This window comes from Trichomycterus rosablanca, chromosome 3 (assembly GCF_030014385.1).
Source record: "Trichomycterus rosablanca isolate fTriRos1 chromosome 3, fTriRos1.hap1, whole genome shotgun sequence".
Classification (NCBI taxonomy): Eukaryota; Metazoa; Chordata; class Actinopteri; order Siluriformes; family Trichomycteridae; genus Trichomycterus; species Trichomycterus rosablanca.
The window spans coordinates 48,843,412-48,901,080 of NC_085990.1; the positions used below are offsets into that span (position 1 = coordinate 48,843,412).

The 57,669-nt window shown below is 37.6% G+C and overlaps 3 protein-coding genes across 5 annotated transcripts; 2 read left to right on the forward strand and 1 right to left on the reverse strand.

Annotated features, from left to right (window-relative positions):
* The first annotated feature begins 16,272 nt into the window (after window positions 1-16,272).
* cblc (Cbl proto-oncogene C, E3 ubiquitin protein ligase) lies at window positions 16,273-39,784 on the forward strand. 3 transcript variants are annotated; one of them, XM_062992192.1, is made up of 12 exons: window positions 16,273-16,787; window positions 26,611-26,757; window positions 27,497-27,653; window positions 30,512-30,633; window positions 31,075-31,212; window positions 31,296-31,383; window positions 32,851-32,982; window positions 33,939-34,133; window positions 34,458-34,601; window positions 35,273-35,334; window positions 38,134-38,195; window positions 39,230-39,784. In XM_062992192.1, exons 1-12 carry the CDS (start codon window positions 16,402-16,404, stop codon window positions 39,424-39,426), a joined length of 1,830 nt encoding a protein of 609 aa, XP_062848262.1. In that variant the 5' UTR covers window positions 16,273-16,401; the 3' UTR covers window positions 39,427-39,784. The 3 variants fall into 3 exon arrangements, with proteins under 3 accessions (XP_062848262.1, XP_062848263.1, XP_062848264.1); XM_062992193.1 differs by having other exon boundaries at window positions 38,139-38,195; window positions 39,230-39,319; XM_062992194.1 differs by lacking the exon at window positions 35,273-35,334 and having other exon boundaries at window positions 39,230-39,319.
* A 1,984-nt stretch (window positions 39,785-41,768) lies between these two features.
* On the reverse strand, window positions 41,769-48,175 carry LOC134309938 (trypsin-like). The gene is made up of 6 exons (XM_062991403.1): window positions 48,048-48,175; window positions 46,138-46,294; window positions 44,878-44,976; window positions 44,582-44,742; window positions 44,233-44,369; window positions 41,769-42,090 (listed from the first exon to the last, which is right to left on the reverse strand). The coding sequence occupies exons 1-6, from the start codon at window positions 48,085-48,087 to the stop codon at window positions 41,938-41,940; spliced, it is 747 nt and encodes a 248-aa protein (XP_062847473.1). The 5' UTR covers window positions 48,088-48,175; the 3' UTR covers window positions 41,769-41,937.
* A 1,816-nt stretch (window positions 48,176-49,991) lies between these two features.
* Window positions 49,992-54,947, forward strand: LOC134309939 (trypsin-1-like). The gene is made up of 5 exons (XM_062991404.1): window positions 49,992-50,045; window positions 51,576-51,729; window positions 52,459-52,718; window positions 53,919-54,055; window positions 54,673-54,947. Exons 1-5 carry the CDS (start codon window positions 50,009-50,011, stop codon window positions 54,820-54,822), a joined length of 738 nt encoding a protein of 245 aa, XP_062847474.1. The 5' UTR covers window positions 49,992-50,008; the 3' UTR covers window positions 54,823-54,947.
* Window positions 54,948-57,669: the final 2,722 nt, after the last annotated feature.

Consider the following 57,669-nt stretch of genomic DNA (forward strand, 5'->3'; position numbering starts at 1 on the left):
GATTGTATATATGTATTAAGAATATTAAAAGGTAAGAATATATTAAAAAGTAAAGTAAAGTAAAAACGCTCTTAAAATAAAGTGGCAAAACGCTCTTAAAATACACTTAAAACGCTCTTAAAATAAAGTGGCAGATGCAGTGGTGACATATATTGCACTATTTATGATACAACTATCATATTGCACGTATTGTAAGGTCTATTACTTAAGTGAGGAGTTGTAAAGTTTGATGGCCACAGGTAGGAATGACCTCCTGTGGCGCTCCGTGGTGCTTTTGGGTGGAATGAGTCTAGCAGGCACAATTGGCTAATGACTGCAGCAGACAAAATTGACCTCCAGTCTGCTGGATAAGAAAGACCAGACTAAGGAGTTGGGTTGCCCAGGGCTCCTGTATAGAAAGTGGAGGAGCGCAGAAATCGGGGTATGGATCTCCATACGTGAAGCCAACCTCATGCACAAATACACTGAAGTATGGGTGAATAAGAGTTGATTGGTAGGACTGCGCACACATCAAAGGGAGTGTGTGTCAGGCAAATATATACACCCTCCTTAGACACCATTGTGGCCCCCAGCAGAAAAAGGGGGTAAAATGCATATAAAGATAATAAAACTTCCAGTATTGGCAGTGACACCTCAATGAAAAGGAAAGCCAAACAGCTTGAGGAATGGTCCTCAATGGCAAGAGGTCAAGTTGAGTTCAGAGTGTGTTTATAAAGATCTCCACATACTCCCTTCTACACAAAACAGGTATGGACAAAGCTTTAAAAAAGTGGCATTATGACATGTTATGACACAGTTTCATAAGATTGAAACAGAATAATGTCAAACTGATAAAGAACATGCAACAGCCCAACCATTCTTTGTATGACCTCTTTCCACTCAATAGGGGTAAGAGAACAGGTCAGCAAAAAAATCCCACTTGTGCTTGCAAGAAATAATAAACTCCAGTATTCAATTCAGCATCAGGTTGTTTAATTCACTGTTATGTGGTGCATATGTGTTATACATACATACAGTATACTGTATATTGCCAAAAGTAATTGGACATCTGACCGTGAGCTTGTGGAAATCCCATTTTTAAAAAGAAGATAGAGTGACCTCTATGTGATCTTTTCAGCTATAACAACTGCTGCTCTTTTGAGAAGGCTACTCACAAGACCCATCCATGCAAGTGGCAATTCAGTCAAAATATCAGTTGTATGACTGGGCACTGATGTTGGTCAAGAAAGCCTGAATTGATGTTCCAGTTCATTCCAAAGCTGTTCAGTGGGGCTGAGATCAAATCTCTGTGCAGGACACTGGAGTTTCTTTAAACCAATGTTTTCTTTATGTCTTTAAAAAGCTTGTTTTGTGCACAGGGGTACAGTTATGCTGAAAGAGGAAAGAGCCTTCCCTAAACTGCTGCTGCAAACTGGAAAGCATATGATTTCCATTATATAACTGATTTATTCCACCTGTTAATGATTGCTGTGGCTGAAACACATAAATTAATACATTAAAAGGGGTGTCTCTAAAGTTTTGTATATAGTGTATGTGTTTTATATGTTTTGTGTTTTTTACTGTATATTCATGTGTTTGCAAAATGTATTACTCTATTGTCAATAAATTAAATAAAATAAACTGAACTTTCCTCATGATAATTTGTTTTTCAGTAGCTATAAAAAAGTGCATATTAATTTTAACAGTTACAGGATTAGTTATGCAACAAATTATATTATATTTATAACTTATTATTACTATTAAATTATATTCAATTCTATTGATTTTCTTTTTTTTTGTTTAACACAGGTTTATTTTTCAACTAAACCATGTATTTCTTTACAGTGTATACTAGCAAGATCAGCTTGTATTTTAAAAAGCGATTAGTTGCAGCATTGTCGCTCTTGCATCCATGTAATGTACATATGGGCAGGAAGTCGATGTTTTACTGTTACATGTTTTTACTTTACTGCAGTAGGAAGCGGGTTGTGCAGGGGATCTCCCTTCTCCATCTCTTATCGGGAAGTCCTCTACTGATTTTTTTCTGTATTGTCCCAAAAGGGTCAGTGGGTCAGGGATGTCGAGAAAAATTATCTGACAAAATGAAACGGCCTCAACTGAATCTGATCTGACAGGCTCCCATCAACCTCTCATTTATGTGCTTGCTCTTAGGTCTATAATGCTTAAAGGAATATTTTAGCTTATTTATTTATTTATTAGGATTTTAACGTCATGTTTTACACACTTTGGTTACATTCATGACAGGAACGGTAGTTACTGGTTACACAAGATTCATCAGTTCACAAGTTTAATGTCAAACACACTCATGGACAATTTTGTATCTCCAGTTCACCTCACTTGCATGTCTTTGGACTGTGGGAGGAAACCGGAGCTCCCGGAGGAAACCCACGCAGACACTGGGAGAACATGCAAACTCCACACATAAAGGACCCGGACCGCCCCACCTGGGGATCGAACCCAGGACCTTCTTGCTGTGAGGTGACAGTGCTACCCACTGAGCCGCAGTGCTGCCCCTTTGCTTTTTTTTTACTTTTATTCATTACATCTGCAGCATTTGGGTGAACAGTTAGCAGCCAAATTAACACAGTTGTCTGTACTAACCACTGCACTAAATTCAATCTCTGAGTGCACCTAAAACCAGACACCCAAATACAGATTGTTTCCCGGGAACCACGTAGATGCTTACAGACTGCTTCTACACTTGCCAAACATACCAAAAACTTAATGAAAAATATAGTTAAAAGTAATACCACATTTTTCTAAAGTTTTGTGTTATTACAAATGTACATATGTGCACCAACAAACATTCTATTTGACTATATTTGCTCGTTATGCATTTAAGCATCTTTAAACCTCAGGATATTTCTGCTTTACGGCCGTATATATGTATTTTCATTAAGTTCTTACTCCTGTATTACATCCACCTCTCTGATCTTAATTCCACTTAACGACTCTTCAGAACCCACTATGGAAGGTCTCACCCAGCTGTCAGCTTTCATTTACCTGGGCCAGTTTGGGACTTTCCTTTGCACTATGGGTGAGTAGAATAGCAAACGGAAAGGCTTAAAGTACCTAAAACACCATGTAAGAGGTCTGGTGTAGCTTGACAGTTAGTGACCTGTAATGTTATCTCCATGCCATGCTAGCTTGCAGTTGAGAATCCAATTTTCATGAGACTACAGTGCAAGCAGAACTGAAAAGGTTTCTTACATCTCACAAAATTTGCATACCTGCACAGAGAAAAGTGGGTAGTTTCCTAGAGGACGGGAGAGGAGCCAACAGCCAATAAACCTAAATAATAAAAAAAAAACTTACCTATTAAATCAAAAACAGTTTTGTCCAATTTCTGCCAATATATTTGACTAAAGTACAGATTATAGACAAAGCAACAGAAACATTTACATTTATATATACACCCATCAGCCATAACATTAAAACCACCTCCTTGTTTCTACACTGTTCTTTAATGGTCAGGACCACTACAGGACCACCACACAGCAGGTATTATTTGGGTGGTGGGTCATTCTCAGTACTGCAGTGACACTGACATGGTGGTGGTGTGTCAGTGTATGTTGTGCTGGTATGAGTGGACCAGACACAGCAGTGCTGATGAAGTTTTTAAACACCTCACTGTCACTGCTGGACTGAGAATAGTCCACCAACCAAAAATATATCCAGCCAACAGCGCCCCATGGGCAGCGTCCTGTGACCACTGATGAAGGTCTGGAAGATGACCAACTCAAACAGCAGAAATAGATCAGTGATCGTCTCTGACTTTACATCTACAAGGTGGACCAACTAGGTAGGAGTGTCTAATAGAGTGGACAGTGAGTGGACACGGTATTTAAAAACTCCAGCAGCGCTGCTGTGTCTGATCCGACAGGGACACTGAGGGACAGTGGTAGCTCAGTGGTTAAGGTACAGGACTAGTGAGCAGAAGGTTGCTGGTTCAAGCCCCACCATCACCAAGTTGCCACTGTTGGCCCCCTGAGCAAGGCCCTTAACCCTCAATTGCTTGAATTGTATTCAGTGATTAGTGTAAGTCGCTTTGGATTAACGCGTCTACTAAATGCCACAAATGTAAATGTAAATGATCCACTTATACCAGCACAACACACACTAACACCCCACCACCATGTCAGTGTCACTGCTGAGAATCATCCACCACCTAAATAATACCTACTCTATGGTGGTCATGTGGGGGTCCTGACCATTGAAGAACAGGGTGAAAGCAGGTTAAAAATGTATGTAGAGAAACAGATGGACTACAGTCAGTAATTGTAGAACTACAAAGTGCTTCTATATGGTCAGTGGAGCTGATAAAATGGACAGTGAGTGTAGAAACAAGGAGGTGGTTTTAATGTTATGGCTGATCAGTGTATATTTTTATTGTTGCATATGTGGCACACTTATGTTTCAGATCATTAAACTAATTTTAATGTTAGAAAAGACAACCCAAGTAAACCAAAAAAGCTTTTATTATGATTTCATATAGTCATTATATGATTTTATTTATTAAAGAAAACAGCCCTACTCGGCTCTATGTAAAAAATAACTCCTCCTTAGCTACTAAATCAACCACTTAACCAAATAAACTTGATGGTTGGGTTTAATTTCACTAGCTAAACTGCCAGATTATTGCCAGACCTGTTGCATTTAAACATAAATAGAACCTGTCTGGCAATGTGAAGCAGGTGAGAAAGTCTGAAAGAGCAGCACATGATGCCACATTTTAAAGACAGATAGTAAAACAAAGTCATTGAAATGTATCAGTCTGGAAAGAGTTATAAAGCCATTGATAAGGCAATTGGACTCCAGTGAACCACAGTGAGAGTCGTTGTCCACAGAAGTAGAGAACTTAAAACTGTGGTGAACCTTTTTCAGAGTCGACACCCTTCTAAAGTTTCACCAAGACTGCATCGACATCTAAGGAACTGCAGGCCTCACTTGCCTAAATTAAGGTCAATGTATACGATTCCGTAATACCAAACCACTGGGCAATAATGACAACCACTGCTGACCAAAAAGAACACAAAGGCTCATCTCACATTTGCCAAAAACATCTAGATGACCCCCAAAACTTCTAAATAATTCTAGATAATATTTTGTGGACTGATGAGTTATAGATGGATCCTTTGGAAGACACAGGTCCTGTTACATCAACACCACATTCCACCATAAGAACATTGTACCCACAGTCAAACAGTGTAGTGTGACGGTCTGGGGCTTGTTTGCTTCTGTAAAACCTGCATGACGTGTCAGAAAATCAAGACGGCAGATGTGTTAAAGAGCTTCCTGTATTTGATCTTTTTTCTTTTTTTCTTTTTTTTTTTTTTTGCATTTTCTCACGTCCAATTTTTTACCCAATTGCATTATGCTTCCTCTCTACTGGTGCTGACCCCTGCCCCTAATTGAGGAGAGCGAACTGACACACGCCCCCTCCAACACGTGTACAATAGCCGACTGCATTTTTTCACCCACATGAGTGGAGTTCTGATCAGCATTATTCCTCTACTCTGTGCAGACGCCATTAATCAGCCAGAAGAGGTCGTAATTGTCCCTATCCGGTTCCTCACCCTGAATGAACAACAGCCAAATGTTGTTCATATAGAAGCCCAGCCCAGCCGGATGGCAGAGCTGAGATTTGATACGATGTATTCGAAATCCCAGCTCTGGTGTGCTAGCGTGTTTTACCGCTGTGCCACCTAAGCGGTGAAACTCAGTTTTCTTACTTTTTTTTATTAGTTTTTCCCCTACTTCTATTCGTGGTTGTGTTTTTTACTGAGGGCTTATCACAGATGCCCCCGTGGGGCGAGTGCATGGCTACCTGCATTCTCTGCATTTTCCCTTGCACTTGTTTGAGGCACAACACACAACAGGCGAATGTCCCTGTATGTCAAATGTCCTTCTTTTTTTCTGGTCAACCTTGTAAAGTGTGATATCTCCTGCTCATACAGGCCGCTCCTCTGTTCTTTTTTTATTTGGTTATTTTGGCTATTCGTTATTTTTTGTTAAAAATGATCTCCCATTTGGTTGGCACATTATTTTCCTTTCTTGGTAAAGTATCCAGCACTTGGGTTAATCTCGTCTGTCCTCCTATTCCACACTACCTGCCCTGCTACAGGAATGCTGTTATACAAGTCACATAAAGTTTGTGTGGTATGTTGGGCCCTTAAAAACAAAAATCTTTTAGGTCTTTGGGAAATAAAAAGGTGAAGATCTGTATCTCTTTCTGTACTTCATAACTTCAGATAATATTCACATCTACTGATTAAACATCCGATAAACAGCAGCTGACTTTAACCTGGCATGTCTCAAACCACTATTGAGAAACGTTTGCAGTATGGTGTAAAGGTGTAAATAAATAAATATTATGAAATAAATTATGTTTCCAACAGAATGGCAACAGTTTGGGGAATATCCTCTCCTGTGACAACATGCTATTCATAAACCAAGGTCCATAAAAACATGATTTAACTAGTGTGATGTGAAGAAACTCCAGTGTTTAAATTAATTTTGACACATTGTTCTGTTGTATCATCCAATTACTAGGTTTTAGTGTATAGGACCCTGACTCTCTATTAAAAACCTGTTAGTACAACACTGAGTAAGTTTACTCAATTATTATTGTGGTTGTCCATACCTTAAAGCAAAAAACGTCTCCAGGAAATAACGCTTCCTTTACTACGACAGCATATTAGGGCCACTGTAAAAAATCAAGTTTTGATTTCAAGAATAAAATTGTATAAGTTTCGATTTCAAGATAAAAGTCGAAATATTATGAGAATAAAGTCGAAATATTGTGAGAATAAAGTTGAAATATTATGAGAATAAAGTCAAAATATTATGAAAATAAAGTCAAAATATTAATAGAAAAAAGTCGAAATATTATGAGAATAAAGTCGAAATTATTTCGAGATTAAAGTCGAAATGATTTTGAGACAAGTCAAAATATTATGAGAAAAAAGTCGAAACATTATGAGAATAAAGTCGAAATATGAGAATAAAGTCGAAATATTATGAGAATAAAGTCGAAATATTATGAGAATAAAGTCAAAACATTATGAGAATAAAGTCGAAATATTATGAGAATAAAGTCGAAACATTATGAGAATAAAGTCGAAATATTATGAGAAAAAAGTCGAAACATTATGAGAATAAAGTCGAAATATGAGAATAAAGTCGAAATATTATGAGAATAAAGTCGAAATATTATGAGAATAAAGTCGAAACATTATGAGAATAAAGTCGAAATATTATGAGAATAAAGTCGAAATATTATGAGAATAAAGTCGAAACATTATGAGAATAAAGTCGAAATATTATGAGAATAAAGTCGAAACATTATGAGAATAAAGTCGAAATATTATGAGAAAAAAGTCGAAACATTATGAGAATAAAGTCGAAATATTATGAGAAAAAAGTCGAAACATTATGAGAATAAAGTCGAAATATTATGAGAATAAAGTCGAAACATTATGAGAATAAAGTCGAAATATTATGAGAATAAAGTCAAAATATTATGAGAAAAAAGTCGGAATATTATGAGAATAAAGTCGAAATAAAGTCGAAATATTATGAGAAAAAAGTCGAAACATTATGAGAATAAAGTCGAAATATTATGAGAATAAAGTCGAAATATTATGAGAATAAAGTCAAAATGATTATGAGAATAAAGTCTAAATGATTATGAGAATAAAGTCGAAATATTATGAGAATAAAGTCGAAACATTATGAGAATAAAGTCGAAATATTATGAGAATAAAGTCAAAATATTATGAGAAAAAAGTCGGAATATTATGAGAATAAAGTCGAAATAAAGTCGAAATATTATGAGAAAAAAGTCGAAACATTATGAGAATAAAGTCAAAATATTATGAGAATAAAGTCAAAACATTATGAGAATAAAGTCGAAATATTATGAGAATAAAGTCGAAACATTATGAGAATAAAGTCGAAATATTATGAGAAAAAAGTCGAAACATGAGAATAAAGTCGAAATATTATGAGAATAAAGTCGAAAAATTATTAGAATAAAGTCGAAATATTATGAGAATAAAGTCGGAATATTATGAGAATAAAGTCGAAATATTATGAGAAAAAAGTCGAAACATTATAAGAATAAAGTCGAAATATTATGAGAAAAAAGTCGAAATATTATGAGAATAAAGTCGGAATATTATGAGAATAAAGTCGAAATATTATGAGAATAAAATCGAAACATTATGAGAATAAAGTCGAAATATGAGAATAAAGTCGAAACATTATGAGAATAAAGTCGAAATATTATGAGAAAAAAGTCAAAATATTATGAGAAAAAAGTCGAAACATTATGAGAATAAAGTCGAAATATTATGAGAATAAAGTAGAAACATTATAAGAATAAAGTCGGAATATTATGAGAATAAAGTCGAAATATTATGAGAATAAAGTCGGAATATTATGAGAATAAAGTCGAAATATTATGAGAAAAAAAACGAAACATTATAAGAATAAAGTCGAAACATTATAAGAATAAAGTCGAAATATTATGAGAAAAAAGTCGAAATATTATGAGAATAAAGTCGGAATATTATGAGAATAAAGTCGAAATATTATGAGAATAAAGTCGAAACATTATGAGAATAAAGTCGAAATATGAGAATAAAGTCGAAACATTATGAGAATAAAGTCGAAATATTATGAGAAAAAAGTCGAAACATTATGAGAATGAAGTTGAAATATTATGAGAATAAAGTCGAAACATTATGAGAATGAAGTCAAAATATTATGAGAAAAAAGTCGAAACATTATGAGAATAAAGTCAAAATATTATGAGAAAAAAGTCGAAACATTATGAGAATGAAGTCGAAATATTATTAGAATAAAGTCGAAACATTATGAGAATAAAGTCGAAACATTATGAGAATAAAGTCGAAATATTATGAGAATAAAGTCGGAATATTATGAGAATAAAGTCGAAATATTATGAGAATAAAGTCGAAATATTATAAGAATAAAGTCGAAACATTATGAGAATAAAGTCAAAATATTATGAGAATAAAGTCGAAACATTATGAGAATAAAGTCGAAATATTATGAGAAAAAAGTCAAAACATTATGAGAATAAAGTCGAAACATTATGAGAATAAAGTCAAAATATTATGAGAATAAAGTCGAAACATTATGAGAATAAAGTCGAAATATTATGAGAAAAAAGTCGAAACATTATGAGAATAAAGTCGAAATATTATGAGAATAAAGTCGAAACATTATGAGAATAAAGTTAAAATATTATGAGAAAAAAGTCGAAACATTATGAGAATAAAGTCGAAATATTATGAGAAAAAAGTCGAAACATTATGAGAATAAAGTCGAAATATTATAAGAATAAAGTCGAAACATTATGAGAATAAAGTCGAAACATTATGAGAAAAAAGTCGAAACATTATGAGAATAAAGTCAAAATATTATGAGAAAAAAGTCGAAACATTATGAGAATGAAGTCGAAATATTATTAGAATAAAGTCGAAACATTATGAGAATAAAGTCGAAACATTATGAGAATAAAGTCGAAATATTATGAGAATAAAGTCGGAATATTATGAGAATAAAGTCGAAATATTATGAGAATAAAGTCGAAATATTATAAGAATAAAGTCGAAACATTATGAGAATAAAGTCAAAATATTATGAGAATAAAGTCGAAACATTATGAGAATAAAGTCGAAATATTATGAGAAAAAAGTCAAAACATTATGAGAATAAAGTCGAAACATTATGAGAATAAAGTCAAAATATTATGAGAATAAAGTCGAAACATTATGAGAATAAAGTCGAAATATTATGAGAAAAAAGTCGAAACATTATGAGAATAAAGTCGAAATATTATGAGAATAAAGTCGAAACATTATGAGAATAAAGTTAAAATATTATGAGAAAAAAGTCGAAACATTATGAGAATAAAGTCGAAATATTATGAGAAAAAAGTCGAAACATTATGAGAATAAAGTCGAAATATTATAAGAATAAAGTCGAAACATTATGAGAATAAAGTCGAAACATTATGAGAATAAAGTCAAAATATTATGAGAAAAAAGTCGAAACATTATGAGAATAAAGTCGAAATATTATGAGAATATAGTCAAAATATTATGAGAATAAAGTCGAAATATTATGAGAATAAAGTCGAAACATTATGAGAATAAAGTCGAAATATTATGAGAATAAAGTCGAAATATTATGAGAAAAAAGTCGAAACATTATGAGAATAAAGTCGAAATATTATGAGAATAAAGTCGAAACATTATGAGAATAAAGTCGAAATATTATGAGAATAAAGTCGGAATATTATGAGAATAAAGTCGAAATATTATGAGAAAAAAAACGAAACATTATAAGAATAAAGTCGGAATATTATGAGAATAAAGTCGAAACATTATGAGAATAAAGTCGAAATATTATGAGAATAAAGTCGAAATATTATGAGAATAAAGTCGAAATATTATGAGAATAAAGTCGAAATATTATGAGAAAAAAAATGAAACATTATAAGAATAAAGTCGGAATATTATGAGAATAAAGTCGAAATATTATGAGAATAAAGTCGAAATATTATGAGAAAAAAAACGAAACATTATAAGAATAAAGTCGGAATATTATGAGAATATAGTCAAAATATTATGAGAAAAAAAACGAAACATTATAAGAATAAAGTCGGAATATTATGAGAATATAGTCAAAATATTATGAGAAAAAAGTCGAAACATTATAAGAATAAAGTCGAAATATTATGAGAAAAAAGTCTAAATATTATGAGAATAAAGTCGGAATATTATGAGAATAAAGTCAAAATATTATGAGAAAAAAGTCGAAACATTATGAGAATAAAGTCGAAATATTATGAGAATATAGTCAAAATATTATGAGAATAAAGTCGAAATATTATGAGAATAAAGTCGAAACATTATGAGAATAAAGTCGAAATATTATGAGAATAAAGTCGAAATATTATGAGAAAAAAGTCGAAACATTATGAGAATAAAGTCGAAATATTATGAGAATAAAGTCGAAACATTATGAGAATAAAGTCGAAATATTATGAGAATAAATTCGGAATATTATGAGAATAAAGTCAAAATATTATGAGAAAAAAAACGAAACATTATAAGAATAAAGTCGGAATATTATGAGAATAAAGTCGAAACATTATGAGAATAAAGTCGAAATATTATGAGAATAAAGTCGAAATATTATGAGAATAAAGTCGAAATATTATGAGAATAAAGTCGAAATATTATGAGAAAAAAAATGAAACATTATAAGAATAAAGTCGGAATATTATGAGAATAAAGTCGAAATATTATGAGAATAAAGTCGAAATATTATGAGAAAAAAAACGAAACATTATAAGAATAAAGTCGGAATATTATGAGAATATAGTCAAAATATTATGAGAAAAAAAACGAAACATTATAAGAATAAAGTCGGAATATTATGAGAATATAGTCAAAATATTATGAGAAAAAAGTCGAAACATTATAAGAATAAAGTCGAAATATTATGAGAAAAAAGTCGAAATATTATGAGAATAAAGTCGGAATATTATGAGAATAAAGTCGAAATATGAGAAAAAAGTCGAAATATTATGAGAATAAAGTCGAAATGATTATGAGAAAAAAGTCGAAATATTATGAGAATAAAGTCGAAATATTACGGCCGAAGAGTGTGCAGTTGTTGTAGGCTTGTCAGTTCAAAGAAGCACGGGTCTCAGTACCTGGATTGGCACACAAGCGCTGAGGGCAGCCTTCAATGCGTGTTAAGGTGGTTATCCAGTAACCTGCAGTTACTTTTTGGTCGTTGTTTGTATTGTACGCTTTCATCCACATGACATGACGACTAAACCCGTCAATGCAACCATTCATAGCGGTGCCATACGGCTTTAGTTTATCGTACGAGTCCATAAGGCTCGGTTGAAGTACTGGCGACGACGCAGACGCCGAGCACACCGGTGGCACTTTCTTCTAAATAAACAGTTTATTGCAAAGCAGTTTCAGTGTACCTATGCTAATAACAAACTGGTGCTGATGTGCAGGAGATTGGGGATTCTTTTATTTGTGAAACCGATATGTAAGTATAACTCAACCAGATCATGAACATCCCTCATTTAACACAAGGAGGTTGCTATGGCCATAATATTTCCACTTTAATCTCAAAATCATTTCGACTTTAATCTCAAAATCATTTCGACTTTAATCTCAAAATCAAAACTTTTTTGAAATTTTTTTTTTTTTCTTTAAAGTGGCCTTAATACGCCGTCTTGCTTTAGAAGATAGACTTTATTTGTCATATATACATATACAGATGTACAGTACAATGAAATTCTTTCTACACATATCCCAGCTTGTTTGGAAGCTGGGGTCAGAGCGCAGGGTCAGCCATCATACCGCGCCCCTGGAGCAGATAGGGTTAAGGGCCTTGATTAAGGACCCAACAGTGACTGCATAGCAGAGCCTGGATTTTAACCGCCAGTCTGCCGGTTGATAGCCCAAAGCTCTACCCACTAGGCTACCACTGTCCCAACTTTTTTTTTTTACAACTTTCACAGCTAGAAATAAGTTTTGGTGAGCTGTGCAGAATTTTTCTCCTCCAAACATAACGTAGTTCACTGGTGTCGAAAAGTTCAACTGTTGTCTCATTGGTGCCTGTCCACGTATTTGTGAATTGACAACTAGTTTTAAAATCAGTAAATAGTGAAATCATGGTAACTGAGCGCCCTCTACTGGCTGCAGTTTATTAATGCAGTTTATGCTAACAGATTTTTGCTCCATCATGGCTTGGTCCGTGTAATTTGCAAGTAAATCAAAATATACATTTGCATACTGCATTTTGTATTAACGAAGATGTTAATGTTTAATAGACTGCTAAGTTCCCAGATCTTAAGAGATTTTGCTTTCATGACTAAGGTGGTAACGTGTGACCGGATGGTATTTTGAGCTGATCTTTATTATGGCTGAGCTTGACTGATCAGCCATAACATTAAAACCACCTCCTTGTTTCTACACTCACTGTCCATTTTATCAGCTCCACTTACCATATAGAAGCACTTTGTAGTTCTACAGTTACTGACTGTAGTCCATCTATTTCTCTACATACTTTTTACCCTCCTTTCATCCTGTGCTTCAATGGTCAGGACCCCCACAGAACCACCACAGGGCAGGTATTATTTAGGTGGTGGATCATTCTCAGCACTGCAGTGACAGTGACATGGTGGTGGTGTGTTAGTGTGTGTTGTGCTGGTATGAGTGGATCAGACACAGCAATGCTGCTGGAGTTTTTAAATACCGTGTCCACTCACTGTCCACTCTATTAGACACTCCTACCTAGCTGGTTCACCTTGTAGATGTAAAGTCAGAGATGATCGCTCATCTATTGCTGCTGTTTGAGTCGGTCATCTTCTAGACCTTCATCAGTGGTCACAGGTCGCTGCCCACGGGGCGCTGTTGGCTGAATATTTTTGGTTGGTGGACTATTCTCAGTCCAGCAGTGACAGTGAGGTGTTTAAAAACTCCATCAGCGCTGCTGTGTCTGATCCACTCATACCAGCACAACACGCACTAACACACCACCACCATGTCAGTGTCACTGCAGTGCTCTGAATGATCGACCACCCAAACAATACCTACTCTGTAGTGGTTCTGTGAGAGTCCTGACCATTGAAGAACAGCATGAAAGGGGGCTAATAAAGCATGCAGAGAAACAGATAGACTAGTCAGTAATTGTAGAACTACAAAGTGCTTCTATATGGTAAGTGGAGCCGATAAAATGGACAGTGTGTGTAGAAACAAGGCGGTGGTTTAATGTTATGGCTGATCGGTGTATTTTCTCAGTGCTTAAAGCACTATTAATACTAAGGAGAATGTATGTATTTTGGAGCAACATGTGCTCATATAGCGAACAGGTTCCACAGCGGTCTATTACTCAGATCCATGGTATTCTGGTTTTGCGCCCAGTGTTTTCTGATGGAACAAGATCTGCTGCAATCCTGCCCTGATTAAAACTCTTTCTCAAACTGAAAAAAAAAGCCTCAGCATCTTTGTAGGGATTAACGTTTTTTAAGTTTCAACAAGACAATAACAGGCCACATTCTGCATGCTACACCAGCATGGTTTTGTAATAGGAGAGTGCATGTGGTAGATTGGCCTGCCTGCAGTCCAGTCTTGTCTTACAGTAAAAACATGTTGTGCTATATCAAACTCAACATACAGCAACATAAACCCCAGACTATTAAGCAGCTAAGAATGGCATAAACATCAGACTATTAAGCAAAAATGGCATGATTACTGAAATTTAAAGGTAAACGTTATATAATATTAAGAATTATGCTAGCTCATAGCTTTGTTTTTTTTTTTGTTTCTTTTTAATGCATTTTCTCCCCTTTTTCTCCCCCTTTAGCGCATCCAATTTTTGCCCAATTGCATCATGCTTCCTCTCTGCCTCTGCCGATCTCTGCCCTGACCGAGGAGATCGAAGCTAACCCACATCCCTTCCGAAATGTGAGCAGCAGCCACATGCATCTTATCACTCACACATGGATGAGTGTTGTGCCACCTAGCGTTGCGTGCGGAGAGACACACCCTAAGAGCACTCCTTCCTCATCTCTGTGTAGGCGCCTCTAATCAGCCAGCAGAGGTCGTAATTGCACCATTCTGACAGAGAGAGACCCACATCTGGCCTTAGTCCCGCCCATCTTGAACAACAGGCCAATCGTTGTTCATATAGCCGCCCAGCCTCGACCGGCAAGGCAGAGCTGGATTTGATACGATGTATTCGAGATCCAGCTCCGGTTGCAGCGTGTGTTTTAACCGCTGCACCACCTGAGCGGCTATAGCTATGTTTTTAACCCTTGTTTGCTTGAAGGAAATATCTTTAGACAGCAGTAAAATAGATTGTGGTCCATGATATAAATCCATCATATGTCTTTCTTTTTTCTAATTTTGGCTTGATTGTAAATTAGTGAGTTCAAACGCTAAGCAAACCATGACTGAAATGTGACATTGCATGATTTTCTTGTTTGGTTCAGACCAGGGAACCAAACTACAAGTATAAACACAGCCTTGGTTGGTATGGATATTTAAGACCCAGCATATTTTTTAATGTATTAGTTGGACCAAGAGTAATAGTTGCAGGAATCATAAAAGCCCCAAAACTGGCCATTTATTAACTGTAACTGCATGAATTAATGGCAAAAACCTCTAATCTGTAATCTACTATGTTTTTGAAAAGTTTAAAAGGTCTAGTAATGGTGTAGACATCATGTCACAGCCCCTTCAGTCTTTGTGGTAATGGTACATACTACTGTTGTGATACTACACTCCCTCTCTCTGCCATCACAAGGTCTAAAGAAAACCAACCAGTTTGGCCTCTTGTCTGCTACACGGAAACTGATCAAAGTGAGTGTGTGTGGAAAATTAGAGAGAGACAGAATGTGTGTGTGTCTGTGTGTGAGAGAGTGAGAGAATGTGTGTGTGTGTGTCAGAGGGAGATAGAATGGATGTCTACATTTGTACGAGCTCCCTTTTGAACTGACACACATGGAATACACTTCTTTTTAAATCTATTTTAAGATTAGAGACTGTCAGACAGTGAGATAAGACCACTACAAGGGTGCCAAACACAGAGAGCAAAGGAGGGAGTGAGTGAAGGGGAGGAAGGACAAAACCAGCAGCAAAAACCACTCAGTGTACTTCTCTTGAGGTCTGTGTTACTACGTCTCAGTTGCTGCTGTGAGAAGATTGAAGCCTGAATGGATGGGTTTGTTAGACATGTACAGCTTTTGAGAAGTTGCATTAAAAGGAAATAAATTTGAGACTTTATTATGGTCTTTTTGCATTTTTTAAAACTTTTTTATTGGTTCCCCTTTATGCTGAAAATGACGGACTGTGATGTGTGAAGTTAAATCATGAGATCACAGCAAAATGGATAATTGAACAAAGTACCAATGTGGTAAGATGATGTCTGTTCTTTTTTATTATCATTTAACACTGAAGCTGTTTATAGTAGCGTTATCATTAGTAGTTACGATGACATATGGAGGAAGTGACTAAAAGTGTATTGCCTACCTGATTTTGCATTAGAACAATCACTTCAATCACTCTTACTTATTCATTTTTATTTATTCAAATTTTAATCACTGTGCTGTGTTAAATCTATAATGTTCACTTATACCAATTATTACCTACAGTCTAAAGGCCCTAAATAAAAGGAGCAGTATACATTTGCTGTATAACGGAAATGATGCTGTCAAGAGGTCGTTGGGCATCTACACACATCCTTAATCTTCACCAGATGGAGGCTGGCTTTTGCACCACGTGCATCATCTTATGTGAGTCCATCACACTATTGGACTCATAAAAAGGACTCATGGCGATGGCTGGAAGTCTAAGGAGATCTGACCTAAACCTTGAAACGGATTTATCTGGGTCAGCATCCCAAACCCTGACAAGTGCCGACTACAAACTTTTCGACAAGGTACTTAAGAAATTAGACAAACTTAATAGGCTGTGTTCAGACCCACAACTACGCCTGAAGGTCAGTCCACCGTACCTGCCGGAGCTGGTCCTGGACACTGTAAAGCTCCTGACGGATGTATGGGCTCCATATAGGACATCGGTCCCAGCGGTGCCTCGGTGGGATGAGGGAGAGTACTTAAGGATCCACGTCCGACACTTGCTGGACAAGACGGAAAAGGCCGTGCTGCTGTTCAAGGAGGGCAAGGAGAAGATCTTTGAGGAAAAGTCGAGCTATAGGTGAGATTTCTTTAACTCTAAGTGGAATTCTTTGTTATTTCTTCCCTCCTCTCTCTTTTTATTTTTTACACTTTACTATGAGCAGGTTTTCCTGTTAAATTGACCTAACTTTGTCTTCTGTTTTGGTAGCAAGTGTGCTATGTTGACATATAAATGTAACAAGCATTTACATTAAGCAGTCTTAGATGCTGTTTTAAACTGGCAACTTCATGATTTCATCTGTGAAAAAATGTCATATAAACATTATTTAAGCCAGTGGAATATGTACTGCATGTGTGGGTCATCCAAAGACTTACTTTATTATTCACCTCCTATTTTAGTTGCTTTAGAAAGAGTTTCAAGAATAAATTATAATCTGTACAACAAAACTAACATTAAATTATATTATTTAACAGATGAAATTTTTTTTATTATAATGGGCTGAATTAAATTATGCTACCATTATTGACTGTAAAGAAGCGCTGGTATAAATAGGTTGAGGTAGGCCATTGCGGAGAACTGCATCAGCGTATAGTCCAGTACTTTAAGAAGACCGTTTCTCAATGTGTGATTTTAATGAATTTTTTTTTAACATTTGCCACATGTAACAAAAAATACCTTCAGTTAAGGTTCTACCACAGTGCAAGAAATATTCTCTGGGCTGAAGCTCATTACAATTTACACAACTACAACAACCTGTGTCCTCTGTCCTTACATGTTCATAACCGTTTTGCAATAAACAATAAAAAAAAAAAATTTATATCATTGCAGACAGCATGAATCCAAGATATTTCATGCTTTGTCTGGTCAGCTTCATTTCGTTTGTTAATATACATCCATTCCTGCATTTCAGGCCTGCAGCAAATTCCAAAAAATATTGGAACAGAGCAATTTAGGGCTAGTAATGAAGTAAAAAAATAATGTGATTTTAAACAGGTGATTGTTATCATGAGTTTTTTCGAAAAGATTCAATGAAAGGTTAAATCTTTGAGGACCAAAGATTCAATCTCCAGTTTTTCAACAAATGTGCATGAAAATTATTCAAATGTTTAAAAGTAAAAGATTGGATGTCGTCCCTTACAGTGCATAATATCATTAATAGGAATCTGGAGGAATTTCAGTGCATAAAAGGCAGAGACGCAAACCTTAGCTGAACAGCCGTGATCTCTGATCTCTCAGACGGCGCTGCAACTGTAATTCATCAACAGCTGAAATAACCATGTGACCGATGGATTACTGTGTGAACCTTTATTAAGCACTACAATAAAGAGTTACATTCACAAATGTCACTTAAAACTTTACTGTGCAAGAAAAGAAACCTTATGTTAACTGTCCTGAGGCTGTGATGAGTTCTCTGGGCTCTGAGGCATTAGGAATGGACCATCACACAGTGGAAACGTGTATCATGGTCAGATGAATCAGCATTACAGGTCTTTTGTTTCCCATGTGCTCCGGACTAAACATGTCCAAAAGCCAGGCTCTGTCATAATATGGGGTGTCAGTGCCAGTGCCAAAGGTACTAGTTACACCTCTGTGATGGCAGATTAATGCAGTAAAGCTTATTGAGGTTTTAGAACAGGGGTGGGGAACCTCCGGCCCATGGACTGTTTACGTCCCCCCCGCTCAATCAAATGTGGCCCACCATATATTTCCTAGATTTTATTGTCTGGGTTTTATGTAATTAATTAAACTTTAGACGAGACAACAGACATAACAAATACGAGTTATGTTGCCACATACCAGTTGCGTGTTGCCACGACGTCATTGCCCCCAGATATTCCACAGCTGGTCAAGACCAAACATTCACAACAATCACATTGAAATTATGATAAGGTAAGTCTGAGATCAAATATAAACACTACATACCATCAGCATCATGTATTTATAAGCCTATATTATTTGGCTGTATGTTTCGTCAATTTAGTCTGTGGCCCATGACCAGATATGTAATTATTAATCTGGCCCTCAGTGGGTAGAAGGTTCCCCACCCCTGTTTTAGAACAACATGTTGCCTTTAAGTGGACATCATTTTCAGCATTCTTTAACATGACAATGCAAAAGCACATGCTGCACACATTACAAAGGCATGGCTGCGGAAGAATAGTTTAGGGGAACTGGACTGGCCTGCTAGAAAGAATGTGTGGAGAATTTTAAAATAAAAAATGCGACGACAACAACAACTCCATACTGTTGCACACTGAAGGGCATGTTTGAAGCAAGAATAGGACAAAGTAACACCTAACAATGTAACACCTAGAACACTTTATTACTCGGTGTTCTTGGTGTCAAAAGGTCTTTTAAGTGTTGTGAGAAGGAATGGTAACATTACAAAGTGGTAAATACTTTACCGTCCCAACTTTTGTGGAATGTGTTGCAGGCCCGAAATGCAAGAATGAATGTTTATTAAACATAAAATTAAGTTTTGACCATACAAAACATGAAATATCTCAGGTTCATCCTGTCTGTAATGAAATAAAAGTCAAAGTAAATGTAAGAAACACTGCGTTCTTACCATACTGTCCCAACGTTTTTATGATTTGGGGTTGTACTACAGTATAAAGTAAATTAGTTAAAACATTGGTTATAAGAAAATACAGGTTTAAAGGATTTACAAATCATTGAAAGTCTATTTTAATAGCATTTCCCCCTGATATATATATATATATATATACAGTGTATCACAAAAGTGAGTACACCCCTCACATTTTTGCAAATATTTCATTATATCTTTTCATGGGACAACACTATAGACATGAAACTTGGATATAACTTAGAGTAGTCAGTGTACAACTTGTATAGCAGTGTAGATTTACTGTCTTCTGAAAATAACTCAACACACAGCCATTAATGTCTAAATGGCTGGCAACATAAGTGAGTACACCCCACAGTGAACATGTCCAAATTGTGCCCAAAGTGTCAATATTTTGTGTGACCACCATTATTATCCAGCACTGCCTTAACCCTCCTGGGCATTGAATTCACCAGAGCTGCACAGGTTGCTACTGGAATCCTCTTCCACTCCTCCATGATGACATCACGGAGCTGGTGGATGTTAGACACCTTGAACTCCTCCACCTTCCACTTGAGGATGCGCCACAGGTGCTCAATTGCGTTTAGTCCATCACCTTTACCTTCAGCTTCCTCAGCAAGGCAATTGTCATCTTGGAGGTTGTGTTTGGGGTCGTTATCCTGTTGGAAAACTGCCATGAGGCCCAGTTTTCGAAGGGAGGGGATCATGCTCTGTTTCAGAATGTCACAGTACATGTTGGAATTCATGTTTCCCTCAATGAACTGCAGCTCCCCAGTGCCAGCAACACTCATGCAGCCCAAGACCATGATGCTACCACCACCATGCTTGACTGTAGGCAAGATACAGTTGTCTTGGTACTTCTCACCAGTGCGCCGCCACACGTGCTGGACACCATCTGAGCCAAACAAGTTTATCTTGGTCTCGTCAGACCACAGGGCATTCCAGTAATCCATGTTCTTGGACTGCTTGTTTTCAGCACTGTTTGCTGGCTTTCTTGTGCGTCAGCTTCCTTCTGGGATGACGACCATGCAGACCGAGTTGATGCAGTGTTCGGCGTATGGTCTGAGCACTGACAGGCTGACCTCCCACGTCTTCAACCTCTGCAGCAATGCTGGCAGCACTCATGTGTCTATTTTTTAAAGCCAACCTCTGGATATGACGCCGAACACGTGGACTCAACTTCTTTGGTCGACCCTGGCGAAGCCTGTTCCGAGTGGAACCTGTCCTGGAAAACCGCTGTATGACCTTGGCCACCATGCTGTAGCTCAGTTTCAGGGTGTTAGCAATCTTCTTATAGCCCAGGCCATCTTTGTGGAGAGCAACAATTCTATTTCTCACATCCTCAGAGTTCTTTGCCATGTGGTGCCATGTTGAATATCCAGTGGCCAGTATGAGAGAATTGTACCCAAAACACCAAATTTAACAGCCCTGCTCCCCATTTACACCTGGGACCTTGACACATGACATCAGGGAGGGACAACGACACATTTGGGCACAATTTGGACATGTTCACTGTGGGGTGTACTCACTTATGTTGCCAGCTATTTAGACATTAATGGCTGTGTGTTGAGTTATTTTCAGAAGACAGTAAATCTACACTGCTATACAAGCTGTACACTGACTACTCTAAGTTATATCCAAGTTTCATGTCTATAGTGTTGTCCCATGAAAAGATATAATGAAATATTTGCAGAAATGTGAGAGGTGTACTCACTTTTGTGATACACTGTATATATATATATATATATATATATATATATATATATATTTCAGACATATTTCAACCTGATATGTCAACTATAAAAAATACATTTCTATTGTTTAACAAAAAAGATACCAAAATACCAAAAAACTTTAGCCCTATACAAAATATTTTCTGCATCGCATTTAACAGACCAGTGTCCTTAGCAATAGAAAGTTTTATAGACACCTAGCATGCCTATTTTGTCCCCTTTCTAGAATCTGAATGGGCCAAGTTGCTGCTCTTCTGAATACTAATGACTCGTGCTTAAGAGCATGACAGACCTTGGTCATTAGTATGCTAACAGTTGGAAACGTTACTGCAAACTGGCAATATACCCGGGCATTGGCTGAGCACAGTAATGAAGCTTTTACATCTCAAGTAGTCTCTGTAAGAGTGCTTACAAATAAATATAAAATAAAACATCAGCAAATATTAATACATGGAATAAAAGTGGTATAAATAAAAAGTGACTTTTTATTTAAAGTAGTCCAAATCTATAAATTGGGTGACCACACTTTTATGTCATCATGTTTTAAAGTTTTAAAAGAATTGTAAGTAAGAAATGATATTAACATTGTGAAAAGTCATAAAACAATAAAGATTACTGCTAAGTTCTCATTTTTAGTGTAAAAGCCAATCCTCATTGGTAAGTATGTAAATAAATTAAAAAATAAAAATAAAACAAGATCACTTTCTTTCTTTAAACACAATACATAAAGCGCTACACATTGTATAATGCATAGTATCAAATACGCACCCTGTACTAAAATAAATACTAAAAAACAACTGTTAAAGCAGAGTTAATACCCAGATTCCATGCTTAATTGTATTTATTTACATGGATTATGTTTTACATTTACTACAGATGTACAAAGCATTTCTTTTGGTGCAGGTGTCAACATACATACATCTAATTAAATAGTACAAAAAGGAACACTATACATAACACAGTATAAACAATACAACAGCGACATAAACAGTACAGCATCAGAGAAGTGTGCAATAGAGATGTACAGTACAGTACACTGACAAACTTCAAGTAAAATATTGTGATAAAGATGAAATAAGAGTAAATAAGGTGCATATGTGCATTGACTGTATGATAAAACCATGTGCATTCTGTTAAAGCGTAGGGATGTGGGAATAGTCCTTGTTATGTATTGTAATGGGCTGGGGAATAAAGCTGTGGAGGTGGCGGTTGGCCCGAGTCTTTAAGGCTCTCACTCTCGGTCTCCACTGGGATGAAAACCGCTTGGAAAACCATGAGAAGCCATGATCTTCCCTGCTTTCCCATGTACTATATACTGCAACCTGGCACTAGCAGGGATTGAACCGAAAACGTTCTTAGTATTCTTTGATTCCAGCTGCGAACGAATGTCCAAAGTTCGGAGATGCGCTGAATCGGTTAAAGATCAAGTTCAAGCCCTTTCCACGTCAGTTGAACAGGGCTATCTGAGCATGAGTGCAGTACCTTAACCACAGAGCTACCCATGCTTTGGTAGCTCCATATAATACAAAGAATCAAATAGATTTTTGTGCTGCAGCACCTTTCAGTTTTGCTGTTAAAACATGCATGTAATGTTGCACAGCAGCATAGTTTGCTTAATGTTATTTACTGAAGCAGCACATTTTTTACATTAGGAGTTTTGTCAGTTGGAGTAAATAACTGCCTGGTGTAGAATAGATATAAATATGACACGTGTTAAAATGACAGATTGACAGAGTAAACATTTTACATGTCCATTCATCTTGTGACATTTATTTGTTCTTGTGGGGGCAGTCTGTACAGCGAGCTCACATACATTCCGAGATAATATCAGCCATTTTGAGTTAGGCAGCCCTCCCTGGGGTAAAATTGTTGTCGTTTAATAAGCTAGTAGACTAGTTTTACACTTAAATCATCTACATACACTGCTAACAGTGTATATGCCTTCTAAATATTGGGTTCAGGTATTTTACCTATTTCTATTTCTATTAACAAGTGTGTTATCAATTATATAAACCTATTTAAATCTATTAAGTAATCTCAAGTTTGTGCCAACAGTTTGGGAAAGATCCTTTCCTGTGCCAGCATGACTGACATGGTTTGAGTTTAGTGTGGAGAAACTCCACACCTAAAGAGAGCATTAGGATTATTAGGAATATTGTGTACATCTAAAATACAGTTTTGTAATTCGAACTTTTAATTCCAGTGTTAGTATCATGATCTAATATTTTCTTTACACTAGTTAAGTTAAATACTTCATCTCCCTTTTACATCTGGATAGAATCTAGAATAGAATAGCATAGAATCTTTATTTTCACTATACAATAAAGATTCTATTCTATTCTATTCTATTCTATTCTAGTTTAACCAAGTTAAAAGTGCAGATAATGATACTAACAATAGAATTTAAAATTCAAAATAATATTGCACAGATATGGTGTTAAAAGTACAGCATAAAAGACTTTGGATGCCTGGCCATTCAAAGGTATGTGTACAACATTATGCTTTTGGATATTTTAGCACTTAACTTTTACACATTTTAACATTTTAATTATGTAAAAATATTTTAAATCACTTTTATGATATAACTTATTATAATATACAACATAAATAAAAAAAGACAACCCCACTCTATACTAAATTAAATACTGAAAAAACAACTGTTAAAGCAGAGTTAATACCCAGATTCCATGCTTAGTCGTATTTATTTACATGGATTATGTTTTACATTTACTACAGTTTTGTATGGCTGTTTAGCTGGAAGGATTTGGAAAAAAAAAATGACTGTGTGTAGGTGAAAAATTCCCATGCAAAATGACTCAAGCTTTGCTTTACAACACTTCTTTTTTCTGTTAAGATGTGCTTTTCCCCCCAGTTGACCTTAAATCTGATATTCTTACCGGGTCATATAAGACAACTCTACATCTAGGTTAGCTTTGAAAAGTTAGCTATAAAAGCCAGAAAAGTTATCTATCTTTCCTGCCTTTTGCCCAATGCTTTGGACCCACCACGACCCTGACCAGGATAAATGAACGATGAATAAATGAATAAATAAATAGAGATTAAATTTTTGTAGCCCAAAGAAAGCTGCAAGTGCATTGCTGAAAGTACGTCTCTTACTCAGAATACATTTCCATTTAAAGTTTACTAGGGTAAATTTCACCACAACAACTGATTTAATATTTAGATTAGTTTATTCAGGTCTGGTAGACATTATCATAACAGAAGAATATTTTTTTATTATAAATAATAACAACAGAAGAACACTATGAGCTTGTTAAGAGACATTGAATGATATATTTGTTTTACTTTATACTTGTGGCTTGACCAGATTTGTTACGTCTTGGTCCAGACATGAACATTCTGTACATATCTTGTAAGGCATCTCTCTCAGAAGTACTTTTCATACAGTTCATACAGAGTTATTAAGATGAAGTCTACTGAATTGGATGAATGTTAAATAAGTAGATATGGCTTCTAAATACGCAGCAGATTGATCTGAAGATGTTTGGTATAAGGAATAATGAGGGCAGAGTTAGAATCTTCTGAGACTTGGACATAAATACATTTACTTTTGACACTAATGGACAAAGACAGTTAATAATACATATATAACTGTGCCTTAAACAACTAGTAACTATGTTTGTGTTCATATTTGATTAATTCTAATGTGTTTATTAGTGATTAGTGATTTTTTGTTATTAAAAATAATTGAAATTATATTTACTTGATTTATTTTAAAATGTGAATAAATTACCTGTAAATTATTAACTTTTTATTTTTTATTTTATTTTTTATTTTTTTACAAATTCTAGTTTGGTTTATAGTTTAAATTATCTGAATGTTTAAAGTGGAAAATAAAATGATAAAAATGACTAATGGAAAAATCAGCCATTGGAAAAAGACAGCCCAGATAAAGATGTCGAAGTAAGCTCATCCTGTCTCAGTGGTTAGTTCACACATTTACAGCGCGCAGAGTTCATTCTTTACCAGGTCAAGAACAAATGTAAAGAATCAGTGTAAGCCAGATGGTTTCAACCCAGAACCCTGTAGCTATTGATGGTCCTGTATTTTGAACTTTATCCTGATTAATAATTTTAAGTCTATATAAATAGATTTTTGGTTTAGAGTTATTCAGTGAATTAATTGATTACAATTAAAAGTACCTAAAGTAAACAAAACAAGAACTTGGAGTCAATAAGCATATACAGTTAATATACACCGATTAGGCATAACATTATGACCACCTCCTTGTTTCTACACCCACTGTCCATTTTATCAGCTCCACTCACCGTATAGAAGCACGTTGTAGCTCTACAATTACTGACTGTAGTCCATCTGTTTCTCTGCATGCTTTTTAACCTGCTTTCATGCTGTTCTTCAATGGTCAGGACCCTCCCAGGACCACCACAGAGTAGGTATTATTTGGGTGGTGGATCATTCTCAGCACTGCAGTGACACTGACATGGTGGTGGTGTGTTAGTGTGTGTTGTGCTGTTATGATTGGATCAGACACAGCAGCGCTGCTGTAGTTTTTAAACACCTTACTGTCAGTGCTGGACTGAGAATAGTCCACCAACCAAAAATATCCAGCCAACAGTGCCCCGTGGGCAGTGGTCACTGATGAAGGTCTAGAAGATGACCAACTCAAACAGCAGCAATAGATGAGTGATCGTCTCTGACTTTACATCTACAAGGTGGACCAACTAGGTAGGAGTGTCTAATAGAGTGGACAGTGAGTGGACACAGTATTTAAAAACTCCAGTAGCGCTGCTGTGTCTGATCCACTCATACCAGCACAACACACACTAACACACCACCACCATGTCAGTGTCACTGCAGAGCTGAGAATGATCCACCACCTAAATAATACCTGCTCTGTGGTGGTCCTGTGGGGGTCCTGACCATTGAAGAACAGGGTGAAAGCAGGTTAAAAAAAGTATGTAGAGAAACAGATGGACTACAGTCAGTAATTGTAGAACTACTAAGTGCTTCTATATGGTAAGTGGAGCTGATAAAATGGACAGTGAGTGTAGAAACAAGGAGGTGGTTTTAATGTTATGTTATGTACATATGAACAAAGTAAATGCATAAACATCTTTTGCTAATTCCAGTAACTGCTGGAGGAGGTTCAAGTTTTACTTTAATTTACCTTTAATTTGAGGTAAATAAGAGTTACTGTTAAATGTTATTAGATGCTGTAAGTAGTTGAGGGATTGTAAGCTTAAGGAACTGAAATGTAAGACAGACTTGTTTGCATTGCTGCTGCTGTTGACTTGGCACTAGTGTATGTGTGGTCACTTGCCAATGGAAAATTCTGTCAGTAAACTACAAAGGCTCAGGACAGGAAATCTCAAAATGTGACTTCCTGCTCATAGTAGCATGCATGCATCTACCTGCTTTCTATCTTGAATTTGTGCACATGAGGGTTTCTCTTTTATTATGTATTTATGTTTATACTGTACAGAATATATGAATGTTACCTTTATCACACAGATACATTCAATCGTATTATTTATAAATCTAAATAACACATTTTCTTCAAAAACATTTACTTCTATAATATTATGTTCTTCTCTTTTAGGAGAAAACTGACTAAACTGTCTCTGCTGTTCAGCCACATGCTTTGGGAGCTCCGTGCCATGTTTCCTGGGGCTCGATTTCAGGGTGACACCTACATTCTGACCAAAACAGAGGCAAGACAGTTCTGGAGGGCAATATTTGGATATAGGTGGGTAAATGCAACCAAAATGCATTTTTTGGATGTGAGAGTGCACCTTTTGATATAGTCCCTTTAAAGAAAATGTTAACATGCTTCAGCAGAGATCTTGGTGTTGCAGTTTTATGTATAATAGAAGTTTACATTGATGTGGTTAAATACTTGTATAAAATACCTGAATGTTGGCGCTCAGGTGGTGCAGCGTTAAAACATGCTAGCACACCAGAGCTGACATTTCAAACTTGTCAGTTCGAAACTCAGCTCTGCCATCCGGCTGGGCTGGGCGCCTACATGAACAACGATTGGCTGTTAATCATACAGGATGGGAGCCACATAGGGACCTCATAACTGATGCAATTACGACCTCTGCTGGCTGGTTCATGGCGCCTTCACAGAGACAAGGAATAATGCGTTGATCAGGGTGTGGCTCTCCGTACACAAAGCTGACCCGCATATGAACTCGCCTCCTGCAGGTGAAAAGATGCAGTCGGCTACTGCACACATGTCGGAGGGGGCGTGTGTCAGTCTCACGCTCCTCAATCATGGCGGGGATCAGCATCAGTAGATAGGATGCATAATGTAATTGGGTAATTGTATACGCTAAATATCGAGAGAAAAAGAGGAGAAAATGCATAAACCTGAAAATATTTGAATGTAGATGGCTAAAGTCACCTTGCAAATGATCCCCAAACACTTACTCCATGTAAAACTGACAAGTGCAAATATTATCGCTGATCTGTTTTACGTGCAGGTGTATCGTACAGTGGAGTGTTTTTAAGCAGCATCTGAAAAGAGTACACAACTTTGAAGAGGGAATGGAGGCAATGGCTTTGAAGTCGACTATTGATCTGACTTGTAACGATCACATTTCGATCTTCGAGTTTGACATCTTTACCAGGCTCTTTCAGGTACTTTGAGCACATGCATTTGTAGAGAGATTTTCTAGTTTTTAACTCAACTATTCTTATTGTAAAACCATGTAGGACCTGTGGATTTTTCCTAAAGGAAAAAAAAGATCTACCAACTTACACATCACATAAAAAATGGAACAAAGGCATACAACCAAAAAATCTATACATTTATATATACACTATATGGACAAAAGTTTTGGGACACCACTTTCTTTTTCTGAACTCATGTGTTTCAGCCACAACAAGTGCTTTCATCAGCAAGCTGTAGCCTAGTGGTTAGGGTACTGGACTAGTAATCAGAAGGTTTCTGGTTCAAGCCCCACCACTGCCAGGTTGCTGCTGTTGCGCCCTTAAGCAAGGCCCTTAACCTTCAATTGCTCAGACTATATACTGTCATAATACTGTAAGTCGCTTACAGTCTGCTAAATGCTTTATGTGTAAATTATATGCTTCCAATTTAGGGAAGACCCTTTTTGTTCTAGCATGACTTGGGTGGGGCTTGAGCCAGTGACCTTTTGATGAAAAGTTTGGTTTAAAGAACCTCAAGTGACCCACACAGAGCCCTAACATTAGCCCCACTGATCATCTTTGGAATGGAATATTATTTGAGACCCAGTCATACAAATGTCAAACAAACGTTTAGCTAAATGGGCACAAATTCCCACAGAAATACTTTAAAGTCATGTGAGAAGCCCTCTCAGAAGTTTGGCTGTTGTTATGGCTAAAAAGATCACATTGTGGTCATTCTATTTTAATACCATTTGTTTTTGTTTTTTTTTGTTTTTTTTTGTTTTTTTTTATGGGACGTCCAACAAGCTCATGGTCAAGTGTCCAAATACTTTTGGTTATATATAATATGGAACTACATTTACTTGTATGATAAAGGAACATGGAGTCATGGAAAAAAGAAAACACAACCTATCCTAATTTTATAAATTTCAACTGTAATTTAATAGTGTAATATTTGATATTCCCTTAATTACTAAATATATGGCCAAACATATGTGGACATCTCTCTTAATGTTTACAGTGTTAGAGCCACATCCTTTACTAACAGGTCTATACATCGATTACAAATTGGCCATATAGAGTTTTTTTTTTTATGATCAAATAAACATTACATGTAAAAATGGTCTCTTACAGTCAAACCAAAAAACTGCCTCCAAAACTGTGTTACTGTATCCAAACTACACACATGCAAGCATATAATAGCCTTTAATTACATTTACAGGATTCAACAGATGCTTTTAACCAAAGTGACTGACAGTACTGTGAGAAAGTTACGAATGGTTTACCATACGAACATTTCAGGTTACGAGCAATCTTTTTCAACTTAACGTACAAACAAATTCTGGATTACGAACAGCAATTCACGAAACACGTGATGTCACGAACAAGTTGACTCCGACCGTCTCTCTCTTTATATATATATATATATATATACAGTGAGCGAACATTCGGACAGTGGACGGTGTTTTTCCAGTGTTTTCTTTATATTTTGTAAAATTCAATATTAAAATGGCCCCAAAGAAGGTGCAGAGAAAGCGCAGTGCTGAGAAAATGAACAAATCCCTATTTGTTGTGTTGTATAATTACTCCTGCCAGCAGGGACAGTGAGTGAGAGAGAAGAAGGAATTCGGCTGAGTAAAGTATTCTTTCTTTCGTGCAATTACACCTAAAAAATACAACACTACTGAAATAAAGAAGGAAATAATAGAGAAATATGAGAGTTATTGTTGTTTCTGGTAGATACATTTTATAAAAAGGAAATGTATTACGGTGTAAGGTAAAGCACACGTACTGTACTGAATGTGTGTTTTTTATGTACAGTACTACTATGTATTGTTTATTATTGTTTATTACAGTAATGTCTATTCTATAATTTAAGATTTAAAGGAAAATATACTTGTATTTATAACAAAAAAGACCTTTTAAAACATTAGAAAGGTTAGGTAAGGGGGTGGTTTGGGAAGTCTGGCATGGATGAATTCTATTTACAATATTTTTTATGGAAAAAATAAGTTTAACTAACGAACATTTTGACTTAAGAACAGCCCTTTTGAACCAATTAAATTCACAAGTCAAGGGTCTACTGTATAGCATTTGAAGTTTAAAGGCCTTGCTCAAGTGCCTAACAGTCACAACCTGGCAGTGGTGGGGCTTGAGCCTGTGACCTTTTGATTACTAGTCCAGTACCTTAACCACATTTTACAACAACCAGGCAGGTAGCTGATCATTTTATAAGAAACTGCTAATGAAAATCCACACATTTACAAAAATTATGCAAATGCCACTTATTTATATACATACAGATAACAAAAAACTTATCTCAAGCATTATTATCAAATTTTGTACTGTATATTTAAAAATTATTGCCTTATTTAAAAAAAAAAAATCTGCGCACTGGCCGGGAGCTCTGGTTTTCTCCCACAGTCCAAAGACATGCAGTCTGGTTAATTGGACAAACTAAAATTTTCCATGGTATGAGTGTGTTTGTAAATAAGTGTGTGTGTTTGCCCTGTGATGGACTGGCGACCTGTCCGAAGTATTTCCTGCCTTTCTCCTAGTGAACCACGACCCTGAGTAGAATAAAGCAGTCTGGTAAAACAGACAATGAATGAATCTGCACACTGTAACTGCTGTTGTGTGTATTAATTTGAGGACACAACATCTATATTTAGATAACAATGACTATGCCGTTTTATCCGTTCATTATTTTTCCTTGATTGCTTTTCCAATTTATTGTTTTGCGTACACATTGTTTATTTGTACATCAGTTTTGTTTTCTTTACTTGCTTTGACTCTTATTTAAAGTGATATTTAAAGTAATTATGTTAAAATTCTGTTTGTCTCAGCCCTGGTCAACACTGCTGAGGAACTGGAATCAGTTAGCGGTTACTCACCCAGGATACATGGCCTTCCTCACCTACGACCAGGTACAAGCACGACTGGAAAACCACATACATCGTCCTGGCAGGTCAGTGGTCTCACCTAAGAGGGGTGAAGTCTGTATGAGGTATCTTCAAAAAGTTTCTGAACTTATTTAGATGTATTCAGATGTGAGAGTGCACTTTTTGATGTAGAAAATGTTGACATGCTTCAGCAGAGATGAAGGATAATAGAAGTACGTACTGTTGGTGGTAAAATACTTTAAATATGATCCTCAAACACTTACTCCATGGGGTCAGGGCACAAGGTCAATCATTGTACAGACAGGTTTAAGGGCCTTGCTCAAGGGCCCAACAGTGGCAGCACTGGATTTGAACCAATAAACTTCCGATTGATAGCCCAAAGCTCTACCCACAAGGCTACCACTGTCCTAACAAAGCTGAAGTATTAATAAATAACATGATATATTATACAGTAGATACAATACTTTATCCTTGTACTAGCTTTTATCATACTTTGTTTTTTACAGCTACATCTTTCGTCTCAGCTGCACACGAATGGGCCAGTGGGCAATCGGTTATGTGGCATCTAATGGTAGCATTGTGCAAACTATCCCAGAGAACACGCCTTTGTTTCAGGCTCTAATCCATGGATTTAGAGAGGGATGGTGAGTGTATAATGTCATAAATACCAGAAATTTGATTTTAAAGATTTTATAACAATTTTTATCTTAAATGGATATTTTTGCAGCTACTTATACCCAGATGGGCGTGATGTGAACCCTGACCTTACCAGCCTCTGTACGCCATCTCAGAAAGGTTGTGTTAAGGTCACAGAGGTAACTGACTAACAAAATGTTTGTGCTTTATATGATAACTGATAGCATTTTGCAACCTTTTCATTTAAAAGGTGCATTTTGTGTTTACTCATGTGGCCTGTACCTCTGTTATAATCATAACAGAAATACATTAAGCCTAAACTAATAACACCAACTGTTGGGATAATTACTTCTTAAAAAGTTGAATGTTTGAATTAGATGAGATCGGCGATGTTGGTTGTAGAGATGCATGAAGTCACAAAACATTATGAAACTGCTTCTAAACATGCACCGATTAAGCATAACATTATGACCACCTTCCTAACTGACTGGTCTGCGGCTATGCAGTCCCATTCGCAACAAACTGTGATGCACTGTGTATTCTGACACCTTTCTATCAGAACCAGCATTTACTTCTTCAGCAATTTGAGCTACAGTAGCTCGTCTGTTGGATCGGACCACACGGGCCAGCCTTCACTCCCCACGTGCATCAACGAGCCTTGGTTGCCCATGACCCTGTCACCGGTTTACCACTGTTCCTTCCTTGGACCACTTTTGATAGATACTGACCACTGCAGACCGGGAACACCCCACAAGAGCTGCAGTTTTGGAGATGCTCTGACCCAGTCGTCTAGCCATCACAATATGGCCCTTGTCAAACTCGCTCAAATCCTTACGCTTGTTCATTTTTCCTGCTTCTAACGTCAACTTGAGGATAAAATGTTCACTTGTTCACCTACTAACAGGTGCCGTGATGAAGAGATAATCAGTGTTATTTACTTTACCTGTCAGTGGTCATAATGTTATTCCTGGTCGGTGTATGGAGGTTCATTAAATCCAACTTGTGTTTTCCTTATCTTAAATTAAATTAAATTAAAGATCTGAAACATTTAAATGTGACAAACTAACAAAAATAGAAGGAATTGGGGGGGGGGGGGGGGGGGGGGTAAAAAAGTGCTGTAAAAAAAAAGTGCTGTAAAAACTTTTTACAGCACTGTACAACAACAACAACAAAGCTTCTCTTTTGACTAGATTAATTTATTGCCTGTATTTCAATTAGCTTTTTAATATATATTTGTTAGTCCTAAATTCAAGACATTTATTGCTATATATGATGGCACGGTGGCTCAGTGGGTAGCACTGTCGCCTTACAGCACGACAGCGAGATTCCCAAGTGAGGCATTCTGGGTCCTCTCTGTGTAGTTTGCATGTTCTCCCGGTGTCTGCGTGGGTTTCCTACGGAAGGTCCGGTTTCCTCCCACAGTCCAAAGACGTGCAAGTGAGGTGAATTGGAGATACATGATTGTCCATGACTGTGTTTGACATTAAAGACTCAAACTGATGAATCTTGTGTAACATGTCCTATCTGTCCTGTAATGAATGTAACCAAAGTGTGTAAAACCCTTAAATCCTAATAAATAAATACATATTACTATATATAATATTTCAACTCTGTCTCTAATTCTCTGTCTTGCTCTGTCTGTGCAGGAGCAGTATGAGTTGTACTGTGACATGGGCAGCACATTTCAGCTGTGTAAGATCTGTACTGAGAGAGAAAAGGACACACGCATTCAGCCCTGTGGACATCTGCTCTGCAGACCATGTCTTACTGGTTGGCAGGTATTTGATCTTGTGTTGTTATGACCAAAAACTGAGTCTGTTTACTTCCCAATGCTTGTTCTCTTAGCTGGTTAAACATACTTTCGGTATACACCGATCAGCCATAACATTAAAACCACCTCCTTGTTTCTACACTCACTGTCCATTTTATCAGCTCCACTTACCATATAGAAGCACTTTGTAGTTCTACAATTACTGACTGTAGTCCATCTGTTTCTCTGCATGCTTTGTTACCCCCTTTCATGCTGTTCTTCAATGGTCAGGACCACCACAGAGCAGGTATTATTTAGGTGGTGGATCATTCTCAGCACTGCTGTGACAATGACATGGTGGTGGTGTGTTAGTGTGTGTTGTGCTGGTATGAGTGGATCAGACACAGCAGCGCTGCTGGAGTTTTTAAACACCTCACTGTCCCTGCTGGATTGAGAATAGTCCACCAACCAAAAATATATCCAGCCAACAGCGCCCCGTACGCAGCATCCTGTGACCACTGATGAAGGTCTCGAAGATGACCGACTCAAACAGCAGCAATAGATGAGCGATCATCTCTGACTTTACATCTACAAGGTGGACCAACTAGGTAGGAGTATCTAATAGAGTGGACAGTGAGTGGACACGATATTTAAAAACTCCAGCAGCGCTGCTGTCTCATACCAGCACAACACACACTAACACACCACAACCATGTCAGTGTCACTGCAGTGCTGAGAATGATCCACCACCTAAATAATACCTGCTCTGTGGTGGTCCTGTGAGGGGTCCTGACCATTGAAGATCAAAATAGGCTAAAAAGATATGCAGAGAAACAGATGGACTACAGTCAGTAATTGTAGAACTACAAAGTGCTTCTATATGGTAAGTGGAGCTGATGAAATGGACAGTGAGTGTAGAAACAAGGAGGTGGTTTTAATGTTATGCTGATCAGTGTATGTGTATTACATTAACATTTCTTTCAGAAATCAGATGCACGCACCTGCCCTTACTGCCGCTGTGACATTAGAGGAACAGAGTCCATCCTCATTGAGCCGTATCTGCCCACAAAAGACAGAACACCGCCAAGAAAAAAAGACGAGGAAGAGGAAGACGAGGAAGAGGAGGAAGACCATATAGACATGCAACAATTCATGAAAGAGTTAACTGCAATGAAAATGGTAAGATCTAGTGCACAGCACACAATATCTGGTTTTTTTTTTTTCTTGTGGCTGTGTAGTATCAAGAACGGAATAGGTGATTTAAACCATTAAAATAATATTTCAAATAATACATGATCTAAATGTTTTAAAACAATGTCCAATCGGAACAATCTACTTAATGAGTACTTACACTAGATTACATTTGTAAATAGTTAAAATCTAGTTGGGAAATCCGTAAGTCATGATTTATCTACATTATTTTATGTAATCAAGGTCACAGGGATGTATGAAGTACATTTTACATTTTTATGTCATCACTTACCTCCCTACCTGCTCGAACAGACATCAGAAGAGGAATATCAATATCCCAGATCCAGCTTAATGCCTCCTCCACTTCCACCGAAACAGAGCATCTCGCCCTCATCCTCGTGCCCCTCTCCCAGACCACAAGTCAGAGACAGACTGGTTAAAAGTCACAGCGACTCGGTAAGTGTGTCCCATTGCAGTCTGTTAAATATACTGTTGTTGTGCCGCTCAGGTGGCGCAGCGGTAAAAACACACGCTGGAACCAGAGCTGGGATCTCGAATACATCGTATCGAATGTCAGCTCTGCCTGCCGGCTAGGCTGAGCGGCCACATGAACAACGATTGGCCTGTTGTTCAGGTTTGGGTGGGATTAAGCCGGATAGGGTCTCTCTCTCATGACTGGTGCAATTACGACCTCTGCTGGCTGCACAGAGATGAGCATGATAAGAGTGCTCTCAGGGTGTGTCTCTTCGTACACAGTGCTGAGCTGCACTGCACTTGTCAAAGTGTAGGTGATAAGATACATATCATCATGCTGCCCACGTGTTGGAGGGGGCGTTAGTTAGCTTCGTTCTCCTCAATCAGAGCAGAGATCGACATTGGTGTAGAGGAAGCATGATGCAATCAGGCCATTGGACGGGCTAAAAGGGAGAAAAAGGGGAAAATATATATAAACATAAATATAAATAAAAAAAAATATATATATACATATATATATATATATATATATATATATATATATATATATATACTGTATATATATATATATATATATATATATATATATATATATATATATATATATATATATATTTGTTATTGTGATGCAAGTCACTGTTATATATTTGCAGAGTACCAGCAGCATTATTTCACATTCTGTCAACCAGCTAACTCACTCTGAAGCATCTGACAGGTGAAGAGCATGAATTATTTCTTAAAAACTTTTATTTGTACTTTTTTTTGTTTTCATTTTCATTAATCACTTGGTGAAAGTGGGTCAAGGCTGCAGTGGGTCCAGTTCCTCTATAAACATTGGATGTAGAGCAGTAATAACCTGAACAGGGTGGTAATCTACCACATGGCAAACTATAGCCAATCACTTCTGTGTAGATGCCATCTTAGCCCTGGAGGGCTAGCATAAGAGACCAGTGTACCACCCGAGCGCCAAACACTTTTATAAAATTGCTATTACTATTTCAGAATCAGATTTATTGGCCAAGTATGTGGATACACACAAGGAATTTGGTTCCGGCTGATGGTATCTCTCTAGTATTAATACAGTATACAAGCAATGTATACATTAAACATTAAACACAAAAATATACAAACTATAAGACTATATACAAGCAATATATAGAACATGTATGGACGTGAGCATGTATGTATTACAGTATTCAGTGACCAATGTATGTATGTACATATAAGCAGAGGTACACAATATCTGGTGACATACCAAAGGCAATATACAGTGATATACAGATGTGTAAGTTAGCAGCGTGTGGAATATTTACAAAAACAGTAAAGTGCACAGCATGTAGGATGAGTACTACAATATTTAGTCAATTGGCAGCAGGTGAATATTGTCACGCTCAAGTCTGTATTGTCAGTCATTTATTTATTTATTTAGGAGGGAGATGGCCTGAGGGAAGAAACTGCTCTTGAATCTGGAAGTTTTAGTGTGGATGGACCTATAGCGCCTGCCGGAGGGGAGGGTTTGAATGAAGTCAGACTTAGCAGCTCTTAACTATTATTAGATTTTTAAAAACCTTAAATTTTATAACAACTATTATTAGAGTTTTAACTTTTACTTTTAAGTTTTAACTTACTTTGAATTGCAAGTCACCATTTCTTATAAGTATTTGTTTTAGTGACTAATAAAGTTGATCACCAATAACTTCTTTTATAGGGACTAGTAAGTACAACCTCAATTCCAATGAAGTTGGGACGTTGTGTAAAACATAAATAAAAACAGAATATGATGATTTGCAAATCCTTTTCAACCCATATTCAATTGAATACACTACAAAGACAAGATATTTAATGTTCAAACAGATAAACTTGATTGTTTTTTTGCAAATATTCACTCATATTGAATTTGATGCCTGCAACACGTTCCAAAGAAGTTGGGACAGGGGCATGTTTACCACTGTGTTACATCCTTTTAACAACACTCAATAAGCGTTTGGGAACTGAGAACACTACTTGTTGAAGCTTTGTAGGTGGAATTCTTCTCCGTTCTTGCTTGATGTACAGCTTCAGTTGCTCAACAGTCCGGGGTCTCCGTTGTCGTATTTTGCGCTTCATAATGCGCCACACATTTTCAATGGGAGACAGGTCTGGACTGCAGGCAGGCCAGTCTAGTACCCGCACTCTTTTACTACGAAGCCACGCTGTTGTAACACGTGCAGAAGGTGGCTTGGCATTGTCTTGCTGAAATAAGCAGGGACGTCCCTGAAAAAGACGCATGGATGGCAGCATATGTTGCTCCAAAACCTGTATGTACCTTTCAGCATTAATGGTGCCTTCACAGATGTGCAGGTTACCCATGCCATGGGCACTAACACACCCCCATACCATCAGAGATGCTGGCTTTTGAACTTAGCGCTGATATCGATCTGGACAGTCCTTTTCCTCCTTGGCCCGGAGGACACGACGTCCATGATTTCCAAAATCAATTTGAAATGTGGACTCGTCAGACCACAGGACACTTTTCCACTTTGCGTCAGTCCATCTCAGATGAGCTCGGGCCCAGAGAAGCCGGCGGCGTTTCTGGGTGTTGTTGATATATGGCTTTCGCTTTGCATGGTAGAGTTTTAACTTGCACTTGTAGATGGAGCGACGAACTGTGTTCACTGACAATGGTTTTCTGAAGTGTTCCTGAGCCCATGTGGTAATATCCGTTACAGAATGATGTCGGTTTTTAATGCAGTGCCGTCTGAGGGATCGAAAGTCATGGGCATTCAATGTTGGTTTTCAACTTTGCCGCTTACTTGCACAGATTTCTCCAGATTCTCTGAATCTTTTGATGATATTATGGACTGTAGATGATGAAATCCCTAAATTCCTTGCAATTACACATTGAGAAACGTTGTTCTTAAACTATTGGACTATTTGCTCACGCAGTTGTTCACAAAGTGGTGAACCTTGCTTGTGAACGACTGAGCCTTTCTGGGATGCTCCCTTTATACCCAATCATGACACTCACCTGTTTCCAATTAACCTGTTCACCTGTGGAATGTTCCAAACAGGTGTTTTTTGAGCATTCCTCAACTTTCCCAGTCTTTTGTTGCCCCTGTCCCAACTTCTTTGGAACGTGTTGCAGGCATCAAATTCAAAATGAGTAAAAATTTGCAAAAAAAACAATAAAGTTTATCCGTTTGAACATTAAATATCATGTCTTTGTAGTGTATTCAATTGAATATGGGTTGAAAAGGATTTGCAAATCATCGTATTCTGTTTTTATTTATGTTTTACACAATGTCCCAACTTCATTGGAATTGGGGTTGTATATTTGTGTTTTCTTATATATAATATTGTTTTTTTTTCTGTAGTATTTTTTTTTGCCACCAACCTTTCACCAAGTGAAATTCCTTGTATGTGAAAATGTACTTGTTCTAACTGCTCTTAACCTCTTATTGTTTCAGTATGTTGCATTATTTGAGATTTCTTTTACCTACAATATGTATTCTCTCTCTCTCTCTCTCTCTTGAAGAGAAGATCAGCTTTCTGAGCAGAGTCTAAGCCTTCCATCAGTTTTACAGTCATGCAGAAATGGTAAGAAGAACCTACTGCAATGGTTTTTAAACATATTGTGAGCCATTTATTTCCATGTATACACTGATCAGCCATAACATTAAAACCACCTCCTTGTTTCTACACTCACTGTCCATTTTATCAGCTCCACTTACCATATAGAAGCACTTTGTAGTTCTACAATTACTGACTAGTCTATCTGTTTCTCTGCATGCTTTATTAGCCCCCTTTCATGCTGTTCTTTAATGGTCAGGACTCTCCCAGGGTGGTGGATCATTCTCAGCACTGCAGTGACACTGACATGGTGGTGGTGTGTTAGTGTGTGTTGTGTTGGTATGAGTAGATAAGACACAGCAATGCTGCTTTTAAACACCTCACTGTCATTGCTGGACTGAGAATAGTCCACCAACCAAAAGTATCCAGCCAACAGCGCCCCATGGGCAGCGTCCTTTTACAACTGATAAAGGACTAGAACTCAAACAGCAGCAGTAGATGAGCGATCATCTCTGACTTTACATCTACAAGGTGGACCAACTAGGTAGGAGTGTCTAATAGAGTGGACAGTGAGTGGACAGGGTATTTAAAAACTCCAGCAGCACTGCTGTGTCTGATCCACTCATACCAGCACAACACACACTAACACACCACCACCATGTCATTGTCACTGCAGTGCTGAGAATGATCCTCCACCTAAATAATACCTGACCATTGAAGAACAAGGTGAAAGCAGGTTAAAAAAGTATGCAAAGAAACAGATGGACTACAGTCAGTAATTGTAGAACTACAAAGTGCTTCTGTATGGTAAGTGGAGCTGATAAAATGGACAGTGAGTGTAGAAACAAGATGATGGTTTTATTGTTATGGCTGATCAGTGTATACACACTGAAAAAAAATTTCACATCCACATTCAAAATACATTGGGCAAAATCGGTTCAAAAAAGTTAACTTTATGGGATGTGCAGCTTCAAATTTATGGGGGCAAGATTGTGATTCACAGTTTTAAAGTACTTTTAATTTAAAGAACAATGTTGACCTCTCAACCCTGGCTTTTTCAGTTGGAGTCCCATGGACAAGAACTGCACGTTCAGATAAAAAAAGGAAAGACAAAACAAGGGAAAAGAAGGAGAAGAGGGGCGAGCTGGACACAGGATCAGTGGAAAGACAGAGTCGACATAAAAACTCCCACAGACATCTCTCTTCTTTAACATTTCTGCAGGATTTCACCATGGAAGCCAATATAATGAAGGATTAAACTGTGTTAATCACATTAATCACAATAATCGAAGCACAATGCCATGTATAATTCATTATTTTGGAGTTTACATTCTCTCACTCTACTAAATATGAAATGAATGTATACTGACATGGGATAGACAACAGCTTATTTAAAATACAGAGGTTCTCTACCTCACAGCTGGAGACTGACAATGTAAAATAGTTATTGTATAAAGACTACATGTACTGTACTTGATTAGATAAATTAATTTATATAATGTGACAGACAGCTCAAATAGAAGAGCACAATATATTTTGGAAAGAAGTATCATAATAAACAAGGCAGCATTAGCTAATACATGTTCATATTTCTGTCTTATATTTTAACTGCAAATGTGAGTCAGAATACATTCACCTTTTTTACAGTCAGTACTTGCACTTATGGTCATTGTATTGGGGCACACCTACAATATACAGCATTGTAAACATATTTACAATGGATGATTTCACATTATTGAAAGAATATGCACAAAGGAGACATAAGCAAACACACATTAAAGTTTAAATACACTTAGGTTAAAGTAATTAAAACTCATATTTATCCCCTCCACATATTCCATGTCAACAAACTATAGCTATAGCAAGTTGTTTAGGAGATTAACTTTAGGAGATCTACACAAGCATTTTTTCAACAAATGTCTACAAACAGATCATTTCACTTCACCTAATATGTAGGGAGTTCCTTCCAGAGGTTGGCCAAGCTGGTCGAAAGATTGCAACAACATTTTGGTCTGGGCCAGTGGGGGGTCAACTGTGCCTAGCTTGGAAAATTACAGAAAAATGTTATAGCTTTAAAAGCTCCTGAGAGGCTTACTGACATTATCTGAGTGAATTGGAGGTGTACAGTATTTTAAGACCTACCCTCAATACCTACTTGCCTTCTTGCTTAATATTGTAATAATCAAAGGAATTCAACCATGACATCAGAAAAATAATCATGGACCTCTACAAGTCTGCTAGAACCTTGAGAGCAATTTCTAAAAGCCAGATAGAACCAAGTTCATCTGTTTAAACAGTAATATGCAAGTTTAAACACCATGGGACCATATAGCCATCACACTGTTCAGAAAGGAGACATGCTATTTCTCATAGAGATGTAAAAATGTGTAAACAATACAAATCAATTTCAAGACAACAGCAGATGCTGAAGGTACTAAAGTATCTACATCGACAGTAAAACATGTCCTATATCAAGCCACTGTTTCCAAACTGCCATAAAAAAATGGGTTACAGGGGTCGCTCAGGTGGCTCAGCGGTAAAAAAACACACACGCTGGAACCAGAGCTGGGATCTCGAATACATCGTATCGAATCTCAGCTTTGCCTGCCAGCTAAGGCTGAGTGGCCACATGAACGATTGGCCTGTTGTTCAGATGAGCGGGATGGGGTCTCTCTCTCTCATGACTGGTGCAATTATGACCTCTGCTGGCTGATTGATGGCGCATGCACAGAGATAAGAAAAGAGTGCTCTCAGGGTGTGTCCCTCCGTACACAACGCTGAGCTGCACTGCACTCGTCAAAGTGTAGGTGATGCATACGGCATGCTGCCCACATGTCGGAGGGGGCGTGGGTTAGCTTCGTTCTCCTCAATCAGAACAGGGATTGGCATTGGTGGAAGAGGAGAGAGGAAGCATAATGCAATCGGGAAATTGGATGTGCTTAAAAGGGTGGAAAAAAAGGGGAAAAAATGGGTTCGAGTTGGCACCTTCACTTGGGGACAGATATCTTACGTAGGGGTTGCAGCATCATGTTGTAGGGTGCTTTGCTGCAGGAGGGACTGGTGCACTTCATAAAATAGATGTCATTATGAGGAAGGAAAATCATGTGGCGATATTGAATTAACATCTCATTACATTAGCCAATAAGTTATAACTTGGGATTAAATGGGTCTTCCAAATAAACAATAACCCCTAGCATTCTTCCAAATTTGTGGCAAACTGCCTTAAGAAAAACAAAGTGAAGGTAATGGAGTGGACATCAAAGCTCTTACCTTCACCCTTGTAAATCACCCTTGTAAAAAAGTACCCCCATGGTTACTCAGTCAACCAGTTTACTAAATGTAACTCACTGGTGACTTGTGCTAAATTTAGTCAGCCTTGTAAAATACTGTATATCTTACTTATCTTAAACTTTATCATTAAAGTTGAGCAATCGTGCAACTCTTTTACATAAACACTGTCCACAACCTAAAGAAATTACAGAAGTTTATAAAAGGTAAAATCCCTTATTCACAAAAGATCCCAGAAAAGCTTAGTGAATTAGTTAAAGGCTGCAGACACTGACACACTAACACATTTATGATTTTTATTGATGTACCCAGTTTTATCTTGTCATTGTTTTTTTCTAAGTGAATGATATCAGAGAAAAGTACAAAGCACAGATAAGCAATGCTGTTAGAAACACTGATGAAAGGGATAGAAGAGAGTAAAGGAGAAAGAAAAACAAATAGAATATGGATAATTTTAATATAGAACTTTAATATAGAACGTTTAAGAGTATTCCTCCATGACCTCTCTGATCCAGTAGAGGAATTCACACACCTTGGTGTAAACACCAGGGTATCCTGGCAGGCCACAGCCCTTACCCCATGACACCAGTCCATGCACCTCTCCGAAGCACACCAGCGGACTGCCTGCATCACGCTGACAAAAAGAAATATCCAACTAATGTTACATTTTATTCTATCATCTCTTACTGCAAACAAAAATGTTTTTGATATTTTGCTCCAAACACACACCAGTTATTGCATTCTCATCACTTTTCTATTCATTAACCTCTTACTCGACAAGAAAAATAGTGTTAGAAATGCACAAAATAGAAGAATAACTAAAAAACATCAGATTTTGGTATTTAGGTATGATCAGGTATTCTATGAATGGAAAATCCTAGGTTTATATCCAAAAGTGTACTTATATCTGTTTCCACGTCTAATAGTGACACAGCCAGGTCTGTTTGCTGTCAATCTAAGAGGAGCACATCTTGGTATTTTAGATAATCTATGGCTTTCTTGCAGCGCTGCTTGCCTTTTTGTATCGCACAGTTTCAAAGACATTTATTTGAGTGAACTCTGACACCTTGACCACCACCAATCCAGCAACTTTGTCCCCACTGGAATTAGTTGCTCGGGTTACATAATTTAATCTCGAAGGTCTTTGTTTTTTTGCTCAACATCACCATCCTTGCACTTAATTTCATTAGCAAATTTGTATTAATCATTTACTTCCAGCGTTGTTTGTTCTTAATTCAGTCCTCTGTCCTCTAAACAATAAGCTTTGCTTTGCGTCTCTGTTTAGTGGATGTGCTGTAAACGCTGACCAACACTCGGTGCTTAGACTATACACACCGATCAGTAACATTAAAACCACCTCCTTGTTTCTACACTCACTGTCCATTTTATCAGCTCCACTTACCATATAGAAGCACTTTGTAGTTCTACAATTACTGACTGTAGTCCATCTGTTTTTCTGCATGCTTTGTTAGCCCCCTTTCATGCTGTTCTTCAATGGTCAGGACCCCCACTGGACCAACACAGAGCAGGTATTATTTGGGTGGTGGATCATTCTCAGCACTGCAGTGACACTGACATGGTGATGGTGTGTTAGTGTGTGTTGTGCTGGTATGAGTGGATCAGACACAGCAGCGCTGCTGGAGTTTTTAAACACCTCACTGTCATAGCTGGACTGAGAATAGTCCACCAACCAAAAACATCCAGCCAACAGCGCCCTGTGGGCAGCGTCCTGTGACCACTGATGAAGGTCTAGAAGATGACCAACTCAAACAGCAGCAATAGATGAGCGATTGTCTCTGACTTTACATCTACAAGGTGGACCAACTAGGTAGGAGTGTCTAATAGAGTGGACACGGTATTTAAAAACTCCAGTAGCGCTGCTGTTTCTGATCCACTCATACCAGCACAACACACACTAACACACCACCACCATGTCAGTGTCACTGCAGTGCTGAGAATGATCCACCACCTAAATAATACCTGCTCTGTAGTGGTGGTATTGCTCTGTGGGGGTCCCGACCATTGAAGAACAGGGTGAAAGCAGGCTAAAAAGGTATGTAGAGAAACAGATGGACTACAGTCAGTAATTGTAGAACTAGAACTAAATGCCTCTATATGGTAAGTGGAGCTGATAAAATGGACAGTGAGTGTAGAAACAAGGAGGTGGTTTTAATGTTATGGCTGATCGGTGTATTTACCAACACGCGCTTACTGGACTAGTAATTGAAAAGTGACTGCTGGGCCCTTGAGCGAGGCCCTTAACCGTAAATTGCTTAGATAATATACTGTCACAGTACTGTAAGTTGCTTTGGATAAAAGTGTCAGATAAATGCTTAAGGGGCAGTTGTAGCCTAGCGATTAAGGTACTGGACTAGTAATCAAAAGGTCACTGCCAGGTTGCCACTGTTGGGCCTTTAAGCAAGGCCCTTAACCCTTAATTATTTAGACAGTATACTGTCATGGTACTGTAAGTCGCCTTGGAAAAGCGTCTGCTAAATGCTCAAAATGTGAAATGTAACTCGTCTTTTAGGAATTTGGCATGTTGTGCTGTATCTACAGTAGGTTTCCTGTACGTTTTTGTTCAACCCCCCCCCAAAAAAACTTGCAGAGGTTGATTAACTAATATAATTAGTAATTGCCCTTAGCAATACTGTGTGATGCCTTTTGGATGAACTGGAACCCTGTCTAGGGTATATTCCTGCCCAGTGATTCCTGGTGGCAAAAAAGCATTACACAGACGTTCAGCTCTGTGCTTGAAGGAACTGAAATTACTTACAGAGCAGGCGTCCACGCCTCCCTCCTGATATCCAGCACACATCATCCTTCGAGTCAGCAGACCAGGATACGACTTTTCACACTCCTCATCACTCACAACTGGAACATCAGCACACTGCTGTCGAAACGGCATGAACACTGTTCAAAAATAAGGGAAATCAGATCATACCAGATAATATGTGGAGACCTCTTCCAAAAACACATGCAAAATCATAATATTAGTATAATATTTATAATATGCAGCCAATATCTTTTCTTTTCCTTTATGTTATCTAAATGTCATGAGCATGATTTTGTTCAAGCTTCTCTTAACAGAGTGTACAATTGTGCTGATAAGATGATGATCCTACATGTATCAGCATAGAGAGATCCCCATCCAGAGACAGTACAGGCCATTCCTCCATAAGGACATCCAGACGGCAGAGATATTGGTCTCACTGCATCAGTCACCTTTACTGGGTGGTAGAGCTTAATCAGCATAATATCGTAGTCCAGAGTCTGGTAGTCATAGCTAAGAAATGAGAGGACATATGATTATTTTTAAATATGTTGTTTACTATAAAAGTATTGCTTTATTTTAAAATATATTTTCACTAATCATATAGTAAAAAATTTAATCGATGTATGAATTTGGAAAAGTACTTGCTTGGGGTGCCAGATAATGGTATCTGTCTTTATAAGCTGCTCAGTTCCCTCAAACACACGTACATCATGCTCTCCCAAAATAAGCTGCATGCTGTAGGGACTTAAAGAGAGAGGAGAGGAGAAAAAATAGATATAGATATATAATAAATATAGCAAAATTTGTGTTTAAACTGTATGTTTATTCGAAATTCTGTTTATTTTAGTTCTTATTTGGTTATAACCGGAGTTTTCCTGGTTAGTATTACAGTATGTGTAAAAACAAATTATGCATTTTACCTAAATTTTTTCTCCCAATCTAGTCGTATCCAATTATCTGATTGCATTTCGCTTCCTCTACTGCTAAAAACCTCCACTCCTGACAGGCAGGTTCATATGGAGATTCATATTAAGCACAGATCTTCATTATCCCCCCCTCTCTGTGCAGACACGATCAATCAGCCAGCAGAGGTTGTAATTGCAGCAGTCATTAAGCATTCCCACCCTAGGATGAGCCAACCGTTATCTGTATAGGCGACTATTCTGCCAGTAGCAGAGCTCAGCTGAGCTTCATGAGATGTCAGCTCTAGTATATGTTGCCTTTACATAATACATTAGCATGTTTTACTCCTAAAGTAAATTTTGCTAATAAGATAAGTAAGTTCCCTAAACATCAGTATTGAATCATTGTTTCTGTGTGGCTGTTCCTGTGAGAGGTCACCTCAGCGGATCATTGGACTGAATGTTTGGCATGTTTTTTTATGCTGGATGCCCATCCAGATCCAACTCTCCTATTTACCCGGGCTTAGGACTGGCACTAAGGGTGCACTGATGTGGCCCCCTACCCCCACAGACTAGGCTCATGTAATTCCATGCACCTGTAATTTTTGTGAGCCCAGTCCCCTGAACTCAGGTACTGCTATTAACAGCAGTGTGGCTTTTACCATTAGACCACACAAGCTCGCCCATATGAAAATCAATAACAAGACCATTAACAATATATATATTTGTAAATATATATAAAAATAGTTAATATTTAGCCGTTACATCATATTTTGAAGCTTAAAAAGCTTTTATGTACTACAGACTTTAGACTTTTTACATTTTATATAGAAAAGGGACCAATATTAGCACTAGATACTTGATATAATGTATTAGTTATTTATTTTGTGTGTGCTTTTATTATTGTGACCACCAGATGTAGTCAGTAAAAATAAAGTAAAAAACTGTATTTATGCTGATTTATCTGTTAAAAATTGCTAGTTTTTATGTGTGCAGTACTTACTTGTACCAGCACTGAGCAGTAGAAAGCACCCACTGTTCACTGATGAGCACTCCTCCACAGAAATGGTAACCATAGTTCAACGACACTGACCAAGGCTGTGAATGAGCCGCACACTCAGTCCCTCCAACGATCTTTCCATTAGCACTGGGGGCTGCCACTGCAACGACACACCACACACAGACATGTATGAACAGCAATCAAATTCTGCTCATACATTTAGTCATCTGGCTGAGTACCACATGTAACATAGTGGAGAGGTGTGCTGATGAGTAATCTAATAAAAATACATTTTAAAGCGCAATCTTTTCACTTCTTGTTAATATTTTGTAAGCATCAAACAAACATAATTGAATTTGCTCTCTGATCGAAATTGATGTAATTAATTACTCTTAATCTTTTGATTGTTGTCACTTGCCTACTTAAATAATTACTAAAATAATAATTATAATTATAAATAATAATTATTAAATAATTACTAAAATAATTGCTTCAAACAATAAAACTAAAACACTCATATACTCTTAAAACTGAAACTAACCTAGGATTTATATTAAAAAATAATGAAAATTTTAAAACGTAAATTATCCCTGGTTTTAGAAGATGCAGTGGTTAAATTAATGTGTATTTAAAAAATGTTTACATAAAATAATAATTTTAAGCTTTTTAACATTTCAAAGTAATATTAGTTAATTTAGTAAGATATTGGTAGCAGTAGCATATACTGCACACCATAAAGTATGCATGTAACATACATCATACAATAGTATATAGCATACAGTTTTGCATGTATTCTGTTATTGGCTTCTGTATCAGGTTTTACTTGGACAATTTTTCCCACAAGGCATCACAGCAGCAATTAAGCAATGACTGAAAATACTAGAGCTGGGCAGTTTCTGAATCACCGGGGTTAATGATTCGAATCTTCGTACTGAATCAGGAATCCCAAATCTGAGGTCTCAATTAACCCGAATCCTATGAGTCCTCTGACTGGTTGCTGTTAAGTACACAAGGCGAGTGAGCAGACTCACTGGAAACACCGCGGACTCAGATGATTTGGCTGAACCGACTTCACTCCAGTCTGTGAATCTAAGTAATAAGTTAAATATTCCAATAAACAAGCGGTTAAACACACTGGTGTTCGTTATGTGGCTGATTTTATGCACATGCTATTATTATTATTATTATTATTATTATTATTATCAGTAGTAGCGGTATGGATTTGGAATGCAGCATATTTTCTTGTAAGCAAAACAACAATAAAATATACTTATATTATTAATAAAATGCAAATGCTTACAGGCTACTTTAGTACAGTACCACTTAAGGAGTATCATAGCCCCTATGGTAATTTATCGACTGTTTGTTTTGGTGCCACTGTGGCTGCCTGACTAAGTCAAGTTATCATGACAATTTGTTGTTGACCATCCCCCTTGAACCCTTGATCCATTAATATATCCATCTGATTGGTAGGAGAGTCCACCACCTCTCCTTCCTCATTGTCCCTATCCCCCATGATCAAGATTCCACTTAGAAAAAAGTGTCAACTTGTCACTGACAAGAGAGGTGTGAGGTGCCAAGAGAATTAAGAGAGAAGGATTTATTTACAAAAGATGAGTGCATGGACGACAAGTGATATTTGGATGCATTTTCATGCAGTAAATCAATCACAATCAAGATATCAGTAAAAGTGACTCAAGTGAACCAGATCACATTACTGAGTGACTCAGATTAACCCAAGTCCATAAAATGAACCGAATTTACCACCACTAGAAAATACCCACATGGCTCATACACCTTACTTTTTAACCCATCTTATTGCCATATAGTCACTGCTGAAAGCATGATTGTGAAATGAAATTGTCAAATGATAGTCAAATGCAATAATGCAGTAACATGTTCAATGTTCTTACCAGCAGCTCCCACTAGTACCAGCAGAATGAGAACTCTCATAGTGAGTGCTTCAGCAACCACCCAAAGTGTGTACTGCTTCACTCCATATATACCATCACCATCCCAGTAATCTGTGAGCTACACACACCTGACATGAAGCAACAGAAAAGTTTAATGGTTAACTCATTTAAAGGTTTGGCCAGGGTTAGATAAAACTAAACATTTGATCATTTAAGATATTTATTATTTCTTATTGCCAGATGATATTTTTCAAAATTAATTAAAATTCTCAGTCCTTAAAGAGACACATTAATACCTTCCCTAACATTTTGCAAATGTAATTCATTTCAGGGAAGCCCATTATTTATTGTGTATTTCACAGACAAATTTCAAATTCATCCTGCTGCCCTCGATTTGATGCCAAATACAGTGTGAAAACAAGCACATGTTGTACTGACCTTGTGGGAAAGCAAGGTTACAAAACATCAGGGCTGAGATTTGAGCATCTGTGGTATGTTTTCTGTAGAACTTAGGACATTAAAAACAAATGAAATTTTAAGAAGTATTATAAACATGTGGTTGGTGTCATGTGTCTCTGAGGTTATAGTGCTAAAAAGTAATGACGAGTAGAACATTAAATGTTAGACTTGAGAGCTGTCAAAGTATATATGGTTGAATCAGTTTGGTGTATTTATTTATTAGGATTTTAACATCATGTTTTACACATCTTGGTTACACTCATGACAGAACAGGTAGTTACTTTTTACACAAGTCATCAGTTCACAAGTTCAATGTCAAACACAGTCATGGTCAATTTTATATCTCCAGTTCACCTCACTTGCATGTCTTTGGACTGTGGGAGGAAACCGGAGCACCTGGAAGAAACTCCACACGGAAAGGACCCAGACCTCCCCACCTAGGGATCAAACCCAGGACCTTTGTGCTGCAAGGTACGGTGGACCTATTGAGCCACCGTACCACTCCTTTTTGCTTTAAAAACTTAGTTTTTGGTTTAAGTTTGCCTATTCTGGGTCTTGGCAGATGTTTTAAAGCTGCGTATTCTTTAAAAGCGCTACACAAAATGAACTAGGGGGGCAAAGTGGCACATGACGTTGTGTTCGTTCCAGGCAACTAAAGCTCCCGAGTTTGTTCTTGTCTTACTTACTGTAAGAGTTAGATGTGTGTTTTTGTGTTTGATTAAGTTTTAGAAAGTATGTTATCAGGTTTATTGTCTACTATAAGATCCCCTTGTGAAGGAGTGAGTATGTGATGCCCTGTGACGGACTAGCCCAGAGGTATTTCCAACTTTTGGCTTTCTTGGGGTTTGGCTCCAGACCCACTGCAACACTGATCAAAATAAAGTTGTCACTGATATTTTATAATTATGTTATGGGGTGGCACGGTGGCTAAGTGGGTAGCACAGCAAGAAGGTCCTGGGTTCGATCCCCAAGGTGGGGCGGTCTAGGTCCTTTCCGTGTGGAGTTTGCATGTTCTCCCTGTGTCTGCATGGGTTTCCTCCGGGAGCTCCGGTTTCCTACCACAGTCCAAAGACGTGCAAGTGAAGTGAATTGGAGACACTAAATTGTCCATGATTGTGTTATAACTTTGAGAAGTGATGAATCCTGTGTAATGAGTAACTACCGTTCCTGTGATGAATGTAACCAAAGGGTAAAACATGACCTTAAAATCCCAATAAACAAATAAACAAACAAAATTATTTTATGATTTGATTCAGCACTGGTTGTAAATAAGGGTTAAGTCCAGCTCAGTACCTGCTGATGTTTGAGTGTTGGCATGAATAGTCAGTGTGAAAATTCACTATGTGTTTGTGCAGTGTGTACAGGGGGTGGGGTGTGAATGGGGGGTAGAAAGAGAAAATGCGTGCTGGTCTGACCATGCCTGCAGTGAGATAAACACGGTACTATAAATGCACCTCACCTGAAGCGACTGCGTTTGCTTTATGGTGAACACGACAGTGAGCATGATGATCTTATTGTTAGCTCTTCTGGCTTCTGCAGGTAGGAAATCTAAATATACAAATGTAAAGTGGCAGGGGTAGATATCAGAACAATGTACTGTAGAACAATGTAGATGAAATGTGCTAGGTGTTTGTTTCACATAATTACCATTTTTATAGATAGGTAATTTAGTCCTACATTATTAATATAAGTTGTTCGGATAAGGCTATACATAGCTTCATCCAAATGTTAATGACAGAGGTGGCTGCTGCTCCACATTTTTGTACTTCAGTTGTTCAATTGTTGTTCTGGATGGCTCAAAGTGACATTTCTAACTTTTCTGACATCTGTACAGAATTTCCTGGACTTTACCATTGTTTTACTTATGACTTAAAACTCACCCCATTTAACCAATCAACCATTATCACCATAACGGGGAATTAGGAGACCATACCATAAAGCTAAATAAAATAAATATCATGAGTTGATTAATAAACATTTAAGTTTTTTATGCAACATTTGCATGACTTAGGTTTTAGTTAAGTGAAGAAATGTATATTTTATTCCAGTGAAAGAACACAATATACAGATTTTAACTAAACAAAACCTGCAATAACTTTAAATGTGCAACTTTAATAAACTCTCTAAAAAAATACTTACTCACTTTCTTAACCGCTTTTCTAATTAGGGTCGCGGGGGGTGCTGGAGCCTATCCCAGCTTTTCAATGGGCGAAGACACACAGTAACACCCTGGACGGGGCGCCAGTCCATCGGAGGGCAGACACACATACACACACCTATTCACCTATAGGGCAATTTAGTGTCTCCAATTAACCTGACTGCATGTTTTTGGACTGTGGGAGGAAACCGGAGCCCCCGGAGGAAACCCACACAGACACGGGGAGAACATGCAAACTCCACACAGAAAGAACCCAGACCACCCCGCCTGGGGATCAAACCCAGGACCTTCTTGCTGTGAGGCGCCCTTTAAAAAATACTCCACGCTGAATTAGTAGGTGGATCTTGAGAAGTCTTTTTTTTTTTTTTAATGCATTTTCTCTCCTTTTTTCTCCCTTTTTAGCACGTCCAATTGCCCGATTGCGTCATGCTTCCTCTCCATCAATGCCGATCCCTGCTCCGATTGAGGAGAACAAAGCTAACCCGCGCCCCCTCCGACACGTGGGCTGCATGCCGTATGCATCTTATCACCTACACTTTGCATTTTGCAGTACAGCTCAGCACTGTGTATGGAGAGACACACCCTGAGAGCACTCTATTCTCATCTCTGTGCAGGCGCCATCAATCAGCCAGCAGTCATGCACCAGTCATGAGAGAGAGACCCCATCCGGCTTAGTCCCGCCCATATCTGTACAACAGGCTAATCATTGTTCATGTGGCCGCTCAGCCTTAGCCGGCAGGCAGAGCTGAGATTCGATACGATGTATTCGAGCAGCCCCCCTTTCTCTCAGACATAGCCGATCATGTCAAATGCCCAGCCAGCCAACAGCACCACTGTGATTCGAACCAGAATCTCAGTCTTGGGCTGGCATAATAGACAAGATGTTTAATGTACAAGTGTATGTGTTTCAGCTGCAGCACCACTGAATGATAAGATTGTGGGTGGTTATGAGTGCGCTCCTCACTCTCGAGCATTCCAGGCCTCTTTGAATATCGGATATCATTATTGTGGTGGCTCCCTCATCAATGACCAGTGGGTTATTTCTGCTGCTCACTGCTGGATAAAGTAAGTATAAAAAGCTTAACAAACCGTTCTCCCACTTTCCCAATTATTATTATTATTAATAATTACTATTCTACTAGAATTTAAGTCAATTAGACTAAACAGTCGTCTGAAAGCCTAGTGAGCTGCCTTGCTGCCCACTGCCTAGCTGGGTAGCTGCCTAAGTAGAGAGGATTTTAACTGGCATTGTACTTTAGAAGGCAGATTATTGAGACAGTCTAGTTAGACAGCGATTATGCCATCAGTGGTCCCTGTCTTCTCCATTCAAACCAATGGGCTGAAGCTACACAACCCACTAACATGCAAGCTAACGTCTCCCTCCATTTCCCCGAAAACTTACATTACAGTTACAGTATACAATCTGAGCAACTGAGGGTGAAGGGCCCAACAGCAGCAACCTGCCAGTGGTGGGGCTTGAACCAGCGACCTTTTGATTACTAGTCCAGTACCCTAACCACTAGGCAGTTAGGCTGTTTTCCTTAACAGCTAGGCTACAGCTTTTTGCGGATGAGGATGCATTCAATGCTTCCTCATTATTCAGTCAGAATATCGAGCAGAATAGGGCATCTCAGTAGGCAGCATTTTGAGTAGTCTATGAATTTAGACAGACTTCTTCTCTGGCTATATAGAGAGCTCGCTAGATTTTTAGGCATATCAAAGTATTCTTTATGCACTTTGTCTTTTTTTTTTTAAATAACTCTAAATAAAATCTAAATATTTCTCTCGCTTCAGCCCCTATAGTCAGATTGTTATGCTGGGTGAGCACCACATCTGGGAGTATGAGGGCACAGAGCAGTACATGGCCGTGGATGCCATCTACTGGCACGAGAGCTATGACTACCAGACACTAGACTACGACATCATGCTCATGAAGCTTGCTCACCCCGTCACCGTAAATGAGTTTGTGAAGCCTATCGCTCTGCCCACAGCGTGCCCCGCCCCCGGGGACATGTGCATGGTGTCCGGATGGGGTAACATTTACACAGACTCAGGTCAGTGCAACTGCCTTCTTATAAGCACTCAATTTATACTGGGTGATTGTAGTAACACTGGTTTAACGATTTTCAAAGACATGTTAAGTCTTTGTGCACATCAACACAAGAGTCAGTAAGTGTTTTATTGTACGGCACCCCGGAGCAGAGAGCGTTAAGGGCCTTGCTCAAGGGCTCAACAGTGGCTGCATGGCAGAGCTGGGATTCGAACTCTCAGCCTTTCAGTTGATAGCCCAAAGCTTTACCCACTAGGCTACCACTGTCCCTAGAGTTAATATAAAACATTTTTACATAAAAATAATCAAATAAACCAAAGCCAGATAACTGAATAAGCCTATGGCCAAATAATATAAAATTACAAGTCTTTTCTAGAGTCTTTATCTATATTTTTCTAGTTTCTTCATCAAGTTCTGAAAATAGGATAACATTATCATAGATGGTTTATAGATATACAATAATTATATAGAATATAAATAAGGAATAACTAAATCAAGTCACTAGTGCTAAACTATCAATTTATAATCTATAAGGATAATCTAAGGCCGATGGAAGGCCCTAATTTGTCATATATACAAATACACATGTGCGGTATAATAAATTCTTTATTTGCACATCCCAGCTTTTTTGGAAGATGAAATCACCTTTAGAGCAGAGAGTGTTAAGGGCCTTGCTCAAGGGCCCAACAGTGGCTGAACAGCAGAGACAGGATTCTAACCCACAACTGTCTAGCTCACAACGCACATCTCTACCCACTAGGCTACCACTGCCCTGAAATGGAAACAGAAGTGTTGTTGTAGGACAACACCTTGCATTTAATTCATTTGCACATTTTAATCTGTACATAAAATCCAGCAAATATACATAAATACATAAAAAGTCAGATCATAAACCTGTGGCTTAAAAAGTGGCTGAAGTTTGGAAGCAGCCTAAATTTTGTTTAGAACCACGCATTTGGGGCAACTCTGAGTTTTTCAAACATTCTTAACTTACAAAGTATTCTGAATACAGTCTTTAAAAAATGTACCTTGGTTTTTAGATTTAAAACATGATTTTTGCATTAAAGTGTTTCAGCTGGTTAGTTTATCTTGATGTCCATGTTTGCATAAATTGATTAAATAAATATAATTTGATTTTACAGTACTAATATTTTTTCTTGTCATCCCACATGCACTCTGGCACTATTTTCTCTTTCTATTTTAGTGTTTAATCCATTTAACCTGCAGTGTGTAGCGGTGCCCATTCTCTCTGAGGAAGCATGTGAGAACTCTTACCCAGGCCAGATCACAAAGAACATGCTGTGTGCTGGATATCTGGAGGGAGGCAAAGATTCCTGTCAGGTATGCCGCATATTCTCAAATGTACTTTATTAATTATATATATTTATAACTCGAAATCCGTTTTATTACAATTATTATAATTGTTATTATCATTATGACCCCTGGTGATGGACTGTGTTTTTCCAGAACATCCTGTTTTTGCTTTGCAGCCTTAGGCTTTTTCTTCATCCATCCTCATCCTCTTTTATCTCTAACTCTTCCAAGCATCACTGTCTTTTCCAGTAAATTGGTTCTTGCAGTGAATTCTTCTTCTTAACACAGACCATATCAATCTTTTTGCTGTATGTGTAATGCTATGTACCTACAATACAATCAAAACTGGTTGTTTTAACATGTATATGGGCAGTGATAGCTCAGTGGTTAAGGTACTGGACTAGTAAACGGAAGGTTACCGGTTCAAACCCCGCCACCACCAAGTTGTCACTGTTGGGTCCCTGAGCAAGGCCCTTAACTCTCAATTGCTCATCGTGTTCAGCTCATTGTGTAAGTCGCTTTGGATAAAAGCGTCTGCTAAATGCTGAAAATGTAAATGTAAATGTAAATAATCTGTAACATTGGCTGCAGACTTTACATGACAAATCATTACATGAAAGCTTCGCTCTCTGTCTCTCTTTCAGGGTGACTCTGGAGGTCCTCTGGAGTGTAACGGTGTGCTGCAGGGTATTGTGTCCTGGGGATATGGTTGTGCTCAGCCTAATTACCCTGGTGTTTACACCAAAGTGTGTGCTCTGCTGCCATGGATCCATGAGATTCTTAACAGTTACTAGGCCTCCAAATAAAATATGAGTACCTTGCATTAAAATGAACAGTGTACCTTTTATGAAGCTTGGAAAAAGATTATGCTTTACTTGTAATTTTACCCCATTCATTTCATAGTAAAAATATAATAAAAACACACACAAAGAAGTATAAACTTGTAGCACTTGTTTCTCATAAAATGGAAGACAATACATTTATATTGTTTATGTACATTTACATGGGGTTTCATTAACCGCTATGTCCTGGTCAAGGTCAGGGCTGGTTTCACTGGGAAACACTGGGCACAATGCAGGAATACCCTGGACAGGATGCCAATCAATACACGGGTTTCAACCATCCCCCCATACATAGCCAATCATATCTAGATGCCCGGGCGGTTCATCTGCCATGAACAATGGTATAAACTGCCTGAATCCTGAAGATGTTTCTAATAAGATGTGCAGCTGTTTTCCCTTTGTCACTGTGGGTAATTAAGGGTAGATTCATGGGTAGAAATCACATCTATATCCATTGAAAATTTTATCCACAACACAATAAATAGTACAAAAATTCAAGGGGTCTGAATTGTACATTTAAAAAGCTCATTGTTAGCTAAACATATCTGGTCAATACAAACATATAATCTACACCTTACATACAAATAAACCTTGTGGGTATATCATTTCTGACTGTAGCCTTTCTTTAGCTCTAGACCCCATTAATTTATTAATCAAAAAGAGTCCCACTGACCAGACATTATTTGGGTGGTGGACCCTACTGCAATGAGCCTAATGTGTTAATAAAATTATTGTTGTGTTTCTTGTACTCAGTGATTTGCTTTCCAAAGGTAAGGGGGATATTTAAGCAATCCTTAGATTTATCACATGAACACATGCTGGACGAAATATTTAACTAACCTAAAATACATTTCTACATCTCATTTGTGTTGTGTAAATAGGTCTTTCTTCCTGTCGCCTACATACAGATATTCCATAATGTTATACAAAAAATTTTTAATCAGAAATAGAGGGTGGCTCGGTTGGTAGCACTGTCGCCTCACAGCAAGAAGGTCCTGGGTTCGATCCCCAGGTTGGGTGGTCCGGGTCCTTTGTGTGTGGAGTTTGCATGTTCTCCCTGTGTCTGTGTGGGTTTGTTCCGGGAGCTACGGTTTCATCCCACAGTCCAAAGACGTGCAAGTGAGGTGAACTGGAGATACAAAATTGTCCATGACTGTGTATGACATTGAACTTGTGAACTGATGAATCTTGTGTAATGAGTAACTACTGTTTGTGTCATGAATGTAACCAACGTGTGTAAAACATGATGTTAAAATCCTAATAAACAAGTAAATATAAATTATCAGAAATAGAAATGTACTCAGCGGCACGGTGGCTAAGTGGGTAACACTGTTGCCTCACAGCAAGAAGGTCCTGGGTTCGATCCCCAGGCGGGGCGGTCCGGGTCCTTTCTGTGCGGAGTTTGCATGTTCTCCCCGTGTCTGTGTGGGTTTTCTCTGGGAGCTCCGATTTCCTCCCACAGTTCAAAAACATGCAGTCAGGTTAATTGAAGACACTGAATTGCTCTGTAGGTAAATGAGTGTGTGTATACAGTATATATGTGTGTGTGTGTGTGTATGTATGTCTGCCCTGAGATGGACTGCCGCCCCGTCCAGGGTGTTACTGTGTGCCTTGCGCCCATTAAAAAGCTGGGATAGGCTCCAGCACCCCCCTACCTCCCTCTCTAATCCCTGCAGCTTTCTGCCTCCTTTGTCTCCCCTGTCATTTCTGGCTCTATGCTTTCCACAAATTGCAAATTGCATACGAAAATCTGCAACTATACTTTCAAATTGTTCTTTTAAAAATTTAAACCAATTTGTACTAATTTAAACATCTTAACATGGTTTGCTATTTAATTATTGCTGTGTCATTTGACCTACAGTTGGCTTTTATATTCCTGAGGTGGTAAATAAATATGCCACTCCTCTTAAAGTGCTGTCACCACTCTAAAAAAAGGTCAGCCGCAGTGTTGCCAACTTAGCGACTTTGTCGCTATATTTAGCGAGTTGTCAGACCCCTCTTTTTTTTCAAAAAAACGACTAGCGACAAATTTAGCGACTTTTTATGGTGTTATTGGAGACTTTTGGAGACTCGGACGTGAAAGCACATATCGTTCTGCAGTTACTGTCCTCAATGAGCAGCGGGTGCTGCCATTGTTCCTACCTATTTATCCTACCTAAAGTACGATTAGTCCTACAGAGCATGCGCACATCTGTTTTTGACTCGTTGAGTGAACGCCTATAATTCTGTGCTACCATTGCCTAATTTATTTCTGCTAGCGGTTAGTAATGTGTGGTGTTAGTTTGAATTCCATTAAAAGTGTAAAGTTTAAGTATATGTAATGCCGTTATTATGTGACTTATTTTGTATTCTATTTCAGAACTATGCAAGGTGCTCAAATTAGCTATACGTGGTTGCATACAGTTTATCTAATGCTATGTGTTAACGTTTTATTTAACCACGTTTATAAATGCTTTCAGTGATTTTAGAGCGTTTTTCATACATCTAGGAAAGCCAATCATTTTTAAATAACAATCTGTGACCTGAACATTACGACAACACAAAATGTATTCAGTTATTTCATTTTTGTGCTTTCTTAGCAGTTTAACTGGTACAGTCAAGGCTGCGTCTAATAAAGTTAATTACTGAGTGAATATGTTGAGCATTTATTACGTTATCTTGTACTTAGCTGTTTGTATATGTAAATCAATTTTTGCTGCTTTTCCCTTGTCAGTTCTGTTCTACATATTATTTGTTCCTTATTCCATGTTTTTGTAGCTATAGATAAGATCTGTGTGATCTATAGTTAGTTTTTTTACT

Bases quoted from the DNA above. Each gene is read 5' to 3' on its own strand.
- cblc (XM_062992192.1), top strand. From the start codon at position 16,402: ATGGCGATGGCTGGAAGTCTAAGGAGATCTGACCTAAACCTTGAAACG. The intron at 16,788-26,610 runs GTGAGATTTCTT...CTTCTCTTTTAG, and splicing joins GAGGAAAAGTCGAGCTATAG to GAGAAAACTGACTAAACTGT. The intron at 38,196-39,229 runs GTAAGAAGAACC...TGGCTTTTTCAG, and splicing joins TTTACAGTCATGCAGAAATG to TTGGAGTCCCATGGACAAGA.
- LOC134309938 (XM_062991403.1), bottom strand. From the start codon at position 48,087: ATGAGAGTTCTCATTCTGCTGGTACTAGTGGGAGCTGCTG. The intron at 46,295-48,047 runs GTAAGAACATTG...GTGTCGTTGCAG, and splicing joins GGTACTAGTGGGAGCTGCTG to TGGCAGCCCCCAGTGCTAAT. The intron at 42,091-44,232 runs GTAAGTAATTTC...TCTTTTTGTCAG, and splicing joins GAGGCGTGGACGCCTGCTCT to CGTGATGCAGGCAGTCCGCT.
- LOC134309939 (XM_062991404.1), top strand. From the start codon at position 50,009: ATGATGATCTTATTGTTAGCTCTTCTGGCTTCTGCAG. The intron at 50,046-51,575 runs GTAGGAAATCTA...TATGTGTTTCAG, and splicing joins AGCTCTTCTGGCTTCTGCAG to CTGCAGCACCACTGAATGAT. The intron at 51,730-52,458 runs GTAAGTATAAAA...CTCTCGCTTCAG, and splicing joins GCTGCTCACTGCTGGATAAA to CCCCTATAGTCAGATTGTTA.